Raw genomic sequence first — 71,052 nt, forward strand, 5'->3', positions numbered from 1 at the left:
ACTGAGACATGACATAAAAAATTACCCACTTCCTGAGAAATTCACTTCTGGGACTTTATCCTAAGGAAAGACTTCCAAATGAATGGAAAATTATACGTACAAACTATTAATACACACACGACACGAATGAATCTCAAAATAATTATCCTGAGTAAAAGAAGCCGGACCAAAAAATAAAAGCCCCCAGACCCAGTACATCTGTTTGATTCCATTTCTATAAAATTCTAGGAAATGCAAATTAATCTATAGTGACAGAAAACAGAGGAGTGGTTACCTCAGACTGGGGGTGTGGGGAAGGATGGGCACAAAACTTTTGGTATCTTGATCACGATCATCGTTTCATGGGTATAAGCCCGTATCAAAACGTTAAATATGTGCATTCATATTACATAAATTATACCTCAATAAAGTTGTAAAAGAAAAGAAAAAGAAAGGGCTGATAGACACAGTAATCTGGATGAATTGTGAAATCATTGTACTAAGGGGGAAAACCAGACATAGAATAAGTAATACATGCTGTATGACTCCATTTATATACAATTCTAGAAAAAGCAAACTAATCTCTAGTGACAAAAGCAGGTCAGTGGTTGCCTGGAGTGGGGGGTGGAGAGAGGAACACACTGCCAAGGGGCAAGAGGAAACTTTGGGGCGCGATAGAAATGTTCCATGTTGGGGCGCCTGGGTGGCGCAGTCGGTTAAGCGTCCGACTTCAGCCAGGTCACGATCTCGCGGTCCGTGAGTTCGAGCCCCGCGTCAGGCTCTGGGCTGATGGCTCGGAGCCTGGAGCCTGTTTCCGATTCTGTGTCTCCCTCTCTCTCTGCCCCTCCCCCGTTCATGCTCTGTCTCTCTCTGTCTCAAAAATAAATAAACGTAAAAAAAAAAAATTAAAAAAAAAAAAAAATGTTCCATGTCGTGATTATAACGGTGGTTTCACACGTATACACATCTATCAAAACTCACCAAAATTTACCCTTTAAATGGATTCGCTTATTGATGTAAATTAGACCTAACTCAATAAAGTGAATTTAAAAAGAAAACAGAAGAGACGAAAAAGAGGCCTTAGTTTAACTTCTGGTGCCAGGAATGCTTCAAGCCGAGAATAACAGCACAGGCGTTTTGCCTGGGAAAAATATTTAAATGGGCCTCTCAGCTATATAAGAGCAAACCCGAAATTCTATTCCTGAATGGAGACCTTGGGGACAACAAGGAATTAACCTTCTGTGTAATAACAAAAAAATTTTGTCTTCACTAAGGTCAGAGGTAAAACTGCCTAATATTCACAAGGAGCGACTGTTTTCACCCCTCTGTCCGGGGCTAGACCCAGGGGGAATTGGGGATCTGAGCTGTAGGGAGGGAGGCCTGAGTTAAGAAGACCCTACTCTAGGGGTGCCTGGGTGGCGCAGTCGGTTAAGCGTCCGACTTCAGCCAGGTCACGATCTCGCGGTCCGTGAGTTCGAGCCCCGCATCGGGCTCTGGGCTGATGGCTCAGAGCCTGGAGCCTGTTTCCGATTCTGTGTCTCCCTCTCTCTCTGCCCCTCCCCCGTTCATGCTCTGTCTCTCTCTGTCCCAAAAATAAATAAACGTTGAAAAAAAAAAAAAAAAAAAAAAAAAAGACCCTACTCTAAGTGATGGGCTGGTTCCTGAAATGTAGTGAGAAGTCAGGGGCTCAGGGGTTCGGGGACAAGAGGTGAGTAGAGGAGCTGGGAGAGGGAGGCCAGGACAGCGAACGAACAACCAGGAGTGAAGAGATACGGTCATCCATTTTAAGTTTTTCCCCTTTCTCTACTGTATTTCCCCTCCCTGAGCTGTCACCCACAAGCCTTCAGTAAAGTTAGGCTAAATGCTACAGTTCAATATTAACTGTGTTTGCGGGTATTTATGGGGCGCAGCGTCCAGGTAAAGTGATCTGTGGAGAGCCATGGAAGCCTGGAGAGAGGATTACAAAGTTGCTAGAAGTGACCATCAGGGAGGCCCCTGAAAAGCTAAACAGCAAATGGTTTGGGGAAAACATGGAAGAGCCCCTCAGGGATTCTTGGAACTACCGTCTCCACGCTCATATGGCAGGAAGTGGAGCACAGACACTACACGCGGTGTTCGAAGGAATGGTGACCTCCTAAAGCGTGGTAGCCCGGGGACATTTGGGATGTTTAACGACTCACCCCCCGCCCCCTCCCCCCACACACCTCGCAACCTCCCAAGGAGGTTTGGGCTGTTTTGAGCTATTTTGAACTATAATACTTTGGATAGGATATTTTGGACAGAAAAATACTCTCTAAGTCCAGGTTACCTCTTTTATCTCAAAAGCTCGGAAGAGACCTATGGTATATGACCAAACCCCAAGGAGTAATTGCCTCTGGCTGATTGACGTCAGTTAATGACTGGACTTTGTACCCAAAAGAGGGTTAAAACCGAAGACAGTTGGAGGGAAGTCATTTCCTCCTTGGATTGCCCGGCAAGAACATCTAAAATGAAAGCCTTTCGTCACCTCGCTCTTCTCATCCTCCTTTTCGGAGCCTCAGGTAAGGAACATTTTGCAATTTTTATTCTTTTAATCATGTTTGCTGTCTCTGAGATAGAACCAGCGGGCTTAAGCTACTAGCTCCAAGGTCCAACAAAGCAGACTATTTCATGGCCGAAGTTTCCTCTCCCATTCTGCTCAAAGACGTAGGGCATTTCAGTGCGAAGAAGGAAGACAGAGCACAAGTAAAGGGGGCTCTGGGCTAAGGTGTGGGGTTCAGCAAGCCAGAGATTTGTCTTCCAGAGTTCCTCAGGCCAGACGAGAACAACTCAGTAGGTTCCGAGGGCCTGATGCCCTTCAGTAGCCTTTTCTTTGGCCCCCAAATGTCATTTGGACCGTAATGCAGTGCAGGGATCTGGTTTAATCCCTGATTCCAGCATCAGGAGTCTTTTGTCTCCTTCTACATGGGAATTACGGTTTATCTCTGGGCAAATCCCTAAACCCATCTGGGTATTGGTTGGCTCTTCTATCAAAGATGGATGCACGTATCAATCTCACAGTTACTCTCTGACTCAGGGTGAGCCCTTGTTAAATGAGAAGAGTAGCAGGGATAGGAGGAGCAGCAGTGAAGATGGCCAGCTGGTGGGGCACCCAGGCTGGCTCAGTCAGTGGAGCTCACCACTCTGTCTCAGGATTGAGCCCCGCGTTGGGTGTAGAGATTACCTAAAAATACACTCTTAAAAAAAAAAAAAAGGTGGTCAGTTGGTGAACTATTTTCTTGCTCCTGGCAGAGCAATGGTTTATCTCTTCAACACTTAATGACTATTTAAGCCAGGCCCTGTTGAAGGTGGAGAGCCAGATTCTGCCATCCAGGGGCTTACAGCCTTGTGGGGGAATCAGTGGTCTTTCTATATCGGAGGGGTTAGGAATTGCTTCCTCACTTAAACTTTTTTTTCTTTTTTTTTTTCTCACGAAACCTTCTAATATTTGTTTTTAAACTGGTTGTCAGTGTCAGCGTTCTTTGAGACAAGGGTTCTAAAAGAGTAATCACTGGGTCACTAAGAGTTTACTACTGTTCCATGTGTCCAGGGGTTTCTAAGAGTTGGAAAAAAGGCAACTCTGATGATCACCGTAGCCCTTAGGGCAAAAATCATCTCTACTCATCCTGCTCTTTAAAAAATTAATGTGTCTAGGGGCGCCTGGGTGGCGCAGTCGGTTAAGCGTCCGACTTCAGCCAGGTCACGATCTCGCGGTCCGTGGGTTCGAGCCCCGCGTCGGGCTCTGGGCTGATGGCTCAGAGCCTGGAGCCTGTTTCCGATTCTGTGTCTCTCTCTCTCTCTGCCCCTCCCCCATTCATGCTCTGTCTCTCTCTGTCCCAAAAATAAATAAACGTTGAAAAAAAATTAAAAAAAAAATTAATGTGTCTAAAATTATTAATGGGTAAACATCCCTAGGAAACAATTTTTGGAGAAAGTTTAATACACATGTAATGAGGTATTTTTATTTCATCTCTCTTTAAATAAACCCCCTCCCCCGCCCTCCCTAAAATGGGGACTATTGCCTTAAACTATAAAAAGACAAAAAAGACAAAGACTGCCACTTTCAGGTAGTAACAGCGCCACCTGCTGGCATTGTCAATTGTCCTCAGAAGACTGCTAGAGAATATTAAACCCGGATTAATAGTCCAGCAACTACAGGCCTAAATGATGTTACTTCTTGGTCCTTGTCTTCATCCATATTAACTTTTTGTAATATATTTCAGTAACATTTTTCCATTTTTCCAGTTTTTAATTTTTATCTATTGTGAGGGTTTTGTGTGTGTGTGACCGAAGTAGTCATGTATTTTCTTTACTTTTTTTTAAAAGAGAGAGAGCGAGAGAGAGAGCGTGCATGAGTGGGGGAGAGGGGCAAAGAGAACTAGAGAGAATCTTAAGCAGGGCTCATGCTCTGTACGGAGCCCAATGCAGGGCTCGATCTCACAACCCTGGGATTGTGACCTGTACCAAAATCAAAAGTTGGACTCTCGACCAACTGAGCCACCCAGGTGTCCCCATGTATATCGTTTTTAATGTAGTCAACTATATTTATTTTTCAAGAAAAGAATGATTGGGTACTAATTAGTATTAAAGAATAAGTAACTGCCGTTATGTATCGAATGTTCTTTCTTCTGAAACTTGGTATCTTTGTTCCTCCAGCCATTGGGCAAAATACAACTCCTTCAAGTAGCGCTACCGTGAATGACGTAATTACTGCTGCCACAACACCTGCCACAACACCTACCACGACAACTGCCACAACACCTACCACGACAACTGCCACAACACCTACCACGACACCTGCCACAACACCTACCACGACAACTGCCACAACACCTACCACGACAACTGCCACAACACCTACCACGACAACTGCCACAACTGCCACAACAACTGTCACAACTGCCACGAAAACTCCACCTACTTCCTCTGTGGCCTCTGTTTCTATATCGAGTTCAGTTACAGACGCCACTGTCACGTCTACAACAAGTAAATCAAGCACAGATGAAAACACAACAGCTGCACCTACCCTTGGCTGCGTTTCTTCTGGGAGCAATGAGCCAACCACAGTGGTTACTTCTCCAGAAACACAAACGACAGAGACGGACACTGGATCATCCCTCATCACAGTCCCCCAAAGTAATTCCTCAGAGGCTGTTCCTTCAGTGACTTCTGGCAATGTCACTTCGCCTGAGAGCAGCCCCCCAAACCCTGGTCCCCCAGGTAAGAGCGATTTCCTTAAAGATTGCTCCTTTGCAGAGTCCTAGCATTGTGGAGGATGGTAGGTAAGTGTGTTCTGTGGGGGGGAGGAAAGTGGGTATAGAGAGACCCAAGGTTTCCTTGAATATGAACTCCTGGAATTACAAACTCTGAGTCAAGGGGCACCTGGGTGGCTCAGTCGGTTAAGCATCCGACTTTGGCCATGGTCTCACGGTTTGTGAGTTCGAGCCCCACGTCAGGCTCTCTGCTGTCAGCACAGAGCCTGCTTCTGATTCTCTGCCCCCTCTCTCTCTGCCCCTCCCCCACTCTCTATCTCAAAAATGAGTAAATATTAAAAAATTAAAAAAAAACAACAACCCTGAGTCACAAAGGCTAGTAGTCATGGCAGAGACCCTAAAAGATAACCCACGGTTTCATTCTGTTCTCCTTTGCCCTCCACCTATCCTACTTCAAGTTAGTTATGGAATATTTTTTTTTATTTTTTTTTAAGGTTTACTTATTTTTGAGACAGGGAGAGACACAGCATGAACAGGGGAGGGTCAGAGAGAGGGAGACACAGAATCTGAAACAGGCTCCAGGCTCTGAGCTGTCAGCACAGAGCCCGACGCGGGGCTAGAACTCACAGACCGCGAGATCATGACCTAAGCCGAAGTCGGCCACTTAACCGACTGAGCCACCCAGGCGCCCCAGTTATGGAATATTTTTATGGACTTGGGCATCATGAAAGCTACTTTTCTAGCTTCCATCTCCCTAGGAGATTTTAAGAAATAGTTTCAGCTTCTCTGAGAAGGCAAGGTCCAAATAAGCACTGTCTCTCCAGCCCCGCTGGTCTGTCTCCCTGATCTATGCAAGGAAGGAGTCAGTGCTATCCTGACTCAATGTTAGGGGAAAGTATGACATTGCAATGGTGGCTGTTCACAGTTTGGAGTTTGAGTTAATTCACGGAATGTGAGTCTGAGGAATAAAAAGCCAAACAACGGCAGTGCTCAAATGGTCCTAGACATGGGGCCATTGTCCAAAGGACAGATGTTTCAGGAATACTGTCCTGAAGAGTTGGCAGTTGACCTCAAGTCAAAATTATTGAAACAGAAACCACTTGCCTCATTTCCCAAAGTTTGGTCTTATTAGAATAAGGGTCAGCGAACTTCATCAGCAAAAGCCAGCTAGTAAATATTTTCGGTTTTGTGGGCCACAATAGGGTTTCTGTTGCAGCTACTCCAGCCTGCCATTTTAACACGAAAGCGGTCACAGTCCATACACAAATGAACGAGCCTGGCTGCACACCAGTAAAACTTTATTTACAAAAACTGAAGACGGGCCAGATCTGTCTCATGAGTCATAGTTTACCAACCCCTGGTCTAAAAGAATCCTCAAACCTAGGCTTGAAGGGTCTAGATAGATCTAAGAACTGGCTGATTAAGCAAGGGGAGACAGAACCTGTATCTAAGACCTGGGTCCCGGTCTGCCTTCATGTTTGGAGGGACCACTCTGAAGAAGACTAGGCCACCTGGGTCACAGCTGCACAATCGGCTCTACTGAAGTCAGGAAAGGGAACTTTTCTAAGCAATTTCTGCTTCCCCGGACATTCCCTCAGAGTAAAACCCCTCCACTAGCTACCTGGGGAGGGGGCAAGTCACTTCTCTCCTGGCTTCAACTTACCCATCTGTAATAAGGTGTGACTGAACCAAATAGCCATCAAAATCCCTTCTGGCTGCAACATCCTGTGACTTTATTCCTGTCGCACAGAACAGGCTGACAAGTCTGTCCTTTATTGCCAGAGAGAAAGCATTCCAGGACTTGTCTGCCTGGTGTATCCTGAGTGGGGTTGTGCTCAGTTCCTTTCCTAGGATTTTCCAAATCATCCTTGCAATGTGGGGATTTTTGAAAACACCTTTTATTTTACTTAGAATATTAGTTCATACCGAGGTGCCTGAGTAGCTCAGTCAGTTAAGCATCTGACTTTGGCTCAGGTCGTGATCTCCCGGTTTGTGGGTTTGAGCCCCGCGTCGGGCTTTGTGCTGACCGTGCAGAGCCTGCTTGGGGTTTTCTGTCCCCTTTTCCCTCTGCCCCTTCCCCACTTGTACTCTTTCTCTCAAAAATAAATAAACATTAAAAAAAAAAAAGATTCCTTCATGTCTTTTCAGGGCTTCAAAGCTCCTTTCTTTTTAACTCTGAATAATATTCCACTGCCTGAATGTAGCACAGTTTTATCCATTCACCTACTGAAGAATATCTTGGTTGCTTCCAAATTTTGGCAATTATGAATAAAGCTGCCATAAATATGCCTGTGCAGGTTTTTGAGTGGGCATGTTTTCAACTCCTTTGGGTAAATACCAAGGAATGTGCTTGCTGGATTATATGGTATGTTCAGTTTTGTAAGAAACTACCAAACTGTCTTCCAAAGAAGCTATACCATCTTGCTTTCCCACCAATGAGAGTTCCCATTGCTCCAAATCCTCATCAGCGCTATCTATCTATTTATTTTGAGAGAGAGGAGAGAGCGTGCAAGCAGCGGAGGGGCAGAGAGAGAGAGAGGAGAGAGAGAATCCTAAGCAGGCTTCGTGCTGTCAGTGCAGAGCCTGATGTGGGCTCTCTCTCACAAACCGAGATCTCACAAACCGAGATCATGACCTGAGCCCAAATCGAGAGTTGGACACTTAACTTACTGAGCCACCCAGGCACCCCTAATTTCTATTTTTTTAAATAAAAGTAGGGGTGCCTGGGTGGCTTGGTTGAGCATCCGACTTCTGCTCAGGTCATGATCTCTCGGTTCCTGGGTTTAAGCCCCACATCGGGCTCTGTGTTGACAGCTCAGAGCCTGGAGCCTGCTTTGGATTCTGTGTCTCCCCCTCTCTCTGCCCCTACCCCGCTAATGCTCTGTCTCTCTCTCAAAAATACATAAACATTAAAAAAAATTTTTTAAGAAATGAATTAGGCCCAAAGTTATGGAAGAAAAGAAGCTTAAACAGGGCAAAAGTATATTCAGTAAAAACTAAATCTCCCTCCTATCCTAAGCTCCTAGGACCCAGACCCCAGTTTCCTTCCTCAGAGGCAACTTCTGTGGCCAGCTTCTCATATCTTTCTCCAGAGGAATTTGTGCAAATACGAGCATACACATTTGTGTGTTTGTGCATGTTCCTCTCTTTTTATCACAAAAGAGAGCATGTTGTACACATTGCACCTTATATATAGCTTTTTTTAAAAAAATCAACAATTTCTACCTATAAGTTCGTAAGAATATTAACACCTTTTGATCAGTCACTTGACTGTTTCTGAAATCAAAGCTCAGAATCATTTCATTCGACAGAGGTGGAGAAAATGGCCAGCCAATTTGGCCTCTGACCTAACTCCACTCCCCGATCCCACCACTTCTCCAGAGAGAGGAAGAGGCTATACCCTGCCTGGTCTGGGAGCACCACCCAATGGTGTGGATACCATTGCAATATAATTCTCACCAACTATTCAAGTCATCCACTCAGAAAGCCAGGGGAGAGAGTGTGCCATCATCACTTCCTCTGAGAATTTTCACTGAGTTAATCTGCAGGGGCCCCTTCCTGTCCCTTTTCCTTTCTTCATGCACCTGTGTGCTATGTTAGTTAACTCAAATAGAACACCTAGTTTCTTGGGGGGGGGGTGCTTCTTGCCTCTACCTCCCTATAAGACAGTTATTCATACTTTCCTAGAAAATAGGATTCTCTCTCTCAAATGGTGTTAAGGAGCCCTACCTAGTGTCAGAGGCACAGACATCAAGGTTCTGAAGGATCCTTGCAATCCAAAGATTCCAACGATGGAATTAGAAGACTGCTGTCTCTATAAGTACACTCTTGCCCACCGGCCCCTGCCCTTTACCGTTGACAAGCCTCTGGCTCCAGAATTTCAGCAACAAACTCCCTCAAGACGTAAGGGAATATGTATTTGCTTCTAGCTCTTCTAAGGGTGTGCTGTAGAGTAACATAACCAAGGAATGGAAAGTGCCCAGAGGGAGGCAAGAAGATTTTGAAGTATGTTTCTGGGTGTAATTTGTTGTCATTCTGTGGATTTTTAATCTCTTTCTCTTCCATCTCAGATCCCAGGAGTCCTTGCCAAGGAGCTCCCTGTAAAGGCGGTTCTTCATGTGTTAGCCTGAATGATACCTATTTTTGCCTGTGTTCGTTAGGATATTATTATAACTCTTCCACATGCAAAGAAGGTGAGTTACAAGGGATGAACCGGGCAGAGCTGCATTTCAGACCTAAAGTGGAATGGGAAATGTAAAATAATGTCAAAAGAGCCTCCAGAATAGTAGAGGTAGAGGATGATTTATAGGTAACAAAGGCCTGCTGAGTAGAGAAAAGGCTCCTGCTTTTATTTCAGTGGAAACTAGAGGGATGGGAGATGGACCAAATCAGAGGTGTGCGTGAGCTTGTCCTAAAGGTCTGGGAGTGGATGTGTCCCTTCACTGTACTGGTTAAAGGGAACGGTGCCATAAGGACAAAATGATGAGTGTTGCAGCCCCTGGAAAATTCTGACAACTGCATAAATACAAAGTCGTGCTGTTATATGGGGACACCGATTCAGGATAAGGTGCCATACTTAAGACAAACCTGAGAGCCTACTCTCTGACCTCGATTCAGTTCTCTGTCACAGAATTTGCTTGCTCCCAACAGAAAGCTCCATTTTTAGAGACTTAAGAGCCTCTTGGCTCCTGAAATGGACTTTAGGAGCAAATCAATACACCTCTGGCATAACCCTTTTTTGGTTAGTTCAGCTGGGTGCTCTGCAGGTCCAAGGCTGTTTCCTGAGTTAGAAATTGTTCTCTGTTTCATGAATGAAAAATATCTCCCCCTGCCAGAGCAGACCAATTATACAGGAAGTGAATGTACCGTGTTGGCCACAGGGATTAGAGATACCCCAAAAGCCAAACGGACGTTCATATTTCAGCACTAATAATCTCATTTCTGGGCATCCACTCTAAGTAAGGGACCCCAAATGTAGAAAGGTTTGTGCATGAAGATGTTTGCTGCAAACTTTATTTTTCCTTTTAAATAGTCGGTAGCATTAAAACAAATAAAGACTATTAATGAAGATAATGTATATTTCATAGAGTATTTTTCAGTCTTTAAAAATAATAGTTATCAGAAAAAAACCAATAGTTATGGGGGGGGGGGTGACGCCTGGTTGGCTCAGTTGGGAGAGCATGCAACTCTTGATCTCAGGGTCATGAGTTCAAGTCCCATGTTGGGCGTGGAGCCTACTTTAATAAATAAGCATACAAGTAAATGAAATAGTTATGAAGACTAGGTAATTATTTGGAAAAGTGCTTATTATGTGACAATAGGTAAAGAAGACTCACAATGTAAACATGGAATTGTAATGATGCAAACTATGCACAGAAAACAAAAGCTGGGCGAACTGTACCAAAGCAAAAATGGTTGCGTTAGGCTGGGTGAGATTTGGGGCAACATTTTTGGTACTCCCAGACTTCCCATAATAATCATCATATAATGTTTAGAATTTTAGAGAATAATCTATGTTTTAAACACAATGGAAATTAACCCTTTTTACGTTAAATATTACAAAAAAGATTCTGCTTAAATTTCAGGAAAGCTATTCCCTGGAATAATTACAGTAAAAGTATCAGAAACGTCTGGTTTGGAAGATGAAAATTCTATGGCCTATCAAAAGTTACATATTAAAGTTACTGAATTTGTAAGTATTTTCCTACCTTTCTTCCTGCATAAGTGTCCTTTATTCTAACAATGACTTACGGATGTAGGACTGGTATTCAGTCCGTACACACTGGTGCAGCTGTATTAGTCTGTGAAATAGTGAAATGCACCCTTACTGGTTGGTAAATAGCAACTGTCCTGAGCCCCTGGCACCTGGTTGCCTGGGCTCCTCCGCTAGGACGCTTAGGCCTCCCCATGATCCTGCACCTAGATGACTAACACTAAGCACGGCAGAGGGCCCTTTGAAGATTGTTCCAACGATGCCATACTCTTTGATACAGAAGCTATGAGAATATTTTTAAATGGAGGGGTGTCTGGGTGGCTCAGTCAGTTAAGCGGCAGACTTCGCCTCGGGTCATGGTCTCAAAATTCGTGAGTTCCAGCCCCACGTCGGGCTCTCTGCTTTCAGTCCAACGACTGTTTCAGATCCTCTGTCTCCTTCTCTCTCTGCCCCTCCCCCACTTGCATCCTCTCTCTCTCTCCCAAAAATAAACATTAAGAGAAAAGAATATTTTAAAATGGACACATAAATATAATGATGTTTTAAAATATTTTCGTAGGAAAAAATAAAAAATAAAATATTTTTGTAGGATTGAAGAGAAAAAAATTAAGGTTTCTTTTTTTCCTTTCTACCTTCAAATTTGCATATACTTCTATCCTAGTCGGGCTTTTTTTTAATGCCTGGAAAAGGAACTCTGTTCAGATTAGTATCTGTTACTTTTTCTCCCCCCCACTGTCAAAAATGTCAAAATGAACCTTAGCTTCATTTCATTTTGACGATTGTGAGTGAATGTGCCAGCATGAAAAGGGGTGGAAATCTCCATTCTGGATCTATGTTAGACCAGTGTTTCTGAAAGTTTAGTTTTAAAGAAAAAAAAAAAAAAAAACAAGGAGCCAGTAAATATGTCTTAGAACCCTAGGTGGGGAAACACTTTTAAAAGCTAAAAAGACGTGGAAGACCATACCTTTCAATTCTGAATTATTTCATCACAGAAGAGTTTTGCTAGTAGAACGGTAAAACATAAAACATTATTGTCCAGATGATTTACAGATTGTACAGAGACAGCTAGTGCTCACGACCAAACAGCCGGTGCCTGGCACTGCGAGGGTGAAACCTGACTGCAGCCTCCTGGCCTTGGCCTTGCACATACCGCCTGTGCATGACAGGCCAGCTGGCCATGACCTATCGTCTTATCCTAGATCTACATTCCAGTTCTCCCACTTGGATGATTTTCCGGTGCATTGAGGACAGCAACATCCATGTGTTCCTATTTCCAGGGAACCCCTCTACTGTCTCAGGTGGCTTTACTGAGCAGTGGCCCCTGTGGCCACCACGTTCCCCAAACTTGCTTTGGGTATGAGTGTCCACAAGCGCCCTCCTGCTACAGGCCTATGCCCTGGTCTTCAGAGACCGATTTTGAGACTTGGTCTCAGTCAGGTCTTGATGGTTTCAGAGGGACCATGAAGGGGAGAGAGCATTCTTATAATTCTCAGGAAGTTTTTTTTTCTGAAGAGGATATGCCAGAACTCATTTGCGGCTCTTACAGACAAGAAAAGAGAGATAATTGGCTTTCTTCAAGGTCCTCTTAGCAGACTTTGTAGCCAGGGCAGTCCCAGCTCAGGCCCCAAGATGTCTCCCAGGGCCCATTTTCTATCCAGCTGGATCCAGATGGACAGTCTGCAAAGGGATGTGGAGTTTCCCTGTTGCATACGTGCCTGGCATTTTACGTGTAATGTTTCTAATTCCCAAAACAACCTAATGGGGAAGGTGGTACAATGGCGCTATTTTGCTGATGAGGCTGTTAAGGATCAGGAAGGTTAATTAACTGACTGAAGGTCACCCAGCTGATGAGTGAGGAGGTAGGGACTTGAACTCAGACCTGGCTGACCACAAAACTGCTTCTTCTCCTTCTCACCTGCTGGCTGTGTCGTGCAGTAGAGGGCCGGCAGGCCTGTTTGGGTAGCTACTGCCTTCTTGTCCAGACTTCCAGCCCTTCAGTTTGATATGTGTATGTCCGGACAGCCTCAAAGGGTGACCTGGAAGATTTGAAAAAAAACAAAAACAGAAAAACAGAGACACTTTCTCCTATGCCAGATGCTAATTTTGTAATCTCTTCTATAGGCATAAGAAAATTAAGTGGGCAATGGTCAGTAGGGGAATGAGAGGGCCCTCGGAGGATGACCAATGAACTTGTTGCTAAGTGAACTCCCAGGCCCCTGATGGTTTACATAAATGCCAGCTATTCCTCGTATTTAAAAGAACTAAAAGGCATATGGATGTATTCTGGATGTAAGGTTACCCAGACTCACTAGAGCATCAGATTTGTTTGAATTTTACTAGAATAAAAGAGAAATGATTTAACATCTTTTTAAACGACATTGGTTACCAGGATCTTTTAAAGCATTGGGTCACCATGAGGAGAAAAATAGTAAAAAGTCATTGGATTATAAAAAGGTTGCACCAACCCAGTGGAACACTCATATAATAAAATATGGAGACTGGGGCCCACAGGAGGGAAGACATGTTCAAGGTCATGTCTTTCACATTTAATTTATTCAGTCATCAGTCAGCCAGTGTTTGTTGAACATTTCCTGGGGATTGACCTGTGTTGAGTGCTATGGGGTGGGGGCGGGGGAGGTTATGAGAAAGAGAAAACTTACATTCTAATTGGGACCCTCTCACACCCCCCTCCACTTCACCCCTGCCTGAGGTCCCACACCCCCTCCACTTCACCCCTGCCTGAGGTCCCACGACACAATTCTGCCTAGTGACATGTACTTGTGCTGGACCCCCTTCCAGCTCCCAAAGTCATGTATCAATTCCATCTCATTTTATACCAATAATAGCCCTGTTGGTAGGAATTACTGCTACAGCAAGGGTTCCCATGAGAAGAATGAGGTCCAAAGAAGTTCTACAAAAGCTGACACATGGAGAACTGTGACCTTAGGTGTCCTTCCCCGTCCAGCCTGCTCTTTTCTGAGCCACACTGCTTCTGAACATTACAGTGTGGGCTCCTTCCCCCTCTCTGTGTCCCAGCACTGCCTCTGAAATGCTTTAAGGCTTGTCTGCTTTAGGAAGCCCTCTCTGGTTCTCTGCAACTGGAAGAGAGTTTTTCTGGATTTCTCTGGTAGATCGTATTGCTCCGTGGTGCTTACCTGTCTCAACTTCATGGTGTAGTCCCCTGTCCGATCTCAGGGCACAGCCTGCCGTCTTTGTAACCTCTGTGTCTGGCATCCTGCCTCAGCAAGGTGGGAAATTAAATAAGCGTTCCTTGGGTAGACTGATGAGTGTGTGAAGCATGCTTTATAGATAAGTCTAACAAATATGCAAAACTTCACAGTGACTTTGAAAATACAAACTTAACAAGTTAGTCTCCTTAGTTTTAAAAGTATGATCATCGATTTGGCTGGGTGCTTTAGGTGTCTGTCTTTTTTCCTGGAGAACTCTGACTTTACATCAGAATCTTACTATTTTGGAACAAAAATTATCAAAATGTGTTAGAGCACATGCAAGGAGCAAACTGCTGTGATTAACCACGCATATTTACACCAAGGAGGTTAGAAATGTGTTTATGTGAACACTTAGATATTGTATCACATTTCCCCCCCTCTTCGTGGTTATTACTAAATCTGTTCTTCTCCTTCACAGTTTGTGAATGCATTTAACAGTTTTGATTATGGACAGACTATAATTCGTGAAGTAAGGTAAGTGGATCGATGGGGGACTTTGGAGGAAGGTAATATGCCACGTTGTTTTGTCACTAAATATACAGCGGTTCCATTTTTTCCCTTTGTTGTAATATCTTGCCTCCTGAATTGGAGGGTGTGCTAGTAGGTCCTTTGAGTGAATGAATTGTGGATAGCCTTTCCTTCCTAGCCCTACTGCAAAATTATTCTGTAGATTTCTGGTCATTTTTCACCTGATAAAGGACTTGTATCAAATACCCCTTTCTCACTGCCCTGTCTGTTCCATCGTCACCTCCAAATCCTATCATTGAATTAATCACGGGAGGGAATTTTAAATTAGAATCTGAATCCCATTTTGCTTTTTGGACTCCCTTTTGCGGTGACCATTTGAGTTTGGATTTTCTCAATTGTTCTGAGGAATGAATATGGCTGTAAACATTTCCTAAGTAGGTTGGCTATGCTTTCAAGCTTCTGATATTTATTCAGAAGTCAAAATGGAGTCTAGAAGAAAAAAAGAACAGGAAAAATATAGCATGAATCTTAAAAAACACATAGCCAATGGTGCACCTGCGTGGCTCTGTCTGTTGAGTGTCTGACTCCTGACCTCAGCTCAGGTCTTGATGTGAGAGTTGTGAGTTCAAGCCCCATGTTGGGTCCTGTGCTTGGGTGTGAAGCCTGCTTAAAACACACACACACACACACACACACACACACACACAGCCACAGGCTGGAGAGGGAAGGACTTTTTGAAAGTCCTTTCCCCCACCCCTCTCTTTTAGTGATTGTATCACTCGATTCCTCTTGGACAGTGGAAGAATTAGAATTTGACACAGAGGTTCTTGGGGCTCCAAACTGCAGTGCCCAGTGGAGAGAGACCATGCAACGTCTTGCTCACAGCAGGCGCTCACAATCAGGGGATCTGATGTGGTGTTCTGTGCTCATGTTCCCTGTAGCCCCACCCTCCTTTGTTCAGTGTCTGAGCTGAATCTGCCTGCTGACCCCCCTGGCCCTCTGGGGAATCACCCAGACTCAGTGTGGTTGATTACTGCTCTCTCTGTGCAAGAGAGGAATGCACATTCACACCCTTCTGTCTCCCTTAAAGTATAAGTGAGGTTTGCCAGCTCAGCAAGAAACCTACTCTTTTTTTTAATTTGTTTTTTTAATGTTTATTTATTTTTGAGAGAGAGAGAGAGCGCGAGCGAGCATGGGAGAGAGGCAGAGAGAGTGAGACTGGACCCACAGTGGGTTCCATGCTGACAGCAGAGAGCCCGATGTGGGGCTCAAACTCAGGAATCAGGAGATCATGACCTGAGCCAAAGTCAGATGCTTAACCGACTGAGCCACACAGGTGCCCTAAGACCTACTCTTGATTTTCTACAGAAAGTGACAACTTACTATTTCAGATGTTACTTGTTCTTGTTCTGGTTAGTTTCAGGCTTTTAGCACCTAAAACGGACTGTCCACAATTTTTCTCAATATCCTCCAATAGGGCATCGTTTTAGCCATAGATTTCCTCTGAGCGCACATGGAAGAGAGATAGAGCTCCAGGCCTGTAAATTGCTAGCATACTACAAAGCCAGGCCTTCATGTTTGGGCCCCAGTTGTGGATATAAGACTGCGGGTCAGGGCTGGAGCTGAGAGACTGGGGAGTCCAGGAGGTTTGAAGATCAATCTGTCAATTCTTCAGTTCAGTTCATCAAGTGATGGATTCATTTCATTTTTAGCACCTCTCCTTCAGCAAGATCGGAAACACGTGCTGGTGAAAGGGATGTCTCTGTAGAAGTCGTAAACATTTTCACACAAACTACAAAAGAAGATGAGGTGACCGTGTCTGAATCCATTCAGAAAGCAATTGAAAACAACAAGGGTGACATTACAGGATATATTAGTAAGTGTTCAGTAATTTTATTCGAAGTTTACCTAAAGACCTCCCCTTTTGAAAACATTTCCATTACATGTGAGAAGAGGGCAAGAAAAGCAGGAGAATTGAATCCACTGATGGGCCCAATGCCTGTTAATTAGTCATTCTTCTTCCCTCTCCTCCCTCACTGGCTCTACTTATCACTCTGACCACTTTGCTCCTCTCTTTGGAAGGCAGTTGTGAACAGATGGTCTCTGGACAGGAAAAGATAAAGAAAGGAGAAACAAGAAGGCTTTATACCAACTTGTAGCTTCCAAATGATCATAGAAAGCCTTCTTTACTCTGTTCCCCCTTTAGGCTGACACGCAAGCCGCTAGCACAGCTGGAACAACTCACTTTTGCTGTGTCACAAACCACCCCAACCTTAGCGGCCTGAAACAGCAACCATTTATTTGTTGTAAGGCCATAATTCCCCTGCTGGCCTCTCTCATCCTTCTTTTTGCTCCTGCTGAAACTTCTCCTTGAGTCTCTTAAATTTTTGCTTTTTAATGAATGTAACCTTTGTGGCCTAGTTTGCAAAACTGTTTTCTCTTTTTGGAAATACACAAATCCTGTTCGTGTATAGCTTTCCAGCACCTTTCCACTTTCTTCGAGATTTCACCCAGATTCTCACTGTTCTCTCAGGATCTGGAATGTAAATGCTCTGGGGTAAAGCACTTAACCTTCTACCTGAAACAATGGAGGCCCCTCTGCACCATACCTTCTCCTTGGGCTGCTGCCTCTTGGCAACGTGCATTCAACTCTTCACTGAGTGTTCCTTCCTGGCAGAAGAGACTGGAGAAGACTAGTTGTGTTTCTCTCATGTCACCCATCAACATGACAGCCGCCAGGCCTGGCCTTTCTGTGGGCTCCATAGCATGAAATACACACATGACCCTCCATTTGTTCACCTATCTTTCTATTTTACCCGTTTGCTCTTTGTTGTTGGTTTTCCTGTTTGTTGTTTGGGTTTTGTCTGTGGCAAGCTTGATCTCATTTGGGGCTCTAGACTTTATTACACTATTAATATTCTGTCTTTGGTTATGGGACCTTCTTTCTGTATTTTGTTTATAAATCTCATCTGAGAATTTCCTGTGCAAACCATATGTCCATTTCTTTTTATTTTTTATTTTTTTATTTTTTTAAGTTTATTTATTTTGAGAAAAAGAGTGGAGGAGGGATAAAGAGAGAGGGAGAGAGAGAATCCTGGGCAGGCTCTGTGCTGTCAGTGCAGAGCCTGATGCGGGGCTCAAACTCACAAACCATGAGATCATGACCTGAGCTGAAATCAAGAGTTGGATACTTAATTGACTGAGCCATGCAGGTGCCCCTAGTCGGCTTTTTCAAATGGTAGGCGATGAAGGAAGGTTAGTTACAGGTGTGGGATGTTTAGAAGAGAATAACTACTTTCTGTTTTACCTGCTCCTATGTTTGCCCCTTACTCTATTCTCAGATTCATTTTTTTTTATCCCTAATGTCTTTCAACATGCTTCTAGACTAACATTCTTAAAAGAATGCGTTCTCATGCCATGCTTCTGCTCAGAATCTACCAATGGATTCCCAGGCTTATAGGATAAAAGTCAACATCCTTAGCCTGGCATTCAAACTCTGCTGTACACGTGACTGAACAAAAGCATGATTATTTGTTGAGGTTCCTGGTGTGGCACTTGCATTGACATCATTCAATTCTCACAATAATCATGTGAAACAAGAATTATTAGCCCCGTTTTATAGATAGAGGACACCTGGATCCACCAAAAATCAAAAAACCGAACAGACAGCTCATAGCCAGTAAATGGCAGGGCCAAGAATTCTCATGTCTCTCCCACCTCGACACACCACCTCTCCCCTGCCCAAGGACAACTTCACTACTCCCTGACAAGAGTCCTTTGCTGCTTTTCATGCCTACTTTTCTCCACTTGACAGACTGCCTCTCCTTTGACTGCTCAAATCTTCCCTATCCTTCAAGACTTAGCCCACCTCCTAGAACCTTCATAAGGTTGTCGTTAGCTAGTTGAGCCTCTGAATTCCCATTGTACTTAAAGTCTGGACCGTGAGTTGATTGGGGGGACTTTCTGTGGGCTCAGACATGTAACTCCACAAAGATGGGGCCCAAAAGTTATATAACTACTATGTCCCTTATGGATCCCAGCATAGAACTAAGTGAAAAAGAGATCTTGCCCTTGAACATAATTGTACTACCTTCTATTGAATTAATTTGAATTGAATACTATAAGGACATGGTTGTAGAAGGGAAAATTAGGGAGTTGGATTTCAATATCCCAGATTTCCTTTTGTTAAATCCCAAACTGTATAGAAAGGTGTGTATAACAATGGAGTAAAATGCTTTCACAAGTTACTTTATTCATATTGTCTTTCTGACTGTATTCTTGAATTGCTTGTCCCTCTCAGTTCAAAGCCTGTGTGATTATTATGGTTGTGAAAAGGAAAACCAGCAAGACAAATGTGACAATGGTTTGCTGTGTAAATGCAAGCCGGGGATGGAAAGACCTAACCCCCAGATCCCTGTGTGTGTTGGTGAGTGTTCTACCTGCTTGTGAAACTTCTTCACAACCCCCACCTTCTCTCCTTTTGCATTTGCAAAATACAAGCTTTACTGCTCAAGTGTCCATGTGTCTCAGGGGTGTGCATTTGGGCTTTAGCCACATGGGTCTGGACTGAGGCCTTGGCTCCGAGCTGGTGAGGAAGCCCATGTGCAGCTTCACAGGGAGCGTGTCATGTGCACAGCCAGGGAGCACCTCACCTGACCCAGAAAAAGCAATGTGAAAAATTGTGTTCTGTGACATATCACTTGGGGGTTGAAGGCGTTGTTTCTGAAAATCACCCAGAAATTCTGTTTTGAAGCCTCTGCTCCAAAGTGTCCTGATACCTGCAACGCAGACCATAATAAGCAATGCTTACTGAACAAGAACAGTGGGAGCCCCGAATGCGTGTGCCTCTCAGGCTACGAGGAAGATGATCATGGGATCTGTCGAGAGTAAGAGAAAACCACTCTTTTTCATCTTGCCATAGCTTGAACTAGCCAAAAAGGATAGAACTTGTAGACATATGCATGGGTTTAGGGTCAGGATGTTGGAATGCTTCCATAAGTTGGTAAGATAAGAGCATGATCCTATCACCGTCATCATCATCAATGGTTTTTGAACATTCTCTGTGCGCTGGGAACCATGCTAGGTAATATGTCTCCCAAAACAACGCTGTCGGGAATGGATTTGTTCCCCATTTGCAGGTGAGGAAAGTGAAGCTCAGAGAATGTAAATAACAAGCCCCAGCTCACAGGGCAGCAGATAAGTGGCAGGGACATGTGGCCTCACAGCCAAGGGGAACCCACAATGCTCCAGGCCTCTAGGGTTCAGCGTAGCCTGAATTGCCGAATCTTTCTGGAGCCCAGAGGATGGAGTGTTCAGTCAGTAGGAAATGGGGCCACTGGGAATTGTGTACCCTCTTCAGCCTTCCAGAGCTCCATGGAAGGTGCTCACCCAGAAGAATGGAAGCGTAAGGCAGAAAAGAGGAAAAGGAGAAGGAGGGGAGAGAATGAAAGGAAGATGGAAAGGAAGACTGGAGGCTGGGTGGGAAGTCTGACATGCTCCCCGTGGAGACTCTGTACCATGGTTTCTATTATTGTATTTTAGGTGTGCCTTTGGCTACAACGGAGTCAACTGTAAAGACCGTGAGTATAAAAGCTTTGCTTTGTTAGTAATCATCTGAGAAATGTGGAGCACATTCAAAATTCTGCCCAGGACTCCAAAGTCTCTGGCTCCCTTCGTAAAGAGTGAGAAACTCTGCCTCCAGTTGGTCTTCTGGGTCATGCCATCCCATTCCTGCCCTTAGGTCATGAGCAGCAGCACCTCAGCTGTAGGAAATAACAGAACCCAGCCCACGAGGGAGGCTGGCGCCTCTGCACTTGGCCGGACCAGAGGAGGGCGTCCAAACATTCTGTTCATTCTGTACATCGGCTGAAATATGCATTTTCTGTTACTAGTAAGGGTAAAAGACCAGTATGTTCCAAAAATGTCTGTGATCGTGGGAGAGCAGAACTAAAACCCAGACATTGAGATACTCAAATCTCTTTGTTCCAGAGCCATTTACTAGCTTGCAGTGTATTGTTGCAAGTTCAGATGCTTCGTTCTCTCCCACATCCCACTGCCGCCAGTCTAGGACAATACTAACTTTATATTTTTAATTATATTTTAAATCTCACCTAACTAACTAAAGACCAATGATCCAAGATGAAGGAAACGTGACTGTGGCCTCCCAGTGAGCCACAAAATTCATGATGAAAAATGCTCTCAATTTCTACTATATTTGGTTGCAAGGCTGTATTTGTTAAGTCATTTCTTCCTTCTGGGCTTTTAGCATCTGCACCTACAAAATGAGAGTTTTGGACCAAATGACCTCTGAGGTCATTTCCAGAGTGGTCTGTGCCCCCATGAATCCAAGTTGGAGGTGGCATATATGGCAGTCACAAAGCAGACAGAGAGAAAGGGTTCTAGAATAGCACTGTCCAATAGAGAGAAAGAAGCAGAAAGTGAGTGGGGGAGGAACAGAGAGAGAGGGAGACACAGAATCTGAACCAGGCTCCAGGTTCTGAGCTGTCAGCACAGAGCCCGACGCGGGGCTCGAACCTACCAACCATGAGATCCTGACCTGAGCTGAAGTCAGACACTTAACCAACTGAGCCACCTGGGTGCCCCAAGTCAATTTTTAAAAGATACATAAATAAAATTATTTTAATAACATTTTATTTCACTCAATATATCACAAATATCATTTTTTAACATGTAATCAATATAAGTGTTATTAATGAGAAATTTTACTTGTTTTCATACCGTGTATTTGAAATCTGCTGTGGGTGTTATACTCACAGGCCATCTCGTAGCCACATTTGTAGTGCTCGATGGTGCTAGCCAGAGCAGCTCTAGAGGAAGAGAATGGGCTGTAATGAACTCTCCCCTCGCTGATTGTATTAAGCCTCTATTAGTGAGAAATTTAAGTCCGGTCTAGTTCTCCCCGCTTATCAACAAGGCCAGATACGGTGGGCAGGAAAAGGCAGCAGAGGTGAGGCCAGGATGTGGACCTCAGTTGAGATCTCAACTCCTACGAAGTCCAGGAAGGCCCTGCCACTGACCATGGCCTCCTTTATGTTTTTGGTCTTCTTTTATCTGGAAAGGCAGCCTCTCCTGATTGGGTTCGGAAAACACAGTTGTGGGGGAGGTGCTAAAGGAGATGAGTCTCCCACCCAACCTGCCACCCAAGCTGCCCCTGGTGGGGTCAGGGACCAGAGCCTGATTGTCTTCACAGTCAGGGACCACTGGGAACACATGTACCTTTGCAGTAGACAGTGGGGGGCTGCTCATGGGAGGTTGTGCCTACTCTTTGCTCTTCCTTTTCAGAATTTCAGCTGATCCTAACTATTGTGGGCAGCATCGCTGGCATCCTCGTTCTTGGCCTGGTGATTGCATTGATCTTCTCAGTGAGGTACGGAGTGGACGGGTCCCTTTCCCTAGGGCACAGCACCACCAGCATCATGCTTGAGGTTCTAAACATACCCAGCCTTCCTGAGGCAAGAGAAGGGAAATAAGGAGAGGCCTCTTTAATACTGTGGGCATGTTGGCTTTTTTTCTTACCTTAATTTTCTTTGGCTTATATAAGCCATACGTGATCACTGAAGAAAACAGAAAAATGTGTGAAGGAGCACAATTAAAAAATCATTCACAAAATTGACCACCCTGAGGCAACTGAGATTTTGGCATATATCTTTCCAGATTGTTTTTCTTTTTCAATGATATTATAGACATAATTTTGTATCTTTTGTGGGGGTTTTTTTTATTCCTTTTTAAAATTTTTATTTATTTATTTTTGAGAGAGGGAGAGGGAGAGAGAGCAAGTGGAGGCAGGGGCAGAGAGAGAATCCCAAGCAGGCTCCCCACTGTCAGTGCAGAGTCGGACGTGGAGTTCAAACTCCACGAACCATGAGACCATGACCTGAGCTGAAATCAAGAGTTGGACACTCAGCCGACTGAGCTACCCAGGCCCCCTGTATCCTTTGTGTTTTAAAACATATATGGTTAAGGTTTATTATTATTTTTTTTTTTAGCACGCAATGTGACATAGCAACTATTTTCTGATGTCACTGAAACCCTTTGTTAGCAGTTTTCAACCCCACTGGTGTTGTCAAGTGCTGTTCTCAGCAAGGACTGGCCCAGAACCCTGCAGCAGTGGTTCTCACATCAACGTCAGTAGAGCCACTTGGCAGCCTGGTGCCCTAAGTGCCCTTCCTAAGAACTTGGGTCGAGTCGTTTCATTTATTCGACAAATATTTCGATAAAGTTCCCTCCATTAACAGGGAGAGAGAACACTATTATCTCCGTTCCCCTTCTAAATGTGCCAAGTGCGGGTGCACTTTGGCAAAAACAAAGCTACTTGTTTGTAACATTTAGCTCATATCTTATATTTTGGCAAAATAGGTATTTTTGCACTATAATGTGAGAGGATAAATAGATTTTGTTTCTTCTTCTCTCTCTCTCTCTTTTTTTTTATTCCAGTTTGATATTAACTCTTTCCTCCAGAGCCTTTATCATAAGGATGCAAAGCTGGGAAATGGGAATGTGAATTTCCCTTTTCTAGGAAGATGGCTAGAACATTCCGTTCTGGACCAAGGCTGTCTCCTCCTTTCCTAGGAGGATGGCTAACTGTCTTGGGTGTCCAGTGTCCTCAGGCCTGTTTGTGGAAACTTGTGACCCCGTGACAGCTATGTTTCTCAGTTCCTCCTTCCTGCTACAGAGCCAGGTTTGCTCCTAGTTCAGCCTCACATTCATGATTCTTGGGAACACATCAAGAATTATAATTTCTTGCCCATTTCAAAGGGAAGGAAGTCTCTCCTCAGGCACCTTAGACAGGAGTGCTCTCAAAGGGAGGCGATTCTGTTGTAGGCTGGGATGGCCACCAGGGTCCACAGGGTGAGTGGGTCTTCCCTTATGACATTTCCGGTGGATGACTGTCACCCCAGGAGTGTCCTGTGGGCATCAGAGATGCAACCAATGCACACCACACTGTGGCATCCGGGCACTGCAGGGACAGGTCTGTGTGTGGGAAACAGAGTTCATCTGGGGCAGGTACCTCCCTCGCCTGCAAGTGTGTATCCTTGACTTTGAATGCTTCCACTTGAGGTCCTTGAGGGGTCACAGCAGAACCTGGGAAACGCCTTTTTCTCCTTGTAAGACCTTTATACCTCGAACTTTTGTTCACCTAGGTGCTTCCACACACATTGACTTTGCTTGAATGAAAAATGGTGCCACCAATCAGCTTTTCTTTTTGACCTCTATGATTGTTTCCATATATGATTCAAAAGCACCTTAAGAATAGTAACATTATTAACAAGATTTCCATGAGACCAACCGAATTACATGACACTGTTGGACCAGTGTTACTGTTCTGTTTTTGATGGTTACAGAGAGTTTACGAGGAGATTGTCCTAAAACTTAGGGAGTAATGAGGTATCATGGGTCCTGGGGCACCTAAGAACTTATTCTTAAATGGTTCAGACATGTTAACAAATTGGGGAATCTGGGTGATGGGCATATGGAAGCTGCATGTAGTTTTTGTTTTGTACCTTATATGTAAATTGGAAATTATTTCAAAATTTTAAAATATTTTTAAAAAAGGATATTAATGTCTGCTTCAAGGAACTTTCTGCCATTGTCAGATCCTACTAATTCTTGTTACCATTTATAGGTCAAAGAACAAAAACAAGAATATTGAAGAACAGAACTTGATTGAGAACGACTTTCAAAATCTGAGACTGAAGCAGACTACAGGTTTCAGCAATCTAGGAGCAGACGGGAGTATCTTCCCTAAAATCAGGACGAACGTCCCCAGTCAGCTACACAATCCCTATGCAAACCAGAGAAGTATGCCTCGCCCCGACTACTAGGTGAGTCAGCTGGCTTTTGAGTAAAATGCCCAGGACAGAGCAGGCACTGGGCTATTGCATCTTCAAGTCCTGGCTGCCTTGCCGTCTTTTTTGTGTTTATTTTCTAATCAAAAGAGAAAGATTAGAGGATGTTCCCTCCTATTGCTACACAGTCACCACTTGGTCCCTAACACTGACCATCTATGTAACTTTAGACACATCACTTAATTTCCCTGACCTTCTATTTCCTCAGCTATAAAAACAATTTAGATGTCTTCAAGGTGCCTTTAAATTACAAACTTCTACAGATATGACTCCAGTCTTTGTGATGAAAATTCCTAGGCTGTTTAAGGGCCTAGGACCGAGGTCAGGCCTGGGAAGAAGTGTTGGATGAAAACATGGTTCTGTGGATTCCTTCCAGCCTGCCCATATAAAGGCAAATTTCTCCTTTCCTCTCCCCAGACTTCAAGGCATAACCCAATCAATTTCTAGAGAGATAAGGCATGTTAGGCTGGTGATGCTTTATTTCCCTTGGGAGGATTTTCAAGGCGCATAGCTTGTATTCATTAGATTTGTATTGGATAAGCATGCTGGCATTGTTTAGTGTGATCTGAAGAAAACTGTAAGAGGCCACTTTTATGGGGAAAGGGGACTAGGGGCCTGAGCTGGAAGGAAGGAAGGAAGGAAGGAAGGAAGGAAGGAAGGAAGGGGAAAAGGGGGCCAGAGAAGAGAGAGGTGAGAAGAGCAGCAAGGAGAGAAATGAGTTCTTAAAAGACGAAGAATAGGGGAGGAAGGGAAAGAGGGAGGGGTGTGAGTGAGGCCTACCCAGAAGAGTAGATTATAAAGAGGATAAAGGAAGAGGAGGACACGGGAGGATGGCAGAGGGGGCTGAGGAAGGGGAGCATAGACTCCGCATTCTCTGTGGACATTACACTTCTACAGACTGCCCACGTGAGCACACTGACTCCAAGGATCTTAATGTTCTACGGACATTCTGGGAAAACTTGCCTTATCTCTATTTTGAAATCCCATGATTTATTTTGCACATAAAGTTTTCTTTAGTCATGGAAGTCTGAACGGTATATGTATGTGCAAGCAGTTGACTTGTACAAGAAGGTGCCATGTTGGGTCAGACACGTGGTCTAGCCAAGAACGAGCATCCTATGGGAGTGTCTGCTGCCCTCCCACCAAGGTGAACCCTAACCAGCAAACTCAGTAAAACCTCCTTTCCTCCTTATGCAGGGAGCCTTTACTGTAAGCATAATCTCTAAAGAGAATCCTTTAGAGGTAGAATAAGCATGGGATTTAGAGTCAGACCTGAGTTTGATGCCTTGCATCTTTTGTTACTAGTACTAGCTGTGTGATCTTTGACAAGTTATTTGACTTCTCTAGGTTTGTTTTCTCATCTATGAAATGGACAAAATAAAGCCTATCCCATAGGATAAAAAACAAGCTAATATGTATAAAAACCTAGCCCAGTGACTATTCTAACTTGAATAATACTGTTCAAGTAATGTTAATTAAAGTAATGTTAATAATTTATTGATCTAAATTTTCTCATATGTTGCTGTTGCAATAGTTCCTTTCTAAGAGTTTCCCTCCCCCTCTCCCTTTCTCTCTTTTTGTCTAGAATGGCAAAAACTGGGGACCGTCCATGGCCTCAACCCAGTGTACGAGCTTTTACTTTGAGTGTCTGAAAGACTAATGGACAAGTGAGCAGCCACAAAGATCTGGCCTTTGGTATTTCTCTGCCACCCAGCACCTAGCCTCTCTCAGTGGAAGCTGTGACTGTAGTGAATGCTTGTTTGCTAAGTACCTATGAGATTAAATGCACATAGATGCGATTCGCACTTGTAAGGCAGTTGATTTTGTCCAATCAGTACAATGGTTAGGTTTCTGTTTTTGTTTTTCCTGGCAACAATAACCATGTCCAACCTAGAGGAAAGCTCCCCAGGATTGTTTGCACCTGGGAGAATGTTACTGTGATAGCCTACTGATCAGTGACCTAATTCTGAGAGACTCTTACACATCAGGTATGGAGATCCCAGGGAGGGGTGGGAAGAACTACCATCTTTTAAGGTTCTCGGGCTTATTCTCTCACAAGTTAAAATAGGATGCTACTTCTAGCCCTCAAATACGGGATTTCATCACTTTTGACCTGCCAGGATCTTGTGACCTGGTCTCATACCAAGAAGACAGAAAGAAGACCTGTCTCTCAGCTTTTTGGAGGAGAAGTGACTGGGAATCCAGGATCTTTTTGATGTTAATTAGAAAGCCCAGACTAGAAATGTCCACCATGGAGTACATTCTAAAGTTGTCGAAATGCCAGGAGTGGGTAGAGGCAGGGAGAAAGAAAAATGTAACCAGGAGTGGAAGGAACAGAGGCAGGAGTCTGGGCCTGGAGGATGAGTATGAAGGCAGGCATGCATGATCACCTTCGTCTTCAGATCCCCTCCTCAATGAGTGAACGGACATTTCCTCCCACTTATGTCCTACCCGAGACCCAGAGCCTACGTACAAGAGTGAAGACGAAACCCCAGGAGCAAGAGCTGGAAGTCACTTTGAAATTGCAGACATTCTGTTCTGCTGCTGATGAAAGAGAGAGCTTGTGACCCGATCCAGGTGTCCAGCCTTGTAATACAGAGTCCAGAGATGCTTCGCGGAGGCCTCAGCCTTCCCTGGGGACAGAGGCTCAGCAGCGGCCACCTGCCCACACAGAGCCACGCCCAGCACAGGCTTTCTTTACTGTTAATAGTGTCCTTGTTTATGTCTGATGTCTGGTCTCCTTGCAAGTTATTTTTATTTGTTGTTATTATTATTTGTTCTTGACTATTAACTGTAAAGGTAACAAATAAAGTGTGTTTGGTAGGTGGTGTCCCTCCTTGTGTATGGGCGTTTGGGGATGCACACAGCAGTGAGTCTCACTTTCAATAGCAAACGTGACACATGACGAACAAGACTGATATCTTCCGTCCTTGTTAGGGGCTGTTAGACTACCCAGGGCAATTTTTAATCATGCGATAGACATTTTCAACTGCTTCCCCATGCACATCTTAACTTGTCTCGCATTATGAAGCAGCCAAACATTTTGGATAGGACCGATCTGACCCCCGGCTCCAAGGGCGGGTCTTGGTTTGCCCAAGCCCATCAGTGGAACCCCATCCCCCTTGCCAGTGATTGATTTGGTGAGCACATGGCATAAGTGGATGCAATTAGAAAAAAGCCCCAGTTTTGGTAGGAAGCTTGGAGGAAGAGAAATCCTTTGTTCCCTTGACAAAGAGGGCTTAAAGGTATGAAGCCTTGGACTGCTTCGGTTTTGCTGAGCCGACATGTAGAGGAGGGCAGAGCTAAGAGAACCAAGGAAGAGTGGAGCTGGAGCTCTGATCAGACCATGACTGAAGCATCTGGACTTGACTGTTAGTCCACTGTGAATAGTTATTTCTGTTTTTGAAGTTGAAAGCTTCCTCACGGATATCGCTTTGTTTATTCTCGTGTTCCCAAGGCTGGGTGGTAAACGGTATAAAGGAACACTCTTATGAACTGTTAACACCTATAAAGACATCAGTCAACAGTTCACAGCAGAAGAATTTATGTAGATGTAACTTAAAACTGGCTGACCTTGTAATGTGTCATCACAGATGATCTGTGTGTTACCTCCTTTACATTTGAAGATGATTCTGGATTCAGTACCAGAAGTAGGCTATTTGAACATCTTTTCTAAACAGATCCCCCCCCTCCCGCCCCGTCCTTGTGCCCCCATCACCATATGCCAGTCTCCATCACTTCTCAAACATCCTGGGCCATATAACTCTGGGCTTCATGGACTGGACTATCATCCATTTTTCAGAGACTTTCATTGCTATTGTTTAAATAAAAAATTGTTCTAAATATGTATACGTGTAACGTTTACGTTACATTACATTACAAAAATGGCTTTCACGTACAAAGATGCTTTTGATTCTTACATAATATGACTTACGATTCATTTGTTTCTGCTCACTGGGAACTTTGCAAGGGTTTCCCATGTTGGTTGTCCTGCAACCTCGGAGGGCTATCAGAATGAACTTTCTAAGATGCGAATTAGATCACGATGCCCCCTGCTTCAGGCTTTTGGGGGTTCTCCCCTGAGAGAATAAAGCTCACGGAATTGAGGCAAACTCTTGTGGCCCATCACACCACCAACTGCTCCAGCTTTGCCTAATGCCCAGGGCACTGACACTCTGGCCCCAGCTGTCGCTCCGCAAACACACCTCTCCGTACCTCCAATTCTCTATTCACGCTGTTCCCTGCGCTTAGAAAGCCCCTTTCCTTCAACTGCTAACAATCCTCTCCATCTGTCTTCATTGGCTAAACCATCAATCCCCTCTGACCAGCTTCCCCGAATCCTGTCTTCCCCCACCAGTGCTCTCAGGTAGAGGCATGCCTCCTTCACATCCCAGGTATGCCCCGAAGCCAGCTCCCCCAGGAAAGGGGTGGTGCATGGCGAGTCCGTGTTTCCTTCTCCCCAGCACAATGCCTGGCACGGAATATTAAATGACTGTGAAGCAGCAGTGTGAAACAGACTCTCCCAGCTCAGTCTTGAAGAATGTGTTCATTATGTGGTGACGGTTCATTGTGGTGATGGTTTCACGGCTATATCAAAACTTGTCCAGTTGCACACGTGACATATTTCCAGTTTATTGTATGTCAGTTATACCTCAACAAAGTTATTTTTGTAAGTGGGGGGCGGACTCTCACACAGGGTGCTCTCAGACCTTCAGGGAGGCATTCTCTGATCACAGCCCTAAGACAGGGCAGGAACATGTACGTGTTATTCTGTTGTTCTTCACGCCAAAGTTTCTCTGGGGTCAGCACTGGGGGGGGGGGAAACCAACTGGAGATGGGACACTGGCTGTCAACAGCAGGTCTCAGCTGTCCGTTGGAGTCACCTGAGGAGATTGAAAACTCACTGATGCCTGGGGCCCTTCCCAGAGCACTTCGCTGGTCTAGGGCAGCCTATCAGGATCGTTAAGGCCCCCAGGTGACTCGAATGTGTGGCAGATTTTGAGAACCACTGTTTTAGTTCAGTGAGTAATTTGGCCAGAACCCAGATCGCATCATTTCCAATTCCTTCCCGAGAGTCCGTTGTGCCCAAGAAGCAACCACCAGTTGCACCAAACTGGCTTGAGATTCAAATCTCTGGGGCAGTTTTGCCCCTGAACCAAAGTTCACCGCCCCCCCCCCCCCGACCCTTCCTAGCAGCTGGGCAAATCCCATGGCCAGTAGGTGGCGCTGTATCCTCTGACTTGCAAAAACCCCCACCTCTGGTAGGGCGGCGCTTTCAAAAGACTCCTTTGAAATTGTTAAATTTGAATGCGCTAATACTAAATAATTTCCCCTTGACTTCTTGGTCTCTTCAATCCTCACTCTTGTGCCAGAGAAACATGAATATGACTCTTGTAATCTCACTCTAGTAATATTTGCATCATTTTCCCTGGGTCATTAGAGATCGTACGTGGTTCCCTTCATTGGCTTTAAGATAACTGAGTATTGAAGTCATGTTAACATCGTTGTGCATAAAATTTGATACAACTGTTCAGATAACCGATTTTTTATTTCATGGTAATTTTCCAAAATAGAAAAAGGAAATTCATTTTCACTGAAAAATTCTTCAGTTAAGGTAAAAGTACAAAATGCCACCAATAGGAAGTCTTTTTCATCAGCTTTCATGAGGTGGGAAGGTCTGGCTGTTTTTTTAAGGGAATGAGGTTGAGGAAAGGCCTGGGGCACAGCATAGGGGCCTTCCCCTCAACCTCCAGTCTATGAAATGTGTGTTCTTTTACTCAAAGAAGCCTGGGACAAATCATCAAAGGCTTAATAATTCCTGCAGACCTGATTTTCTGAGCCCACAGTCATGACATATGGTCCAATAGAATTTTCTTCTGCCTTCAGGTGAGAGAAGGAAAACATTCTGCACAAGTCAGTTCTGGAAAGTGTGGACTAAGTATCGAGGGATGAGTCAGAGTTGACTAGTCGGAAGAGAGAAGGGATAAGGCCTTCTGCGAGGAAGAAACACCAACATGCAAAGGTGAGAGTGTGTTTACGAGGCAGAAACGCTGGGTGGGGGGTCGAAGGGCCTTGCGTGTCACATAATCACCGGATTCCTGGTCTTTCAGTTATACCAAGTATGTATCCCATCTTCGTTTTCTAAAGAGCAGGCTAAACAACTATAATTAGTAAGGCATTGACCACATCTTCTGATGTAGGTAACTTGCAAGCCCTCCATGGTCTCTTTGGAAGGCAGGAGCCCAGCTTGCTCAAGTTAAGGCCTGTGAGTATTCTGCCTTGGGTCTGACTTGGCTCTGTCCTTCTGCGCCACTTGGAAAACAGTGATTTGGGTGACCTCGTCTAAGAGCCACACACCCCTCAGCTAATTACATTTTGGCCTGTTGATCTGAGGGTGAAAGGCCCTGTGTTTGCTGTCAGTGAAGATTTAATTGTGGTTGGGGACGAGTGCTGGAAGGACAGCTATACAGCATAGAGCTCTTGTGACCAAAGGCCTGCTGTAACCCTGGAGGGACCATCTGTTTAACATGACTTAGACTTGTAGGTCAAAGCTATTGCCCTTAGAAGTCATTCAGGGATCTCCCAAATTGAGGAAGTATTCAATTAATAATTACTGAATGCCTACCATGTACCAGGAATTTTCAGATGTATTTACTAATTTAACCTGCATACAAATATTTTCTAAAATAATCATAAGACTACCTATTGCACTTTAGAAAATATTACAATATTACCGTGTATTTCTTTAAAATACACTCAAATTATGTTAAGACTATGTCGTAGTCACACTGAAGATCAGAAATTCCAAATGAGGCAGCTGTGATGTAGTAGAAAGAAGAATGGTCCCTGGAGTCAGGAGATCTTGGCTCTCTCACTTATCACTTCTCTAAGCCCCAGTCCAAAAGGGGAGAATAAGGCATGTTTTACAGTGATGATTTGTATGAAGTATACATACCTGGCTGGGCACCATCCTTTGGGCCTGAGCGTGGCAACTTTTTGAACTGTGTCTTTGTGAGGAAGCTGGAAAGCCAGCAAATCTCCTACAGTGCAACAAGGCCCTTCTTTCCTACCTGAGCTTACCGCGACGCTAGGCTAACACCAGAACTCCATGTGATGAACTGTGGATAGTGCTAGGCTGGTCAGCTAGGATTCCTAGCCACATTTTCTGACTAAAGTCAAGTGTGGCCTCTGGAAGGCTTGTGGTCTGAATGTTTAATTGAACCCAGAAGGGACCTCAGGTGGCCACTGCAGGCATCGTGGCTTATTTCATGATCTCTGAAACGTTAGAGCAGACAGTGACTTATCTCTACTGAAGCCAGGGAAAAGGAAACTGTCAAAGAAGGAGCTTGGGTTTACATGGAATGAAGAATTTGCTGTGATTAATGATTAAACAATCAGAGTATCTTAGCTAGGGGGCTTATGGAAGATCCTGCGACATCATTTAAAGAGGTGCATCAGGGGAGCCTGGGTGGCTCAGTCGGTCAAGCGTCTGACTTCGGCTCAGGGCATAATTTCATGGTTCATGGGTTCAAGCCTCACATCAGGCTCTCTGCTGTTAACCTGAATTCTGCTTTGGATCCTCTGTCTCCCCCTCTCTCCGCCCCTCCTCCATGCTCCTCCCCGACTCTACTGTCTCAAAAATAAACAAACATCTAAAAAAATTGTTTAAGAGGTGGGGTGACCATCTTCAGAGTCCATTCTCAAGACAGATCTTCACTGTCTTCCCACAGGCCTTGCACCCTCTGTTAAAGGGCAGTGGTTTTTTGAAGGACAACTTTCAGTTGGTACAACAGGTTATGTAAAGCAGAGCCTGCTGCCAAGTGCCAAACACATTTGACTTCACAAGTAGTAATTACAGAACCAGGTCTGGCATGGACTAGAGTCTTCTCTTTCCACGTGAGCAAACTGTGGTCCAAAGAGGGGCAGGCCATTGCACGGCTGCTCAGCTAGGTTATGGCATTGAGACTGGAACTCAGTTCTTCTGATTTGGAGCCCAGATTGCTAGTTTTCCTCCACTAGCAATTATATATGAAGAGCTATATTCCACAGAAGGGCAGCAGGCCCTGCACACAGGCCAAAGTTGGATCCCAGGCGGTAGCCTGATGCTTGTTGCAGTGCTATTGGCCCTTGGCTTCCTGTAGACCCTGTCCCCAAGCAGTTACTCATCTCCATGCCCCCACCCCACCCCGACCTGGTCCCCCAGAAAGACATAGGGGGTCAGAAGCTTGTCCTACCTTTTGAAAAGCTGCTGATCTTCTAGCTAAGCATTGTCTTAAGGACCGCTGATAGCGCTAACGCAAGACAGGAGAGAGAGACAGGAAGAAAGTGGGAGGTGGCAAGTAAGGGAATGGAGTGTAGGTGAAAAGGAGGATAAAAAGAAGGTGGTTCTCAGGTGGCCAATGCTCAGCTTCCAGGAGCATTCCCAAGTTACTGGCTTCTTCCCTCCTGTCTTCAGATGTCTCCGTCCCTGCCTGTGTTCACTGCCTTCTGTCCCATCCTCCTACTCTGTGGCATTTCCCCAGGCCACATCTGCGTGGACCGCACCTGCTCTGTGCCCCTTCCTCCCCATCCCCTGCTCTCTCCTTTTTTCTTGCCACTTACTCTCCAGGTCTCTAGACATGATTAATTTAAAAGGTGTGGGGTGTGTGTGTGTGTGTGTGTGCTTGTATTCATTCATTGTAATTTTATTGAAACAACTGGAAAAGAATCCATGCCTTTAGGTGGTGTGAAGTAACTTCTAGAAAGAAAGAAACATATCGTGATGGCTTTGCTGGCGTGGAGAAGGCACATTTAGGGAAGGACTCCAGCAGTCTCCTCGGGGTCCAAGCCCTACGGATAATTTTAAAGAAAAGTTTTCTGAAAAGAAAACACACATGCCAAAATTAGTTGAAAAACATAACAACTTTCACTGTAATTTAATTTATGGATATTATTTTTAAATGTTTCAGTTCATGAAAGCCAGAAAACAGATATTCCCTCTGGAATAGATAATCTTAAAAATATTTTCAAAACTAACCTTTGAAAAATTGCTCTCAGGAAGATATAATAATGAGTGTTTTCAGAATTGATAATTATATGAACAGGACGAGGGCTGAAAACATGCAGCTTATTTAGCAAGAGCATGCTAGCTACTTCATAAATGAGTTTAAAATGCTTGCATATGCTTCTTAGCCTCAGAGAAATGTGACATTTCTATGACTTACGGCTACATTTTTACATTAAGAGCAACAACAAACAGAAAGTCCATTCCTTATTGTTGAAAATTTCTGTCAAGACCTGTTTTGTATTCCATTTCTTCATGTGAAATTCTATCCACCTCAGGCTTGGCATAACCCCAATGTGAGTGCTTAACCCAAAAACAAACAAAAATAACAGGGATCTACTATAGGCCAGTTAACATTGTAGGCTATTTTCACCAAAATGGAACGTGGTGTGCTCACCACGGCTTGTCATGTGCCCATCTCCTCGTGTGTACCCATTACCTCGACATTGCCTCTAGCTGTGTCCTTGGTGGTCCCCTAGTGCCTGTAAACTCTGAGAGCCAGTATAGGGGTTATATTTTCCTAACCCCAGGACCATGGTGCACAGGAGGAGAAAAACCTATAAAGAACATTTTCCTATAAAAAGAAATCGAATTCGGGGAGGCACCTGGGTGGCTCAGTTGGTTGAGCATCTGACTTCAGCTCAGATCATGATCTCGCAATTTGTGGGTTTGACCCCACATTGGGCCCGCTGCTGTCAGCCTATCAGCCCCCTTCAGATCCTCTGTTCCCCTCTCTTTGCTCATCCCCCCATTTGTGATCTCCCAAAAACTAATAAATATTTTTTTAAAGAAATATAATTTGGTATTTTTTTTAAATTTTCAGTATTTATTTCTGAGAGAGAGAGAGAGAGAGAGATTGAGACAGTGCGAGTGGGGGAGGGACAGAGAGAGAGGGAGAGACAGAATCTGAGGCAGGCTCCAGGTTCTGACCTGTCAGCACAGAGCCTGACGCAGGGTCCAGCTTGTGAACTGTGAGATCATGCCTGAGCCGAAGTTGAACGCCCAACCGACTGAGCCACCCAGCCACCCCTAGAATTTGGTATTTTTAAGATAAAAAGTTAATATTAACTTTAAAGAAAATGTTGTACATGTTTCATAGTCCTATTAATTGCTGCAAAGGAATTTTGTAACATTCTGTCACCAGGGTCATTCATTACTTGCACCGTGACAAATCCTAGGCAGGACTGTTAAAAGCAGAGGAAATGAAGCATATTATCTAAACTAAGGTGAACACCCCAGTGTTGTTGTCGTCTCCTTTCACCTTGAATAATGACCTGCATATTAAATTACAACTATGTATCGGCAAAAATTTTTTGATCTGGATTATAGATTGAATTTCACAATGTGCCAACTCACTATGGGAATGAGTTGGCATGTAAATCTGAATTGTGAATTAGAAAAGTTTTAACTAATCTGATTTTTTAACTATTTTTTTAAATTATGGCAAAATATACATTACATAAAATTTACCATTTTAGCCATTTTAAAGTGCACAGTTCAGTGGCATTAAGTACGCTCACAGTGTTGTGCAGCCATCACTACAATCCATTCATTCCCAGAACTTTTCCATTACCCCAAACTGGAAATTTATAGCCATTAATTAATAATTCCCCATCCCTCCCTGCTCTATGAATTGGCCTATTCTCGATACCTCAAATATGTAGAATCGTATATAATATTTGTCCTTTGTGTCTTGCTTATTTCACTTGGCATGTTGTCACAGTTTATCTGTGTTTTTTTAAAATTTTTTTTTTACATTTATTTATTTTTGAGAAACAGAGTGAGACAAAGCGTGAGCGGGGGAGGGGCAGAGAGAGAAGGAGACACAGAATCTGAAGCAGCCTCCAGGCTCTGAGCAAGCAGTCAGCACAGAGCCTGATGCGGGGCTCGAACCCACAAACTGTGACATTATGACCTGAGCTAAAGTGTGACGCTCAACAGACTGACCCACCCAGATGCCCCACAGTTTATCTGTGTTATAGCACGTGTCAGAATTGAATTCCTTTCTAAGGCTAAATAATAGTCCAGTGTATGTAGATACTACATTTTGTTTATCCACTCATCTGTCCATGGACATCTGAGTTGTTTCCACCTTTTGGCTATTTTGAATACTGCTGCTTTGAACACGGTATACAGCTGTTTTAGTCCTTTTTTTTTTTTTAATTACTCTGGGTATATCCCCAGAACAGCAGTTGCTGGATCATATGGGTAATTCTGTGTTTAACTTTTTTAAATGTTTATTTATTTTTGACACACAGAGAGAGAGAGAAAGAGCATGAGTGGGGAGGGGCAGAGGGAGAGGGAGACACAGAATCAGAAACAGGCTCCAGGCTCTGAGCCATCAGCCCAGAGCCCGACGCGGGGCTCGAACTCACAGACGGTGGGATCATGACCTGAGCTGAAGTCGGAGGCTTAACCGACTGAGCCACCCAGGTGCCCCTCTGTGTTTAACTTTTTGAAGAACTAATCTTGTTTTAACACTAGAAGACACATAACATTTCTCTGGGTTATCCTTGCTCAAACCTTGAGAGTGAACCCCAAACCAACCAGGGGTCTCCTTTGGGCCCAGCAGCTCAGCAGTGATTGGCAATGGGATGTGCTCCCAGCAGCTACAAGGGAAGCCGTTCCAGACGCCTTGGGCACTGCTGTGGGTCTCCCTTTCTGAGCAGGTGCATCTGTACACCCTGACTCTGCCCCTTAGAGGAAGGCAAAGCATTTGAAGGGCACTTCCACCCCCCAGCATAATGAAATGAAGAGTTCTAGGACAGGGTAAAAGGCGCAAACTAGAAACAAAAAGCTTCAGAGGAATTAGAAAAGGCATTTGCAAAATAGTTCTAAGATAATGGAGCATGGAAGAATGTTGTCATCATTTGGGACTCAGCGGCTTATGGCAGGTCTGGGCAGGTTGGGAACAACCAGGTGGGATGGGATAGGGGCAGACTTGATTGCAGCACTTTCCAGGCGCAGTCCTGGTAAACAGGGGTCTGTGTTAGGCCTGTACCCATTAATAACTCCCCATTCCCCCCTCTCTCCAGCCCCTAGTAACTGCTATTATACGTTCTGACTCTAAGAATTGGCCTATTTTAGGTTTCTTATATCAGCAGAATCACACAATATTTTTCCTTTTGTGTCTAGCTTATTTCACGTAAGCAAATAAGGGTCTGAACTGGGAAACACTGTGTTGGGGGTGGGGGAAGTGATGCACAGAAGATCGGACATCAAAAGGCCTAAACTCAGAGAATGCTTGATACGTACAAATTACTGTACTTATCAATGCAATATTTACCCAGTTTTTGAGACTTAACTTTACTTCCATCTAATGCATCTTTCCATCTCTGCCAGACAAATCTGAAATCACCACTTGGCATATGACAGCTCCCGGTTCAAACTGTCTTCTCTAGCTTCCCATTATTTATGACCATTGCCTCCCAAGGTTGGATAAGAGTAGCTCCCAAGGCCATTCCCCTGAGAGGCAGGAAGACACTAGATAGACCTCGAAGGGGGCCGGAGGTGGGGGGGCGCTCTGCAGCACCAATTCTCTTGGAAAATATTTGGGGATAAGTACGATTTTTACATCAGAACAAACATGGGGATATTGTAGAATCCAATGTTTGCATGCAGTTTAAGGACAAAATCCTGGCCTTCAGTGAAATTTGGAGCTTTTCATCTAGGCCCAGTATACTCCAAGAGGAAGTTTACATCCTTGGGCATCAGGGCACCACCCCGGCAGAGTCTGGGAGGGGAAAGGGGCATGCATATTAAATTGCAAACTCCTTAATCTGGGCAGTCAGAACTATCTCCTGCCTGGCCTCTGGGAGCTGCCACTTTGCTCTTTACTCCTTAACTGCTTCTGTTTTTAGTAAAGGCATTCTGAACCTTTGGACAGGCATCCCAGGTCTGTCACTTCTGGCAAGTTAACACCTCTGTGCGTCAGTTTTCTCATCCGGATAACAGTAGGGTTTTGGGGACAATTAAGTGAGTTAACAAGGTAATTTAGTGCCGTGCCTTGCTAGCACTGTTCTCTGTCCGCGTTAGACATGCTCTTTTATTGCCTTTTACATGAAGACCGCCTCTCCTCCTCTTGCCTATAAACCATTCCAGTCTTAATCCATTCATCGTGGTCCAGCTCAAGGCCACCTGTCCCTTCTCACGCTCTGTCAGGGGAAGCTCCCCAAATGCTACTGGTAAGTTCAGAACCAGCTCTGCTGAAGGATAAGGTGAAAGCCTGAGCACCTGTTTCTGAGTTTATCAGTTTAACTTCACGGAAACCGCCAGGGATGAGGAAGGCTAGCGGCATATCGTCCAGGCTCGAATCCTCGAAAACGGCAAAGTGCTTGCGAGGGAAAAGTGGGCTTTACATGTGCCTCCACGCCCCACATGCCCTCCCTTCGAGATCCAGCGCGTCTCCTCTTACTACACCCGCAGGCGCCTCCGTCTCTCCTCGGGGCGATCGCGCTGCTGGAGGTGCGACTTTGGGAGAGCCAGACGGCCAAGGCAGGATCTCACCATACCTGCTCTCCGTCTCGAAGTCTAGCAATTCAAAGTAATCACGGTTCGCCCCTTGGAGCGTGCCGTCTTTCCCCGTGGCGCCAGGCTGCTAAGAAAGCAGAGCGAGACCCTCCTTAGCGACTTCGCTCCCCCGGGGCCCCCAGTAAGCGCGGCGTAAGGGACTTGCACCTGGGAGCCCCGGGCTCCGCGTCCCCGGGCGGGTCCCCGCTCGGGGCGGAGCTGGCCCGGCCCGGAGTTCGCCCCGCCCCGCCGTAAACTGACCGTGTGGCAGCCGGGCGGGGGCTTAGAGGGGGGAGAAGGGGAGGAGAGAGGAGGGAGGAAAGTGGAGCCTGGCGGGCCGGAGGGAGGAAGGGAAGGGGCGGAGGCGGAGGGCAGAGTGTGGCGGCGCGTCCCGGAGCCCAAGTCGCGGCCCCAGCGCGGAGCCCGCCCCTCCCCGGCCCAGAGCCGCCCGCCGGGGCCGTCCCGAGCCGCGATCCCCCGGCAGCCCCGGGACTCGGCTGCGAGCACTGCGGGAGGGATGGTGGTGGCGGGGCGCCGGCCAGCGCAGCCGCCAGCTCCTCCCGCCCGGCCAGGGGGGCTGTGAGCCGGGCATGCGGCTGCGGCCCCCGGCCCTCGCCCCCCGCGCTCCGGCCTCGGCCCCGGGCCCCCGCGGAGCCCGCCGTCCGCGCCGCCGCTGAGGCCGGGCGCCCCCACCATGCCGCGGGCCCCGGCGCCCCTGTACGCCTGCCTGCTCGGGCTCTGCGCGCTGGTGCCCAGCCTCCCAGGTAAGCCGCGTCGCCCGCCGCGCAGAGAAACTTTGTCCCGCTCGGAGCCTCCCGCCGGCGGCGTGGAGGGCGGGGCGAGGGGCGCTGTCTGGGTGGGGGAGCGTCTTCCGGGCTCCCACCCCCCAGGGGGCGAGCGGCGGGATGCCGCCCGGTGGGGGGCTCGCGAGGTGCGTGCGCCACCCCGCGCGCAGCCAGCAGCCGCCCCGGCGGGCTGTCGTCGGCCGCCGGTCAGTCCCGGGCCGAGGAGGAGTCTCCCCTTCCTGTGTAAACAGCCTTGCCCGGCTGCTGACCGGCCCGCGTGCGCCCGCGCCCTCTGCCCGGGGAGGGCCGCCGCCAGCCCTGCGTGGGGGCCGGGGCGCCGCGCTCCCGGGCACAAAGCGGCCCTTGTGGCCGGCCGGGGGCGGGCGGGCTGCGGGGAGGCGCCGAGGGATGCCGCCAGTGCCCTGGTCCCCAGAAGGCGAAGGGCAGCGAGGGGGGCGCGAGAGCCGAAGTCCTTGCTGGAGCCACGGCTACTCCGGAGGGCTTGTCTCTTCGAACTGCGGGTGCTCGGGGCCCCTAAGCGCATCCTAGAGTTTCACAGCACCCAGTTTAACGGCCTTCTTTTAAAAGTTTAATCCCCTTGCTTCCTCCCGAAGCCACCGCCAAACCCTTGAGACACCGGCGTCCCAAGTCACAGCCCCACCTGGGACTTACCGACCTGACTCCTGCCTGGGTTTATCCCGAGATACACGAAACACTGGCCCTGGAACATTCCCCTAACTCTGGAGGATTCTGGGGCGGAGGGCAGGAGGTGTGCTATTGCTTTGGCGCGATACTGCCAGGGGCTGGAGGCTGTGTGAGGAGCCCTCGACTTACCTGCTTTAAGTTTTCCGAGTTGGGACGAGAGTGGATGTGGCAGTTAGGAGGCCCCAGAGGAAGGATGCTCCGTTTTTGCGCAGGAGCTGACAGACAGATAAGCCACCCCGAGCCCCTACCAAAAAATCAGGAAGCTCTAGCTTTTCTCCTTTCCCGGAGGAAATAATTGTGTCTTTTATTGCTTCATTCTCTAGCAGGCCCACGATACTGGATTGCTCTTGTGCCTGGCTGCCAAGGGAGAGGGCACTAGTCCCCTACGGGGCCTTATTTACATGAAGACCTGGAGGTTTACCTCTGAGAAGGAGGAGGGTTCTGGGCAAACAAAAACTTCTTTAGGCCCTAATGCAAACTTAATACTGGAGCACGATATCTTTTATGGGAAAATAATCACTGTAGAACGTGGAGTAGATCAGTGGTTTCCAAACACCCATCTGGCAAGCAGTGCCCATCGCTGATGTTTTCATGGGTCCTCAGGGAAATGCAGCTCAGAGAAGGATGGCAGCTTGTGGCACACACAGGAGTTTATCTTTGTCAGTGGTCCCCTGCCTCACAGGACTGCCCTTTAATTTGAAATGATGTCTTTTTTATTTTTGGTTGGTATAGTTGGTTTCATTTATTTTATTTTTTTAATGATTTATAGTGATGACAGAGGGTAGTTTTTCTTTTTGGCAAAATAAAAAATCTAGCAATCCTGTATAAATTTCCCCTCCTCTTTTTCTGTTTCTTCTGTTCTTTTTTTTTTTTTTTAAATAAACTTTAAATAAACTTTAAAGTTTATTTATTTTGGGAGCGAGAGGGAGAGAGAGAGAGAGAGCTCATGGGCACACAAGTCGGAGGAGGGCAGAGAGAGAGAATCCCAAGCAGGCTCTGCACTGTCAGTGCGAACCCGATGCAGGGCTCAGACCCACAAACTGTGAGTCATGACCTGAGTCAAAGTCAGACGCTTCACTGACTGAGCCACCTAGGCGCCCCTGTTTTGTTCGTAATGTTCTGTGAAATCCCAAAGTTTGGCAACTGCTAAAGGAGATGATTTCTAAGTTGCCTTACAGCTTGACCTTCTGCAATTCTAATAAAAACTCAAATGTTTCCATTTGTGAAGAATTCTTTTAATATATTGCTTTCCATTTGCGTTGTGATTTCCGTTTTTCACAGTTCATATGCATCTTCACAGTGATGTCCATTTTCCGAATGGGCCCAAAAGGGCAAAGTGACTTGCCCACTCTTCCTTGTCCACTGATGGATCTCAAAAGCTTTTTGGTCTAGTGCCCTTTGTCCTACATGATGCAGTTTAGATAGGGAGAAAAGCATTGAGTCTTGGTGGTTTATTTCCAACTCCTTCTGAATTCCCTTTTCTTCTGCTGCTGCCTGCTAGAGCTCAGCCAGCCTGCTGTGGGCCAGCAGGGCCATGATGGAGCGAGCTCATCACTGGCCTCCAGACCGGTCACCTCCCTCTCAGCCCCGGAGCCTCTCAAGGTTGGAAGAGACTGACACATATTTGTGTGATTTCTCCTAGTGCCCCAGGGTTGCTGAGCCGGCTTCACACAGACTTTGAAACAGTTTTTCTTTTCCTTCCCTTTTCTTCTTTTTTTCTTGAGGCCCCACAGGTACTTTTCCCAGAGCTTGTTTCTGTCTCGCTCCTAGGAACATGACTGGAAAGAAAAACCTTCATTGCCCAGTGAAAGAAAGAGGTGACCCACGGGGCCATGCCTGCCTGGGTGTCCCTAGACCAGTGGCCAAGTTGCACGTCTGTTGCTTTCACTACACTTCCATCCCTGTGCTTAATCCAGCAGGAAGCAGACTTTTAATTGAAGAGGACTCATTTCAAACGTCTCTGGCAGGTTGACCAGCCCTCTCCTATTCAGAGTTATCTCCTGCTCTCCTTATCCCATGGCCAAGAGCCTCTGGACAGGACTCGAGGACATGGTCTTCCCACAAAACCAGAGAAGGGCTTCTCTGGGGTGAGGCCTTTGCTCCCTGAGAGGGAAGGGGAGGAGTGTGGTATTGATCCTGCTGCAGGACTGGAGTCATGTTTACTATCATAGTTTATTAAAAAAAAAAAAAAAAAATCATATGTTCCTTTAGTGAATGCCCTGCCAGTTAGAATGCTCTGAATCCTAGGAGAGCCCTGTACTCTATTTAGTGGGCTCCTGCTGACAGTGCTCTCCCCTCCACCACATGTTTCATGGCCTGTGAGGGGGCTGCTGGAGTTCGGCCTTGGGTTTGTAGCTCTCTTCAGGTAACCAGGCCTGGGTCTAGCAATAACGGGGCAGTGAAATGCAAACAGTGGGCTTGGTCTGGAGACTGCTGTTTACCCTAGGTATTTACATTTTAGCTCCATCATCCTTGAGTTGGGGGGAAGGGGGCTTTTTATAAAGGGGATTGAGGCAGAAGAGGGCAGGGTCTAATTAGCTCTAATTAGTATTCTCCTCCTGCTTGTTCTCCGTGCTTATTTAGCTACTGAGGCAACGGAGAATTAAAATACCTAAATACTTGGCAAAAGGCTTTTTGTGCCTGCCTACCCTGGTAACTAGTTTCTCTTCTTGAGCCGGCTCATGGAAATACTCTGAAAAGTTTTCACGATATCAGTAATGTGGAACAATTACTGCCTAAATAATAGTGTCCTTTTCATGTGGCAGTGTGCAGCTGGGTTCGTGGGGGGGTGGGGCGGACATCTCTTTTCACAGGTATTTTCTGTTGGCTGGGGGTGAAGCTTCAAAAAGCCCACTGCTATAGTTTGTTTGCTTTCTTTCCACTTGGAATGGGATTAATGGCCTTTATAAATGTAAAGGAACACGTTATTTATAGGCCCCATTTGTTTGTGAGGCTTCTTCTTGCTTCTGTTGAATGCAGGGTTTGATTCCTGGGCCACCTGGTGAAAAGTTTGCTCATAGACAGGCCTTGACACATCCCCTGTGGTGGATGCTGGAGGGGCAGGTAGTGTGGCCTACCCTCCTTACTGGATTCCCTCCCTCACTCACCCTCCTCCCCTAACACCACCAGAGTTTCTGAGATGCTTGCTGGTCTCGTATAGCTGGGGCCTGCTCCTGTTCTTGTCCCCTTTACCTATCCTCAGCTCTCACCCAGAGTGATTCTGTTAAAACTCAAGTCAGATCATGCGCTCTGCTTAAAACTCTCCAGTGGCTTCCAGAAGTCCTGACAGTGGCCTGCCAGGCCTCTCTGGGAACTCTGACTTCCCCGACTTTATTTTTCTCACCACTCCCACTGGCGTACTTGGCTCTCCCTTTTCTTCCAGCACGCCACCTATGCTGCACAGCAGGCCCCTCTCTGGGCCTGGGGTACTGTCTCCCCAGATATCCGTAGGGCATGCTGCCTCCACCCTGCAGCCCTTTCTTGGCGGTCTCCTGCTCAGCAAGTTGTCCCTGGCCACTCGCAACTAAACCTCCTGCCTCACATCCCTCCTGTCTCTTTTCTTTCCTTAATTTTTCTCCTCAGCCCTCATCGTCATCTCGTGTACTTACTGGTCTTGTTCACTGTCAGTGCCCTCTTCCCCAATGAGGATTCTCCCCCAACCGGAAGCACCGTGAGGGCAGAGGGTTCTGTCGATTTTGTTTATCACTGTGGCCTCTGCCTAGGATATTGCCTGGGTCATATTTGTTGAATGGATGGATGAGCTTGAGTCTTGGCAAGATTTTTTGAGCTGGAACATATGATAGAGGCCGCGTATTGCACCCCCTGAATTGTTTGCATGAGAATGCTGAGGCCTGGAAAGAGTAAGTGCCTTGCCCAAGGTCATGTAGCCAGTAAGTGGCCGAGCAAGTACTTGGATCTTTTGTGTCCAGGATAGCTTCTTCCCATAATTCCAGCCCAATGTCCCCTCCTCTGTGAAGCCTACTCTGCCCCCTTCGGGTAGGTGGAATTGGCCTGTCCTTCCCTTGCTCCCACAGCACATTCTGTTACACTAGGGGCCGGCCCCCTCACATACTGCGTGGCAAATTAACCAGGCCTTATTTACCTTTAGGTTCCTAATACAGCCACAATGGATCCCCCCTCCCATCCCCACTCCACTACCCCATGGTTTCAGTGGTCTTTAAAAAACCCCTCAATTTTCTAAAAACGTAAATCAGTTTTAGATATACAGGAAAATTGAGAAGATAGTACAGAGAGTTCCTATATACCCCACACCCAGTTTGCCTATTATTAGCATCTTACCTTAGTACCGTATGTTTTTTACAATTAATCAGCCACATTGATACATTATTATTAACTACAGTTCACACTTTATTTTTGTAATAATTTTTTTAACGTTTATTTATTATTGAGAGATAGACACAGAGCATGAGCAGGGGAGGGGCAGAGAGGGGGGAGACACAGAATCTGAGGCAGGCTCCAGGGGCTGAGCTGTCAGCACAGAGCCCGATGCAGGGCTCGAACTCATAAACTGAGAGATCATGACCGGGGCTAAAGTCGGACGCTTAACCGACTGAGCCACCCAGGCGCCCCAGTTCATACTTTATTTTATTTAATTTTAAAAAAAAATAAGCCCCAGGGTGCGCCTGGGTGGCTCAGTCAGTTAAGCATCTGACTTCGGCTCAGGTCATGATCCCACGGTTCGTGAGTTTGAGCCCCGCGTCGGGCTCTGTGCTGACAGCTCAGAGCCTGGAGCCTGTTTCAGATTCTGTGTCTCCTTCTCTCTCTCTGACCCTCCCCCATTCATGCTCTGCCTCTCTCTGTCTCTCTCTGTCTCAAAAGTAAATAAAAACGTTAAAATAAATTAAAAAAAAATAAAATAAAAATAAGCCCCAGCCCCACTTAAAAAAAAGAAAACTTGAACTCACGACCCTGAGGTTGTGAGTCACATACTCTACTCATGGAGCTAGCCAGGTACCACTGAGGTTCATACTTTAGTCTGATTTCTTTACTTTTTACCCAATGCCCCTTTTCTGTTCTAGGATCCCATTCAGAATGCCACATAAATTGAGTTGCCTTGTCTCAGTCTCCTTTGGACTGTGACAGTTTCTCAGTCTTTTCTTGTTTTTGATGACCTTGACAGTTTAAAATTTTTTTTTAATGTTTGTTCATTTTTTAGAGACAGAGACAGAGCACGAGTCGGGGAGGGGTAGAGAGAGAGGAAAAGACAGAATCTAAAGCAGGCTCCAGGCTCTGAGCTGTCAGCACAGAGCCCGATGCGGGGCTCAAACTCACATGTGGTGAGATCATGACTTGAGCTGAGGTCGGACACTCAGCCACTGAGCCACCCAGGCACCCTGATGACTTTGACAGTTTTGAGGAGATATTTTGTAGATTGTCTGATGTTTTTCCTCATGATTAGGCTGGAGTTATGGTTTTTGGAGAAGGCCATAGAGGTAATCAATTGCCTTTTTAAAAATTATTATTTGAATAGGTAGTATAGTCACATGATTTTTTTTTTTTATAGTATAACAATTGTACAGTGAGAAATCTGTTTTCCATTCTCAGTGCCCATCAGTCTAGCATATTGCCCTGACCCCTTCCCTCACACATTACCCCTGTTAGGTTTCTTATGTATCTAGAGTGATTTCTACATGTATGTTACAGATATCCCTCCCCTGGGGCACTTGGTTGACTGAGTAGGTTAAGCCTCCGGCTCTTGGTTTTGACTCAGGTCATGATCTTGTGGTTTGTGAGTTCAAGCCCTACATCAGGCTCTGCCCTGACAGTGCTGCTTGGGATTCTCTGTCTCGCTCTCTCTCTCTCTGCCCCTCCCTTGCTCTCTCACTCTCTCTCTCTCTCTCTCTCAAAATGGATACATAAACTTAAAAAAATTAAAAAAAGCAAATATTCCTCCCCTATGTTTGTTGAAAGCACTATACACACTGTTGTATGTCTTGCCTTTTATTTGCAACTTAACAATATATCGAGGTAAGGTTCGTATCAGTATATAGGGAGCATGTGCATTCTTTTTTAAAACTGCATATTATATGCAAATATATGAATTTGTTTTAAAAATACAAGTCATATCTGTCAAGCGGGGTGTTCTGCAGATGTGTGATGTTCAGAAAGGTAGTCTAAGATGGGAACTGGCCTTCCTGGGGCATATATTTACAGTTCATGGTAACATCTTTGGACCAATGACTAGTTGCTAGATTTTGTACCAGAAACATTTCATTTATTGTGTGAGAAGTATGGGGGGCGTGGTTCAGGATATGAGGAGAGGCACTCCATTGTTGCCACTTTTTAAAAAAGAAAACAACAATAATGAAATGTCTTTATTTTCTGTTGTCTTGACAACAGTGACTAAAATGTAATTTAGGATCATGAGAAACCCCGCTTCTCGCTTGAATCATGAAGATGACACACACACGAACCATTCTGAATGTTACGATCTGTTACTGTTAATGTGCTTTCTAGGGTGAGAACACACCCTATATACTCACGATGCTTTTCCCACTCTCCCGGCTGAATAGTGTCATGTCCCCTCTCTCCCTGCCAGTATAGGGTTATTCTAGCTCGGTACTCATTTCTGTTAACCCACTGAATGTTTTGGATCAGGAAATTCCACCTGCTGGATGTGTGATGTAGCAGGTGTTGTCTGACCTTGGACATGTGGGGTGGACAGAGATGGGGAGAGACTGCATGGAGGGAGGCTGGCAGGAAGCCACTGCAGGAATCTAGACTCAGTGCAGAGGGCCTGGCTTGGGCATTGTGGGGCCAGAGAGGGCAGGCAGGAAGGGCTGGATTAAAAGCAACATTTCATGCATCTTGAAGGAATGATCGACCGGACGTGGTAGCTGCCTGGATATGATTGATGAAAGAGAGGGGTGAGTCAATGAGTTTCGGAAGGAGAGCGTATTTTTAGATTATGGTTTGCACTAAACCCCGGCTTCGGGGGTGTTAAGGGCTGCAGGCAGTTGCAGTTGGACTGGAAATAGTCATAGTGCAAACCAAGAAAAGATGTGGCCATCGTCTGGGCCACTAGTGCCTATTTCCATGACCTAGACACGACACTCTGACATTTGGGAACTCTAGCTGTTTAGCTTTTTATTCATTGCTTCCGTCCTTTCAAAATGCTGTTGGTGCCGAGTGACTCATCCAGCCAAATCCAAACTCTGAAATATTAATAGGTGGAGAGAGGAGAAATGCCAAGGGAAGAGCTCTGGTGCTGTGGTGGGTGTCAGCACACAACCTATGCTTTTGGTTCCTGGAGTGCCTGTCTGGTCCCTGTTACCCGGTACACTGAGCTCCCGGGGAGCAAGGCTCATTCATCTCTGTATTTCTAGCATCCCCTAGTGCAGAGCTTGGCATTTAGTACATGCTTCGTGCAGGCTTTCTTGAATTTGAATTTGTCCCAGGAGCCTAATTTTAGAGAAATCATTTCGAGTGCAGCACAACTACTTTACCGTTGCTTGTCAATATGTAATAATAGAATCAATTAGGAAATCAGGACAACACGTATTTTACAGTTGTTCAGTATGTTTTCATAGCAGATGTCTGTCCCATCCTTTGAACCTCTTCAGTATTACCTCCAAGCTCTTGTAGGCTGACAAAACAGAAGACCAGAGCCCAGTCTGTCTGGGTCCGCACTGAGGAGCCTTATTGCCTTGAGCTCAAGACCCTCCACCCAAGTTCCTAAAGCTCAGTGATGAATGAGGCCCTGGTATTTAGAAAGTGGTCTTTGTGAATTTCTGTGCATCTAAGCAGAGACACGAATAAGACAGCTGACCTCAAATTCCTTTCTGATTGAGAGCCTGTTATAGATCTCCTCAAGGAGATCCCAGAGCTCACTGGTCACACTGCCCTGAGCCTGGGCTAGGTCAGGGATTGCCAGGCAGGTCCCCAATTTGGGCACTTGCTAACCAGCACCCCTTCTGACCTCTTTCTGGCAGACGGGGCTCCTTGTTTCAAGTCACTGACTCCTGTTTTCTCATGTTTTCATCTCTAAAATGAGCTGACTTGGCCAGCTTATTTTAAAACAGTTCTAGCTCTGAGGGTCTGCAACTCCCATGATTTTATAGAAATGATTTTGGGTGTCAAAGGAGATGGTGTGCCACAAGGACCTGAATTTTTTTGTTAATTTTTTAACATTTATTTCTTTTTGAGAGAGGGGGAGGGGCAGAGATAGGGACACAGAGGATCCCAAGCAGGCCTCGTGCTCTGACAGAGCCATATGAACCATGAACCCATGAACCATGAGATCACGACCTGAGCCGAAATCAAGAGTCACCTCTTAACCGGCTGAGCCACCCCAGGTGCCTCAAGGGCCTGAATTTGTACTTGATGAGGAGAGCAGGGGGAAAGTCACTTTCATTCTGGATTTGATCCCTCCACCCCCATATGAGTTTCTGACACGTAAGGAGATTTGACCACAAAGTGGAACTAGCATTTTGAAACTCTTCCTGCCTACATATTTTTTTAAAGCCTATTTAAAAGTCATCAAGTGAGTGGATTCGCTTTAAAATGAGAAAGGAACTTGTCAGTGCAAGCAGGAGGCAGGCAGGCCCGAATTCCCAGTGGGCTGGATTCAAAGACCTTCTTGGTTAGTGTTTGGACCTGGGAAGGGCTCTTCTGCTGAAATGAGGTTATGCATGCTATCCCAGCTTGTTTCTCCAGCGAATTTGTTCTGAGTCCAGGGCTTGCACCCAGGAGGTCCTGTTGCAGGCCTGGCAGTGAGATTGGAGTCTCCCAGCTCTGTGGGTGTGGCAGGGTCTCAGCAAGGTGGCTGGTGGTGCCCAGGAGCCCAGAGTGCAGCATCGAGCTGGGGGAAAGCATCTGACTTTACTCTCTCGGGGCCTCCAAAGCCCTTCCTCCTTTCTTCCCAGCATCTCTGGTCCTGCTAGGGTCTCCTCCCTTCCACCCCGGTGGCCATTCTAATCCCAGATGGTATTTGTTCCCTTTAGTGTCCCTCGTGGTGACTAAGTGCAGCTCCCTGTGTCGATTTCTGTTGTTTTACTGCTAGTGGCAAAGGAGAAGCAGGGAGTTAAAACTAGCAAATTGGGGAAATGCTAGGGTTTCAAGAGGTCTTACAATAGTTGTTTTTATGGTATTTCATGGAGTTCCCTATATTTTCCCCCTCCACTCTCCCTTTTAATCTTTTCCGGCTGTTTTTCCCTTTACAGTTTGGACCCTTCTTTCTAGGGCTGGTGGCCCTGGGTTTCTCTTTTTTCCATCAGTTCAGTGGACATTCTCTCTTCTTGAAAGTCAGGGCAATGACCAGAAGAGACTAGTGGGTCCTTAGTGCTATGAGGGCTGAACAGAGAGCCATGTTCATTCAGAGAAATACCAACATCCTCTCCTCTCGGTCAAAAGAACTGTGTCCTTGATGTTTCTGAGAAGAAGGAAAAGAAAAGAATGATAAGTTTCTTTTTTTTTTTTTTTTAGAATGATAAGTTTCAAGGTTCGCAAGGTTGAAGAAGGGTGGGTGCAGGTGTGGGGTAGGGAGTTGAGGGGGCAGCGAATTTAACTTCACCACTGCAGTTTAGCACCCCCCTCAGGAGACCCCTCCCCAGATTAATGGGAGAGAAGGGACTGGTCTTGGTTTGAAATAAGTAAGCTTTACGATGATAAAGAAATCTCCTTCTAATCTTAGTTTCTGATTTTTTTTTTTTTTTTTTTAATCAGGAAGGGTTTTGAATTTGGTCAAATGCCTTTTTATTACCCAGTGAGGTGATGCTATGGTTTTTCTTATTTGACCTACTAGTAGGTATACTGAATTAATGGATTTTATCTTAACCCATTAATTAATTAATTTCAGAGAGAGAGTAAGAGTGAGTGGGGGAAGGGCAGAGAAAGAGAGGGAGAGAGAGAATCCTAAGCAGGCTCCCCACTGCCAGCGCAGAGCCGGATGTAAGGCTCGAACTCGTGAATCATGAAATCATGACCTGAGCTGAAACCAAGAGTCAGATGCTTAACTGACTGAGCCACCCAGATGCCCCTCTTTTTTCTTTTTAATAAGGATTTTATTTTTAAGTCCTCTCTCTGGTCAACGTGAGGCTCGAACTTAAAGCCCTGAGATCAAGAGTTAGAAGCGCTTCCCACCGAGCCAGCCAGGCGCCCCTCTTCTTTTTTCTTTCCTTTTATCGTACAATTTCTGTCATTTTGGGTGGACTGAGTGTAGTGAGGCCTTCGGTGAGGGAGGCCCTCCTGTGTGATGGGGCTGGAAATCCTCGGGGATCCAGCAGAAGTAATGGGAGTTGCTCACGCTAGTGGGCACGCTCGGTGAGCGCTTCAAAAACTGTCACAGCGTTTAGGGCGTGGCCAATGAGCCTTAACCTGCGATTAGCACTGGGGCCTGTACCCTTCAGCCTTACCCAGGCTCCCTGTTAAAAAAGGAAGTGACCCCTCCCCCCACCCCATACAAAAGCCTCGTCAATCAGGTTTATGGCCTGGAACTAATTGGTGCATCTTTATCTTTCTTTGAAGGTCTTAACATATGCACTAGTGGAAGTGCCACCTCCTGTGAAGAATGTCTGTTAATCCACCCGAAATGTGCCTGGTGCTTCAAAGAGGTATGTGGCCGGGGTGGGGGTGGGGAAGAAGGGGCAGGCTACCCCACGGCTTGCAAGTTGACTGTGCAGAAAATTCTGCAGACTGCGTCTTCCTCTTTTTTTTTTCTAGGGCATTTATAACATGGGTCTTCAGATCGTGTTGAGTGTTTTCACCCTATTTTAGGAAAACAGGGCCTTCCTTCCCCTTGTGGGGAAGCCAGTTATGACCCTCGTATGGTTTTCTGCTCTTTGGTAAGAGATGTGAGCATGTGAAGTGAGTTGTTGTGTGACAGTTCAGAACCTGCAGGGGTGGGTGGCATGTTGGCGGAGGCCAGTCATCTTCATGGGGCTCGTCTGAGGATGAGTATTATGAGTCAGCCTTTATGGAATAGTTAAAAATAATGGTTGCTGTTTCTTCCCACCCTGTAAGAAGGGTTATAAGTTCAGAAAGATGTTAGGCATACTGCTTTCACAAAGCGATGCAAATACCAGAGCTTGGTGCGCTCATCAGCAAATGATCAATTTCTAAAATTCCTCTCGAAGGACATTTCTGGATCACTTGTCAAAACTATTGTCAGAAGCACAGGGCACGAACCCTCTTTGCACAAGCACCCTGTTAAGGTTATTTTTTGAAGAAGCTAAGACTTGCTATCTCGCACTGGCTAAGTGTCTGCAATTCAGTGCGGGGGGGCCTGTCAGGAGGACAAGAGAGGGCTCCTGGGAGGCCATGCTTCTTCACCACGATGCAGCCTCAGAGCCTAGGGATTGGTTTCCTCTTCGATGGCTACAGATGGTCGTGTGGGGAGCCCCGCTAGATACCGCACACCTTTTACATGGCATCTCCAGCCCTCACGACAGCTCTGTCAGGTAGGTGGGAATAACAACCTTTTTATTGATGAAAATTGAAGGCTCAGAGAGGTGAAGTGAGCTGAGTTTCAGTCTGCCTTCTTGGACTTCTGAGTCCAAGCTCTTTCCTCGAGGCCACTCGGCCTCTCAAGTGTGACCTCTCTAGAATTTTTTTTTAGTAGAGAGTAAGATTACTAAATAAATGATTCCAATCCCAATAAATTTATCCCAAGAAATCTTCTCAATGTATGAACTTCATTGTGTTTGTGCTTAATTGTGGTGTGTTTATTATGAAATTTCTTTAAAACCTTTCACTGGTACCCTATGACTTGCATGACAAATCCAAGTTCCTTGGCCCCCACCTGCCTCCCCACCATCATCACTTGCCTGTCCCTAGCACTTTGGTCAGAGGGAACTACCCAAAGATCCCTAGAGAGCCCTGCCTGATGAATACCCTCATGGTTTTTCCTGTGCGTGCTCCTGTGCTTCCCCCCTTTTCCTGACCAACATTTGTCTTCCCCTGTTTTCAAGAATCAGTTCAAGACTCATCTCCTCTATGAAGACTTTCATGGTTTTCCCAGACACATCTGTCCACCTATCCATCCCTCAGTCCATCCACGCCATTTGGCAAGGAAATGTTATCTCTCTCTTCCCGAATGTTGGGGCAGGGGTTTTATCTGTTTTCTGCATTGCTGGATCCCCAGTACCCAGAGCGTTAACCTGGCACACAGTAGTTGCTCAATAAATACTGGCTGAAGGCTTTCACTGGATTGCTATTGATTATCTGCACGTGCAGGCCATGACCACCTCTTTGTCTCCCCATATTCTTCATTGGTACTTCATTGGTAGCACTTATAACCTTTTATTGTTATTAATTTGTTTTCAGGCCGGTTACTGACTAAATCATCTTCTTGAAAATCTAAACTATGTCTTACTCATCTTGGCCTCTCCAGATTCAGCCAAGAATCTGGCAGAAATTCCTATTGGATAAAAGAGGTGGGCTTAAACAACATGTCGTTAGAAAACCAAAGTTTAAATCTCAGTTTTGCCATATTTCCTCCCAGTTTCTTGATATGTAAAACGAAGGTGACAGCTCCCACCCTCCAGCATAACTGGGAGTGTAGAATGAGATCAGGCCGTGAGAGGGTTTGTGAATGGGACTGCTGATTAACAGAATGAGTATTATCCAGCAAACTGCTTCTGTTGTCGGTGACATTTTCTAGTAAATGTAGGCAGTGGGGTCTGGAAGCCAGGGTCAGTGGTCTACTTTGGTTTTCTTCCTTTTCTTGTGCTAGTACCTCCGCGAGTCTGATGTCCTAATATTGATAGTGAATGACATTATCTCAAGGAACATGTCACTGTCCCAGGCCACACTTGGGTTCCCTCTCTAGCCCATCTGGTTCCCTGTGCTTCAGCGGAGCCTCAGTCTTGGTTGAAGAACTCCTCATTTTCTTGGGGCGAACTGCCCCTGGGGCCGAGTGTATTTCAGGGAGCTGAGTTTGGAGAGTTCAGGAATAGTTTTTTTGATCAGTCTCTGCCCTTTAGCAAGACAGAGTAAGTGTGGCCGAGTGCCTTCTTAACCATATATCCTGGGACGTCATCAGAGAGGTAATGCGTGGCCAAGAGTGTATGATGTGTATGTACATTAGGCTGGTGCCTAATGGACAGCCAGGGAGGGCCAGGTCCCTAATCAGTGTGTTTGTGTGGATTCTGATCCACCCACCTGCCTTGTCGTTGCACACCAGCACAGATTAATCTCAGAACATATTCCATCAAGACTCCCCTGCTCTTGAACTCACCGTGCTTTCTTATTTTACTTGAGGTGGGTGGGGATCCTCACTCTGCATTTAACATTCCTTGCAACCTAATTCCACTTCTTCTACCCAGTCTGCCCTCCCATCACTGTATTCTCCCACAGGTATCGAGTTTGAGTCTGCCCTTGGTCAGCTCCTGCTCAGCACCTCACTCTGGTTCTCTACAGAGTTCTGCTGCATTGCCTCTCTCTCTCTCTCTCTCTCTCTCCTTTTTTAAGATTTTATTTTTAAGTAATCGCTATGCCCAACGTGGGGCTCGAACTCACAACCCCAAGATCAAGAGTCACATGCTTTACTGACTGAGACAGCCAGGTGCCCCCTGAATGGCCTTGTCAACCTGGCTCTTTTGCTCTCTTGTCTTTGCTTGCTTGCTTGCTTGCTTTCTTAATTTTTAAAGTTTATTTATTTATTTTGAGAGAGAGAGGGAGACAGAGAATCCCAAGCAGGTGCTGTCAGCACAGAGCCTGACACAGGGCTCGAACTCACAAACTGTGAGAGCATGACCTGAACTGAAATCAAGAGTGGGACGCTCAACCAACTGATGCCAACCAGACATCCCTCTTTGTCTTTGTTTCCTGATGTAGTTTACTGGTGGCTTCAGACTCACCCTCTGGCTTCAAGACCGGAATTGCCAGGCTTTTTTGTACTCTGAGACCAGGAGTGTAGGAGGCTGCCTGTCCTCACCTGTTCCCATTGCACACCTCAGCCCCTGCCCCTAATACTTTGTGATACCCCCATGGCCCCTGCTTTTCAACCAGCACGAACACTTATGGGGCTCTTTGTACTGCACAGGATGAAACACACAACAAACCCCAGCAGCTTATTATCCATTTTGTCTGTCATTTTTTTTTTTTTTAGTGGAAAATTTCCCCTGATCTAAGATTATAAGTTTCACAACCCAGTTAGCTGTGAAGAGGAATTTGAGGGCATGGCATGTGTGTGTGTGTGTGTGTGTGTGTGTGTGTGTGTGTGTGTGTGTGCGCGCGCGCACTCGCTTTCGGAGGCCCCGGGCAGCCTGCATTGTTTCTACACACACTTTCTTGCCTATGACCCAGTCACATCACTTTGCCTACGTGCAGTGAGAACTGGGAGACCAGACCTAGCTGTGTGCCCAGGGAGACCCTGTGCATGAGCAGAATGTGCTCGAAGCAGGGAAGCCAGTGTGGCTTGTAGGAGGACGGTGGTTTGGGAGAAGTGGACAGGGCTGAAGCACCCAGGCTCCCTATGAGGATAGAGAGAGCAGAGTTTGTGCGAGTGGAGACAAAGATAGGCTAGGGGATTGCATACAGGACTGGGGAAGTGGGGAGTCTGTTGGGCATGACAGTGAGGCACCTTGTGTCCACAGCAGCGCAGGCTGCTGAGAAGCCAGAAGGAGAAGAACCAGGGAGGCAAGGCTGCTGGCCTGTGGTGTTTGGATAGGAGGAAACGGGGATGGACGTGGGAGAAGACTGGGGAAGCCTGGGCCAGGGTGAGGGGTCTTTGCCGGGGAGGTAGACATGGAGAGGCAGAAATGAAGGGTCAATAGGGCCGGGTGCAGGAAAATGAGGAAGGGGACTTTTTAGAAGCTGGGAAACAAGACAGGCCAAGCGGACCTTCTGGGGAAATTATGGTGGCTGGGGCATAAATGAGACATTGCCTGTATTTTCCTTTGAGCTAGGAGGAAATGAAGAAAAAAAAAATGAGCATTCACTCCAGCTCACAATAAAATATAGATTCTTTGAGAGCATCTCTTTGTGGTCATGAAAGGACTAATCTTGGCCTATTGTGGATGCTTCATAAATATTTGTTCAGTGAATTAAATGAGCCGCCTGAAAGCTGCCGGAGGGATTTCTCCATCCCCGGGGCAGAGGGTACATGTGGGAGGGTGTTGCTCATGCACAGATTTCGGTTTGGATCGCTTACCCTCTCCCCTCACTGCCCGCACATCCACTCGGGCTCTGAGGGGCTGGCCTGGCCCTGCCATATCCCAGGGAAGAGGCCAGCCTCAGATGGTGGTCACCTCCCCAGCTGTGCCCACTTCTCTGCTAGGCTCTCTGCCCATTCACAAGTTTGTTTCTTCCCTTTTCATCCCAGAAATTGGGACTGTCTGCCTCTTTCCTGCCTGGGTTCCTCTTCTCCCAGGGCCTGCAAGTTTCTCAGCTCACCCACCCCTGCTGTTTCAGAGACAAACAAAAATCCACCCTTTCCCCCAAACCACCACCCACATCTTCTTAGAGTTTCAACCTTCAGCCAGAGTAGGCAGGATGGGGTGCAGATAATGTAATGACTGCTATGACACAATCACTAGAACCTGAATGAACCTGATCGCACTCAGGCACAGGCCTTCACTGCAGGGAGAGAGATTTTGGTGAGCCAAACGTTCAGGGAGTTAGGTGTTACAATGTTACAAACAGTGGAGCTCACTGTATCTTCTACATGGTAGGTGATGGAGGGAGCGAAAGGGAGCAAGTTAAAACAACTTGCAAAGGCCAATGTGGTAGCAAATTAAAAGGGATCTAAATTTGGAACACTTCCCTTTTCTTTTTTATATCACCGCACAGTGACTAAAAGCCATAAAAGATGTTTCAAGTTCCTGTTCCCATTCTGTTGCTTCTTTTGGAAGTTTGCCTGTAATGCAGTTTCCTTTTATGAGTCCTTGGAGGGTTGATGGATGCGTTTCTGGAGACCAGGGACAGATGCTTCCTCCATGAAGTGAAACTTTTAGCATCGAGCATCGGGAGCACCTGCAACGGTTGAGCTGTGCCCAATTAGAAGCCCTTCCTGAAACTAGTTTCCATTTTTCCAAGTTGAGATGAAGTCCCCACTCTCCTTCCGTACCTGTTTTTCTGCATAAGAGAGAATATTTATCCTCCAAGTTTGATAGATGGCAGGAAGATCTCTGCCTTGGGGGCAGCAAGGAAGTATTAAATTCAGAGGGACGGAATCCGGGGACCCAGAGTTAGTTTCTTGCTGCAGAATTCAGCCATGGCCTTGTTTGAGATGGAAGGTTGGTGATGCAAAGAGCACTGCGGTCCAGGCAGCTGAGGCCGGATGAATTTGAATTTCTTGGGTGAAGTTTGGCATGAACTTTGGCATGTGGGCCTCTGATTCCTCACCCGTAGAGAGGAGGGGCTGACACCAGGTGGTGCATCTGAAGTCCATTCCCCTTGGAATTCGCTCTATTCTGACACCTGGAGAGGTTCCAAATATCCGGCCTCTGGGATCTGAAGACTCTTAACACATCAGATAGCGGGATGTCATTCATGTGAGGAAGATTTTTCTCAATCATGAGTCTTTCTTTCCTCCAGGGATTTATAGTTTGGGGCATCTGCATTCACAGAATTGAAGCCTAAAATGGAGATATTGAGACATTTCCTTTTATTTATAATGCTTGCATATCTGGAAGGTTATAACCACTACAGTGTATGCCCCTGATCTCTGTGGTTTTAGGTCCCTGTGTTTATTTTGTTTTTTAAATTAATTAATTAATTTGATTATTTATTTATTTTGAGAGAGCACACATGAGCAAGGGAGGGGCAGAGAGAGAGGGAGAGAGAGAATCCCAAGCAGGCTCTGCTCTGCCATTGTGGATACCAATGCAGGGGCTCGATCCCATGAACCGTGAGATCATGACCTGAGCAGAAATCAAGAGTTGGATGCTTAACTGACTGAGCCACCCAGGCGCCCCTAGGTCCTTGTCTTTAAATATGCATCTGTTTTCATTCAAAATTAAACTATCTAGAAAGGAGTTCAGGAATAGAGGAGACTCACCTGGGCTTGTGGGGTCAGCACTCCTGTTGGGCCTGCAGCACTTTGTCCTTTGCTTGACCAGCAAGAACCTATGGCCGGAAATTATTCTTGGCTATTTTTGGAAGACTGTGCCAGATGGACCTTCAACTACTGTGGGAATCCCACCACTGAGGGAGCTGCCTTACTCTTAAAAGGTGCTTCAGACCTGCTAAGCTCAGAGGTGCCTCAGGTGGTGTCCTTGAGGCCTTAGAGCCCTGGGACAATGACAAGGCTCAAATAATAGGTAAAGATGTCTCAAAGGCTGTTGAACACATCAGTGAAACCATTGGGCCTGCCCCAAATAACGAGACACTGAACTTTGTGAAATAGGAGAAGGTTGACAAACTGATGATAGAGGTGGAGGTCACTGAGACTAAGTCTAAATTTGGTGTAGGTGCCATTGTAGGGTGTCCCTGGCTGTGTGCTGAGAAGGGGGCTCTCTGTAGTGTCCCCTTTCTGACTTGGTTGGCACTACTGAAGTCACCTTGAGAGTTTTGTTTTGTTTTGTTTTGTTTTTATAGTAAGCTCTATGTCCAATGTGGGGCTTGAACTCACGATCCCTAGATCAAGAGTCACATGCTCCGCCAGCTGAGCCAGCCAGCTGCCCCACGAGTTGCGGTTTTAATATGGTCATTGGTAGTTCTCATACTCGCAACCAGGTGACAATACAAAGGTCAGTGGCCCTCCCTTGGCTGCACAGCAAACTTCCGGGAAGCCACGTGCATTGTAGTGAAGGTTTACCACAACCTTGAAGAATATTATTAAGGAGACATAAGCTGCTACCAGTGAGGGGAATGAAGAGAGCGTTGCCCCTAACATCCTAGAGATTAAAGAGGCCTCAGAGCCGCTAGAGTACCGTTGGGAAAGCCAGACACACAGAGAAGGCTGTACTTGGCACGGGTGTGGCCGTCAGGTCTAGGAAGGATGACCTGGACTCTAATTAAGTCGGCTGATGATCCTAGCAGGAGCATCTCCCCTGGCCAGCAGGTGGCCCTGTACAAGTTCTCCATCAAGGACCGGTAGTGTCTGTCAAAAATCTTCTGAGCAGGATGACTAGGAAGCTTGGGTGAAGTTCACTGCTAATGCTGGTGTCTGGGCTGTAGGGCATGATCTCGATGGCCAAGCTGAAATGAATCGCCAAGGCTATGGACTAGGAATCATGCAACCACCTCCTGCAGGAAGCACGTTGGCTCTGTAACCTAGTCTGTTTTAGACTGCAAGCTGCTCCAGACCAATGGGAGGGATGTCAGGGCTCCCTGTCACTCTGGGGATACCAAAGATGCTTTCTTTCATTGCCAACCTGATGGCAGAGTTTTGCCCTGGACAGCTCAAGACGGTGTACCTTGACAATCAGAACTGGGCCAAGCACGACCAGCTCGTCAGAATTGGAGGAGCTGGCAGCAAGGCCTAGTATGTCAGCAAGAAGTTCAGAAATTCTCGCCAAGTAGGCTCTGAGCAGGCGAGCCCCCGAGCCCTTCCAGCTCTGGACAGCCAATTAGACCTCCACTGCAGACAGCTCAGGACTGCAGACCTCTCCCTTCCCCCATCCCTGTGCTTTTGTACTGCTTCATTAGAATGTCTACATCAGAGCCGAACTTGGCCATGTGGAACCCAGTTTGGAAAGCCTAGCTTTGAAATCCTGTATAATTTCAAGGATAATTAGTTTTAGCTGGAATCATTATTTTTCTCACCTGTTCCACAAGTGTCTGGAGCCACTTATACTTACAGTACCAGCCCTGAGGTTGACAGGCAAGATCCCAGGGGTTCAATATACAAAAAAAAAAAAAATCAATTATGAAACAAAAAACACCAACAAAATTACAGAGGCCCAGAACAACACATCTGGTTTTACTTATATAAAAACACTGCAAATTGTTCTTAACTTCTTGGTCTTGAACCTTGTGAAGGCTCTAATAGGCATTGGCTAGTCCTGGGGCATCCTGGACCATGATGAACGAACGGCGAGTCCTCCGAGTGTCTGTGCTTCTCCCAGCAGTCTGGCTCCTAACACAGCAGTCAGGACACTTGAATCATCTGAGGCTCTCTGACAAAATGTTACAGAGGGGAGGGGAAGAGATCAGCATTGTAACTCCTCTAGCTATTACAAGGATTATCTAATCGAGTACTGGCATTCAGCCAGCTGGTGGAGGTGATCTTATTTTCTACATCCATCAGTGAAAGGATGTTCAGAGAGAATCTTGGGTTTACTTTGCTGTTGAAAATCCCCTTACTGCAAAATGATGAATACTTATAAGTACCATATTTTATAACAGAGTATATTATTTCATTTTAAAGTGAGTGGCCTAAACTCCTGATGCCCAGATAAGGTTGGGTCATCCTGATACCCAACCTTCTCCTAAACCAGCTTAAGAAAAGAAAGTGTTGGGGCACCTGGGTGGCTCAGTCAGTTAAGCGTCTGTCTTCAGCTCAGGTCATGATCTCATGGTTCATGAGCTCGAGCCCTGCATCGGACTCTGTGTTGACAGCTCAGAGCCTGGAGCCTGCTTCGGATTCTGTGTCCCCTTCTCTTTCTATCCCTTGCCCGCTCACTCTCTCTCTCTCTCTCAAAAATAAACAAACATTAAAAAAAATTAAAAAAAAAAGAAAAGAAAGTACCTTGTTTATTATTCAAATAACAGTAAAGATAATATAAAATATAATTTTAGTCACTCTAATGCCTCAACTATCCTTAATTAAAAAAAACTTTAGTTTTGAATCCCAATGCAGATATGATTTTATTTTCTGATTTAGTCTTCATAGTTTTGAATGACTGTGTTTGGAGATCATATACCATGTTTTTCTTATCATTTGGGGATTTAGGTTTATAAGATCATGCTATTTTAAATAACGCTGCAGTATATATCTTCTTATAGAGTTTCCCCTTCTGATTGATTTCTTGTGATAAATTCCTAAGAGTGGACCGCTGGGTCAAAGGGCACTGTGTTCGTTGCCATGTTGTCTAACAGAATGACTGTGCAGAATGTACAGGTCCTGCACAGTAGATGAGTGGACGGCTCAAAAGTTACCTCTTCATTGCCTGAATGACTACTTGTCCACTTATATAGCATCTTTCAAAATTTTTCAGTTGTGTAACTGACCAGTTACTTCCCCCCCCCCCCAATCATGTAGACACATGCATTTTTTCAGGCGAATTTTGACCATTAAAGGAACAGTGAAATGAAACAGTTTCATTATGCGTTTACAGTTTACAAAGTGCGGTCATATCCAGTACTTTAATTAACTCTTGTAATCCTCGGTGAGGCATATTGGGGTCTATGCTATCACTTTTACCGCTTTCAGACGATAAAAATGGAGTGCAGAGGGTTTCAGGTCCACGGGATGGTGATGGGTTTGCCACCTGAGGTGCTCTGGAAAGACAGCCTGACCACCGTGTGCTCTCTCCTCCTCTGTCTCTGCACCTAGGACTTCGGCAGCCTGCGCTCAGTCACCTCCCGGTGTGACTTGGAGGCAAACCTGGTCAAAAACGGCTGCGGAGGCGAGTTTGAGAGCCCAGCCAGCAGCACCCGGGTCCTGCGAAGCCTGCCTCTCAGCAGCAAGGGCTCCAGTCCCACGAGTTCGGATGTCATTCAGATGACGCCCCAGCAGGTTGCCCTGAGCCTGCGGCCTGGTGAGTGCCCTCGGATGGGACGTGTTAATAATGAGAAACCCAGCCCGGGCAGGCTGAGAGCAGAGCTGATAGAGGGAAATGGCAAGGTGTGGCCCAGACCCCAGAAGCAGAGTCCAAGGCCCCCGTGGACAGATGGGTAGCTTTGCTGTTTTTTTAATTGCAGAAAATTTAGAATTTTAGCCATTTTAAAGTATATAGTTCAGTGGCATTAAGTACATTCATGCACCAAGTTGTCTAAGTAGCACCACCATCCGTTTCCAGAACTTTTTATTACCCCAACTTGAAACACTGCCCATTAAACATGAATTCTCGATTGTACCCTCACTCTTGCCCCTGGAAGCCACCACTGTAGGTGCTCCTCTAGGTGCCCCATATGAGTAGACTCATACGGTAGTTTTCCTTCTGTGTCAGGCTTGTTTTACCCAGAAAATGTCTTCAGGGTTCATCCATGTTGTAGCAGGTGTCAGAATCTGCTTCCTTTTTAAGGCCGGTTGAAACTCCCTCATACATGTATGCTGCATTGTTTGTTCATCCGTGGACACTCGAGTTGCTTCCACTTTTCAGCTATTATAAATAGCATTATTGCATTTTATGGGAGGATACTGGCCGGTTTACTCCCTAGTGAATGCAAGTTTCTCAGGAAAGTGCTGCTTCCAGGAAAAAGTATGTTTTCTTGTCAGCAAATTCCATTTGAGTCCATGGCATTCTGAAGGGACAGACTTTCAGAGTAGAGGTGTTTTGTCTTACGACCCTAGAGCCCCTGCAAGCCCTAGAATTGATGGTGATGTGAAGAAACTAACAGATTTTGCATACCTGCTGTGTGCTGAATACCTAGCCAGCTCTAAGGTAGCTAATACCATTTTACACATGAAGGGCGACCCACTCAAGGTCTTCCACTTAGAAATGGTCTCTGAGGGGCGCCTGGGTGGCTTAGTCGGTTAAGCGTACGACTTCGGCTCAGGTCGTGATCTCACACTCCGTGAGTTCGAGCCCCGCGTCGGGCTCTGTGCTGACAGCTCGGAGCCTGGAGCCTGTTTCAGATTCTGTGTCTCCCTCTCTCTGACCCTCCCCCGTTCATGCTCTGTCTCCCTCTGTCTCAAAAATAAATAAACGTTAAAAAAAAATTAAAAAAAAAAAAAAAAAGAAATGGTCTCTGAGTCAGCTCCAGGTCTTTGTGACTGTAAAACTGCTGTTTTTTTCTAGTTCATCACTTTTGTTATATATTATTCTACATATTAGAATTGTTATGATGTCAAAGAGTAGATATGCGTGTGTCTAAATTAGGAAATACCACATTATCAAGAGAAGATAGCTTATTTCCAAATTCCTTTGAGTTTTAGCCTTTTCTTCTATGTCATTGCCTAAAAAAACCATTGGCAATAACTATTTCCAGAGGGTTTATATAGACCTCAGAGTTGCTTGGAGCCAGTGGCAAGAATCATGGATGTGGTTGGCCGTCCCGGGTTCCAGCTCTGATTCTGTCCCTAGCTCAGAGGGTATGGACAGGTTAGCCCTTCCCTTAGCATCTCAAGGTCTTTGTCACAAATGAGACTTTTTGTGTAGACACACCTAAAAAATTTTTTTTGTGTTTATTTATTTTTGAGGGGGGCGGCACAAGTGGGGCAGGGGCAGAGAGAGAGGGAGATACAGAATCTGAAGCAGGCTCCAGGCTCTGAGCTGTCAGCACAGAGCCCGACGCAGGGCTCGAACCCACAAACCATGAGATCATGACTTGAACTGCTGTTGGATGCTTAACCGACGAGCCACTCAGGCGCCCCTAAATACACTTTAAAAAGTTAAAATCAGCATTATTTTCTTTAAAAAAAAATTTTTTTTTAATGTTTATTTCTGAGACAGAGAGAGACAGAGCATGAGTGGGGGAGCGGCAGAGAGAGAGGGAGACACAGAATCAGAAGCAGGCTCCAGGCTCTGAGCTGTCACAGCATAGAGCCCGACGCGGGGCTTGAACCCACAACCTGTGAGATCATAACCTGAGTCGAAGTCGGTCCCTCAACCGACTGAGCCACCCAGGCGCCACTTAAAAAATTTTTTTTGATGTTTGTTTATTTTTGAAGGAGAGAGAGACAGAGTGTGAGGGGGGGAGGGGCAGAGAGAGAAGGAGACACAGAATCTGAAGCAGGCTCCAGGCTCCGAGCTGTCAGCACAGAGCCCGACACGGGGCTCGAACCCATAAACCATGAGATCATGACCTGAGCGGAAGTGGGAGGCTTAACCAACTGAGCCACCCCGCCACCCCTAAAATTAGCATTATTTTCAAAGAGTAGTGGCCAAAGGTGTCAATTCTGGAGTCGGACAGGTCTGGGTTTGAATAGTGACTCTCTGTGTCTCAGAATTGGTTTTAGCCCAGCACTGCCATCATAAGCACTTAGTTATGCTTGCTCTTGTTGCTGACATCCTATGGTTAAGAATTGTTTTGTTCTGCCTCTTGAATGGTCTTGGAAATACGAAACAAAATAAGGGTGTATGTGGCCCTGCTACTTAGAGAGGCACACACTACCAGATCACAGGAATTAGTGTGGGGATTAGTTGAGGTTGCTATTTTTATGAGTCCACTGTAAGTGACACTTAGGCTTTTTGTTTGGTGAGATACCATGCTGAGAGAGAGAAGGAAGGGAGCTCTGGCAGAGCTGTGTGCCAGCGTAGAGAAGAGTCAGCTGAGCCTTTATGTGGGTAGCTATTTGGTGATGTGCTCTGGGTTAAAATAACTCATCTCCTTATGTGAAGACAGGCTCAGGGTCAGGGGCTGTGACCCAGAAGGGGATGTAGGAATTGTGGTAGACTATTAAGATATTAGAACATTGTGTAGGGTAAAGTGGCTGGCCGTTAATGTGAATGATGTGTCTTCTTTTTTATTTAATTATAGTATAACAGTAACTTAAAGGAAATTCTTGAAAAATCTACTTTAATGCAATATTATTTTTCATTTTTACTAGATCCTGTCTCTATTTTTGTGTTCATATTTTTCATATACTTATAATGTATTTATAATCATGTACTGTCTTCAGTAATTAACAAAGAACAAAATTCGTATCTCCAAACCAGTTTATAGTTTCAGGGTCACCAACAAGGGAGGTTTTTAACTTATATTTTTGCATCTTGTCATTTAGAATTGCTCTCAGAGCCCATGGTTTTCTAAGAAGTATTTTCCTTCAAGGTGGCAAATCCTTATTCTTCAGGGTAGATTTAGTTTAGGAAGGAGTTGGAAGTCACACAAAGCCAGAGATGTTGTAGTTTTAATTCTCCTTCTTAAAATCAGAGTTAAGGTATGACTGTGAGGCAGAGAAACTGTTGTTTGACTTGACTTACCGACTGGCTTTTCAGCAGCTCTCAAAGAGGAGTTAAAGAAGTGATTTGAGTGAAGGTAGCCTCCTTGGGCAAAGTTTTCTTGGCAGTATATTTATGCACAGCACTGATTTATGCACAAAGCACAATGTATGCTCAGTTAAAGAAGAAAGAAGTCAGTCTTATTCTAATATGCTTGTTGTTAGAATTCCAAGTCATCACATATTTAAGAAATGCATTATTTTGCCTACTGAACTGTCTCAGAAATGAACAAAAAAAAGGGTGTATGGGGCCCTGCTGGATTGCCAGGGATTAGTGTTGGGGTTAGTTGAGGTTACTGATGTTAGCAGTCTGGGTAGAGTCTCATCTCATGCTAAGCATTGTGATACAGTTTCTGGTGTTGGAAATAAAATGGAAAGCGTGATCCTTTTTCTATTTTTTTGTTTATTTTTATTTTTTAATTTTTTTAAACTTTATTTTTTTATTTAAAAAATTGTTTTTACATTTATTTATTTTTGAGAGAGAGAGAGAGAGACAGCACAAGTGGGGGAGGGGCAGAGAGAGAAGGAGACACACAGAATTTGAAGCAGGCTCCAGGCCCTGAGCTGTCATTACAGAGCTCGATGCAGGCTCGAAGTCACAAACTGCGAGATTATGATCTGAGCCGAAGTCGGACACTTAAACGACTGAGCCACCCAGGGGCCCCAAACTTTATTTATTTTGAGAGAGACACAGAGAGCAAGCAAGGGAGGGACAGAGACAGACAGAATACCGAACAGGCTCCATGCACTGTCAGCACAGAGCCCACTATGGGGCTCGAACCCACAAACCATGAGATCATGACCCAAGCCGAAACCAAGAGTTGGACACTCAACTGACTGAGCCATCCAGGTGCCCGATCCTTTTTTCAAGACAAAATCATTTTGTGGGTGCTGTGGATGGGCTCTGATTGTGTATGTGGTGATGGAGAGCCCATTTCTGGGAGGTCAAGGTGATGGAGGGACTGGCTGCCCAGTTAAGGTGTACCCAAACTATGAGGATGTTTGTCTATAGAGATGAACACTTGGAGGAGATCTGATGAAAATGTGAATTCCTAAAGGTCTAGAACCTTGTAAATATATTTATGAAATGTAGAAACACCTGAAGCCAATGAAGCCTCTTAAAATCTTGAACATTTTAATATTTTTAAAGAGAAGGACAGGCAGGCCCCAGATATTTATTTATTTGGGGGAGGTAGAGAATGCTATGTTGTAGTCAGCAACATTCAGTTTACCAAGTGCATAGTTAACCTAAGTTAATCACCCCCTGACTCTGGAGAAGCCCTTGAGATATAGTGATTTTTTCCATTATTTATTTTTAGAAATGCTTTTTTGTCTCCTCCCTCACATAGATATTTGCTGAGTGAAGTGTAACCCTTTGCCAGCCTTATACCAGACTAATCGAAGGCAAGCCTTGGTATAGTATGAGTGAGTTGTTGTTCCAGGGGAAGCCTGGGGAAAAGAAAGGAAAATTTCCCTCTATACAGAACTTTTTGTTTTGCTTTTCTTTCTTTCTTTCTTTCTTTCTTTCTTTCTTTCTTTCTTTCTTTCTTTCTTTCTTTCTTTCATTAAAACGTGATTCCCATACTGTAGAAGTCACAATTTTATTATCTGATTTTTATGTTTTTAAATAATTTTTTAAGCGTATTTGGTTTTTTAAATAATCTGTACACCTTACAGGGGGCTTGAACTCACAACCCTGATATCAAGAGTTGCACGCTTTTCTGAGTGAACCAGCTGGGTGCCCAAGTCACCATTTTAAAGTATACAATTCAGGAGTGCCTGGGTGTCTCAATCGGTTAAGTGTCTGACTTCGGCTCAGGTCATGATCTCATGGTTTGTGGATTCGAGCCTGCGTCGGGCTCTGTGCTGACAGCTCAGAGCCTGGAGCCTGCTTCAGATTCTGTGTCTCCCTCTCTCTCTACCCCTCCCCAGCTCATGCTCTGTTTCTCTTTCAAAAATAAAAAACATTAAAAAAAATTTTTTTTAAAGTGTATAATTCAGTGGTTTATAGTATATTTGCAACATTGTGCAACCATCACCACTGTCTCATTCCAGAATACTTTCCTTACCTCAAAAAGAAACCCTATATGCATTAACATACCCTCCTTATCTTTTCCCTCCCTGCCACGTAGGTCCTGGCAGCCTCCAATCTACTTCCTATTTCTATGTTTTTGCTTATTCTGGACATTGTTCTCTTTCTTTCTTTCTTTCTTTCTTTCTTTCTTTCCTTTCTTTCCTTTCTTTCCTTTCTTTCTTTTCTTTCTTTCTATTTGGAGAGAGAGGAAGAGCATGAGTTGGGGAGTGAGGGCAAAGGGAGAGAGAATCCTAAGTAGGCTCCACGCTCAGCACTGAGTCTGATGCAGGGCTGAATCCCATGACCCTGGAATCATGACCTGAGCTGAAATCAAGAGTGGGACACTCAACCAACAGAGTCACCCAGGTGTCCCTATTCTGGACATTATATATAAATCATATGGTATATGGCATTTTATGTCTGGCTTCTTTCACTTTGCAAAATATCTTCAAGATTCATCGATGTTGTAGCATTTATCACTTCCTTCCTTCCTTTTCATGGCCAGATAATATTCCATTGGGTCTGTATAGATATACCACATTTTAGCTGATGAATACTGGGGCTGTTTTCACTTTGGGGCAGTCATGACTAATGCTACTGTAAAAATTCATGCACAAGTTTTTGTTTGGACATGTGTTTTCAGTAATCTTGAGTACATTGCTAGGAGAAGAATTTCTGGGTCATATGGTAATTCTGTGTTTAACTTTTTGAGGAACTGCCAACTTTAAACAAGATTGTGTAAACACAGCATCATGTTTTCCATTTTGTTTTCAGTCCTGGAACTGTATGTGAGGATAACAACCTTAAAAAATTCTTAACAAAGGATGTAAACTTTGGAATAAAGGTTATTGAAATGGTGAATAAAAGGCCATAGGTAGGTTGAAGCACTGGGGCAGTTAGAAGGGATTTACTTAAGTCACCATTTGCCTCGATCCTTTAGCTCATTGACCAGTAGTTTGTTTTTTCGTGTGCTTTATTTTGAAATAATTTTAGGTTCACAAGAAGTTGCAAAAGTAATAGAGTTTTTTATACCCTTCCTAGTGTTCCCTGATAACATGTTACATAACCAAAGTACATTACTGAAACTAGGAAACTGACATTGGTACAGCACTATTAACTAAACTACAGGTGATTGGTTGCTTTTGAGATGGGTTTCCTGCCAGTCCGTGTCTGTGCTTTTTTTCCCCCTCCTCCCGGTTCTACTTTGGGGATGCCAGTTACCTGACTTACAGATTGCTTCTGCCACCCAGAATGACAGAGTATATACTTTATTAAAAAGACTAAGAAAGACTTCATGGTGGGTAGATAAGAGGTTGGCTATAGATGGAATGTTTGTGGCCTCCCTCCAAAGTTTATTTATTTATTTTTATTTTTAAGTTTATTCATTTTGAGAGAGAGAGAGAGAGAGACAGAGACAGAGACAGAGAACACAAACAGGGGAGGGGCAGAGAGAGAATCCCAACCAGGTTCTGTGCTGTCTGCACAGAGCCCGATGGTGGGGCTTAAACTCATGAATCATGAGATCATGACCTGAGCTGAAACCAAGAGTCAGACTCTTAACCGACTGAGCTACCCAGGCGCCCTGCCCCCAACATTTATAAATTGAAATCTAACCCCCAGTGTGATTGTATCAGGAGGTGTTAGGGCCTTGGGAAGTGATTAAGGCATGAGGACAGAGCCCTCGTGATTGGTATTACTGCTTTGAATTTATAAAAGACCGCAGAGGGCTCCCTGTCCCTTCTGCCATGTGAGGAAACAGCAAGAAGTCAGCAGTCTGCATCCCAGAAGAGGATTCTCACCAGAACTCAACCGTGCTGGCATGTTGACCTTGGATTTGAAGGCTTCAGGACTGTGAGAGAGAAATTTCTGTTGTTTATTTTTATTTTTGAAAAAAAAAATTTTTTTTTTAACATTTATTTATTTTTGAGACAGAGAGAGACAGAGCATGAACGGGGGGAGGGCCAGAGAGAGAGGGAGACACAGAATCTGAAGTAGGCTCCAGGCTCTGAGCTGTCAGCACAGAGCCTGATGCGGGGCTCGAACTCACGGACCGTGAGATCGTGACCTGAGCGAAGTCGGACGCTCAACCGACTGAGCCACCCAGGTGCCCCGAAATTTCTGTTGTTTAAAAGCCATCCAGTCTATGGTACTTGTAAGCCCAAATGGCCCAAGACAAGGTTATTTTCAAGGACACTAGGGATGCCAAGCCCTGGTGCTCGGGGGTGGACACTGTAGAGGCCAACTGTGTCTTCATGTGGTGCCTTCCTGGGTTCCATCTGTCAAGAGTCAGAATTCTGGGCTGAGGAGTGGGGTGGGTTGCAGCACACCAGCCTTGTCCTTGACCAGGGAAGCAATTCTTTGGCTCCATGTCTGGATTTAATTCTTGGATGCTAATTACCTTCGGCTACAGTAAACAGAAGAGCTAGATGAGAGTCCTGAGGTATGCACCTGGGCCCTAATTCCCTGTAGGTCCTGTTTGCAATATACCTGATTTTAAGGTGTCCCTTCTTTCTTTCAATTTTTGGCACAGAAGGGTATTTCTGGGGAATCAAAAACTACTTACATTCATTTGGGGATGGCACGCATCTCTGTCGGTTGGAATACTGCTTTGTCTGAATGTTTGAACAAAATTCGATCTTAAACACACCAGGGATCCTTGGTGGAATCCCTACCTTCACTGTCTCCACTTCTTATTGAAGGAGCAGCAGAGAAAACAAACTGTGAAAGTATATTTCAAGCAGATGGTTGATACTTGACTATGGTGGGGGAACCTGAGCAAGAGGCAGGCATTTTGTGCAAAGCACCGCCAGAGCTGGGAGCTTTGGAAATGGGAAAAACCAGGACATGAGAGGGCCTGCTTGCAGGGCAGGTGCGAGGTGCTTGGCTGTTTTGGGGGGTGTGCTTTGTCCCATTTGTTTGATCCTGCTGCTGGTGAAATGGGAGTCCTGTGGAATGGCCCCAGAGAGGAGGGGTAAAGCCACAGGGGATGACGAGCCTGTAGTGGTCTGACCTGGAGTGGGGCAGGGGGGCATGTGGGCTGGGTTGGTGTCGCCAGAAGCGGGCACTGATGGAGTGCTCATGGTGAAGTTGATAAGGGCTCTGCTGGATGCATGGAAGTGACAGGTCTCCGGTGGTGCAGAGCGGTGTGGTTGGATGTATTGCCAGAGTGTATCTAAGTTTGCGTGGTTCTGGAAGTATGCCCAAAGATGGAAAATGGGTCCCAGACTTTCTCTCTGCATGTGGCAGTGGCCTCTCCTTCAGTCGGCTGACCTCGGAAGCCTTGCTTGTAGGGGAGCTAGTGCACAGCTGCTTAACTCCCACACTTAGCACTCATGCTGAGAATTGGTCCAGGAATGTCCTTCCTTCCAAAATCTGCTGATGGGACATCCCAATATTGCCAAGGCCCCCTCAGGAGTTTGTGGCATTTAAAACCAGGTATAGTGGGGCTCAGTAGGTTAAACTTCCGACTTCAGCTCAGGTCATGATCTCATAGTTCGTGGGTTTGAGCCCTGTGTCGGGCTCTGTGCCGACAGCTCAGAGCCTGGAGCCTGCTTTGGATTGTCTCTCTCTCTCTCTCTCTCTCTCTCTCTCTCTCTCTCTCTCTCCCCCCCCCACCCCCTGCTTGCTCTCTGTCTCTCTCTCTCTGTCTCTCAAAAATGAATAAACATTAAAATTAATTAATTAATTAATTAAAAAAAATCAGGTGGAGTTGACATAGCAGTAAACCCTCATTCTGAACCCTAATCATACTACCCTCTTTCTTATACCCTTCAGTTTTTGGAAAACTGGGAGAAATACTTCTTTTTAATATTTGCAGCCCCCCATGTGTGCTTTTTAAAAATTTTTTTTTCAACGGTTTTTATTTATTTTTGAGACAGAGAGAGACAGAGCATGAACGGGGGAGGGGCAGAGAGAGAGGGAGACACAGAATCGGAAACAGGCTCCAGGCTCTGAGCCATCAGCCCAGAGCCTGACGAGGGGTTGGAACTCACGGACCGCGAGATCGTGACCTGGCTGAAGTCGGACGCTTAACCGACTGCGCCACCCAGGCGCCCCATGTGTGCTTTTTAAAGTAATCAGTTTCCCTCAGAATATGATGCCAAAGAGATTTCTGACTTCAGAATAGATACCACCTTAACACACACAAACGTGTATATCATACCTTGTTTGTCTTTTTGCTTTCATGCCTGAAAAATGTGTAGTTAAAATTTAATACCCAAGGCTAGAGCCGTTCACAATGAAGTTCCTGGCAGAATTTTCTATCTCCCTTTTTGTCCTTAGGGGAAATTGCTTTATTTTATTTATTTATTTTTTTAACGTTTATTTGTTTTTGAGACAGAGAGAGACAGAGCATAAATGGGGGAGGGTCAGAGAGAGAGGGAGACACAGAATCCAAAGCAGGCTCCAGGCTCTGAGCCATCAGCCCAGAGCCCGATGCGGGGCTCGAACTCACGGACCGCGAGATCGTGACCTGAGCTGAAGTTGGATGCTTAACCGACTGAGCCACCCAGGCGCCCCAGAAATTGCTTTAATAACTGACTTTTGGGGGAACCCAGGGGAGGTTTTCCTTGTGTACAAGCATTTGTGTGGTGTTAGGATACATTGTGTCCTTTGATCCCCACAGTAATTAACATCCTCCCATTTCACTGATCCAGAAACTGAGGAGCAAATTTAGAGGAGCCTGAAGTCTTCCAGGTTCTGGGTGACAAGGTCTGGATTTTAAGCCAGCTCTCGCTCTCCAAATCTGGTGCCCTCTTCCCTCCCAGGGGTGCCTCCCAAGTCCAAGCCTGTTCTCCGCTCTCTGGTCCTAAAGTCCTCATCTGTTCATTACTCATAATCCACAAAAAGGTAGAAGTGGATTCTGGATAAAAGAAGATGTAGTTGGTAAGTTGGGGGGAAGGGCACAGGTGGACAGAAAATGTAGAAGACTCTGCCAAGAGGTCATGGGATTGGACAGAGCAGACATGATTATAGGCTCTGCCCATTTGGGGTCTGTGGTCTGCCCACACAAAGACCAAGGAGGTTCTCCCTTCCCCCAAGTTCTCTTCCCTCCGGCCCCTCCCCCACTGTGATGTGGCATCCAGGGCTGGGAGGGGCTCAGAGCAGGGACCTGCTGTCTGCCTGATGGGAGCCAGAGGCAGACATTACAGCAGTCTAGAATTCATTCTGGAAGAAATCTCCAACATTCCTCAGCTTGAGTCAGACTCTGATGGTTTTTAAAAATAGGCTCCTGTGAACAGACAACCCAAACTGCATCAGTCTTGAGGAGGCGAGGACAGGACACGCAAAGACAAGTCCCGGGAAGCAGGCTCAGTGCTGTCACTCAGGCAAAAAATAGTAATTATAATAATTATACTTCATTTGTGCAGGCATTACTGCTTACCAAACACTGCTCTTCAAATGAGCGCTTCATAGGCTTAATCAGTGCTGTGCTGTTATTATTTCCATTGTTGATCTAAGGACACAGGCTCAGGTTGCTACCCTAGTTGAGGGACCGAG

The 71,052-nt window shown here is 45.7% G+C and overlaps 2 protein-coding genes across 2 annotated transcripts in view; both read left to right on the forward strand.

The window, feature by feature from the left end:
• The first annotated feature begins 2,374 nt into the window (after window positions 1–2,374).
• Window positions 2,375–27,310, forward strand: MUC13 (mucin 13, cell surface associated). Its single transcript, XM_047098982.1, has 12 exons — window positions 2,375–2,519; window positions 4,654–5,217; window positions 9,281–9,403; window positions 10,796–10,902; window positions 14,572–14,627; window positions 16,334–16,497; window positions 18,922–19,047; window positions 19,375–19,507; window positions 20,163–20,200; window positions 21,924–22,008; window positions 24,265–24,463; window positions 26,073–27,310. Exons 1-11 carry the CDS (start codon window positions 2,375–2,377, stop codon window positions 24,461–24,463), a joined length of 1,740 nt encoding a protein of 579 aa, XP_046954938.1. The 3' UTR covers window positions 26,073–27,310.
• An 11,388-nt stretch (window positions 27,311–38,698) lies between these two features.
• Window positions 38,699–71,052, forward strand: part of ITGB5 (integrin subunit beta 5) — a 121,992-nt gene continuing 89,638 nt past the window's right edge. Inside the window, exons 1-3 of the mRNA XM_047099143.1 lie at window positions 38,699–38,803; window positions 50,015–50,100; window positions 59,931–60,135. Coding sequence (XP_046955099.1) covers window positions 38,734–38,803; window positions 50,015–50,100; window positions 59,931–60,135 — 361 coding nt within the window. The 5' untranslated portion in view covers window positions 38,699–38,733. The remainder of the gene's footprint in view (window positions 38,804–50,014; window positions 50,101–59,930; window positions 60,136–71,052) is intronic.

This window comes from Lynx rufus, unplaced genomic scaffold, assembly GCF_022079265.1.
Source record: "Lynx rufus isolate CCGP_SWC_20201006 ecotype Redwood Valley unplaced genomic scaffold, mLynRuf1.p SCAF_5, whole genome shotgun sequence".
In the NCBI taxonomy this organism is placed as follows: Eukaryota; Metazoa; Chordata; class Mammalia; order Carnivora; family Felidae; genus Lynx; species Lynx rufus.

Coding starts and splice junctions, on each gene's coding strand:
- MUC13 (XM_047098982.1), top strand. CDS start 2,375: ATGACTGGACTTTGTACCCAAAAGAGGGTTAAAACCGAAGACAGTTGG. Junction 5,218..9,280: donor CCCAAACCCTGGTCCCCCAG/GTAAGAGCGATT, acceptor CTTCCATCTCAG/ATCCCAGGAGTCCTTGCCAA. Junction 19,048..19,374: donor CCAGATCCCTGTGTGTGTTG/GTGAGTGTTCTA, acceptor TCTGTTTTGAAG/CCTCTGCTCCAAAGTGTCCT.